This window comes from Scomber scombrus, chromosome 6, assembly GCF_963691925.1.
Source record: "Scomber scombrus chromosome 6, fScoSco1.1, whole genome shotgun sequence".
In the NCBI taxonomy this organism is placed as follows: domain Eukaryota; kingdom Metazoa; phylum Chordata; class Actinopteri; order Scombriformes; family Scombridae; genus Scomber; species Scomber scombrus.
In genome coordinates this window covers 31,786,220-31,858,308 of record NC_084975.1, presented here as the reverse complement: position 1 = coordinate 31,858,308, position 72,089 = coordinate 31,786,220, and the positions used below count along the sequence as shown (strand labels likewise).

The following is a 72,089-nucleotide window of genomic DNA, read 5'->3' as shown; positions in this document are numbered from 1 at the left end:
ATGAAACTGCATGTGTGACTTGGTGTGGAGCTGTCCATGCTTATCTGAAGTTTTGATTCCTCTTTCTGGTTTTGTCTGTTGCCTTCTACTGCTGAGCTGCCATTCATCGTTGACCTTAAAAGTCAGAATGTTGTCTGGAATTACACATAACCAGGAGCCACATGTTGGATACGGGCAAATGTCTGAAAGGGTTAATTGGAAAGTATGAGTACCTGTAGCTGCAGGTGTCTCCAATGATCTCTTCAGTCTCATTTGCTGCTGACTGTCCTCACAGCGCTCAGCTGAAAAGTAAATATTTCAAGTGTGGTTTTTATGCAGTTGACTAAATGATCATTTATGAGTGAAGTAGAGTCAGTTAGTAGTTTGAAATGAGATCCACACAACCAAGGTTAGTTAGGCCATTTGTGAATAAGATTGTGTATGTGAAGCAGAAAGTATGAGTACCTGTAACCTGAGGTGGCTCCAATGTCTTCTTCAGTCTCTTTCGGTGGCGATAGTTGTCAAGGCGCTCAGCTGTAAAGTAAATATTTCAAATGCATGTTTTATGCTGTTAAGTAAATGATAATCCATGAGTGTAGTTGCGTCAGATAGTTGTTTGAAATGAGATCCACATAAACTAGGACATGTTAGGCTAGTATGAATGAGATGGTGTATGTAAATGATAATTGTTAATGTTGTTGCTGTGGGATGAATTAGTTAGATAGGTAGGTATTTTATTAGCATGGTAATGCTAGCAGGTAGGTAAGAAAGTGAAGCAGCAATATGTTTGTTTATTTGTACATTTATTGAAATATATGCATATATATAGGCATGAAAGGGTTAATCAGAAGGTATGAGTACCTGTAGCCTCAGGCGGCTCCGATCACCTCTGCTGTCTCATTCTGTGGCAATGGTCCTCACAGCACACTGCTGAAAAGTCAAGACAGTTGTTTGAAATGAGATAATGCATGATGGCACACCACTGGTTAACAAAGTCAACATATATTGATAATGGGATTTCTGAAAATTTTTTATATAGGCTATGACACACAGACTAAATTGTAATATAGTGGCCCCAATGCATGAAAAGGTTAGGCTTTGCGTGTATAATCACATTGTGAAGTATGATCTAGTTGCTAGTTTGTCATATGTTAAAAACAAAAATCTAAGTAATAATTTCTATATCTTGGATGGGTAATGATAGAGTAAAATGTGAATTCTCATTACCTCAGAAAAATGTAATATATATAAAAATATATTTTCCCTTGTTTTAACCGGTGTTACACCAAATCTGTGACTGTCAGAAATGGTGACCTGTGTTGCTGGCTCTTGTGAGGTTTTGTATCTTTTTGCTAATCAACTTTAATCAGACATAATGTAACACTAATAAGTTTTGCTTAACTCATCAAAAAATGTAGAATCAGACAGAGTGGTTATTGTGGTTTGAAGTGATGCTGTGTGTTGCTGACTGTAAAGTTCACTAGAAGACTAAGACCTTAAATTCAACCCTAAGATACAGAAGTGAGAGTATGTTTTCCCTTTTCTGTAAGTACAGAATGCCATGACAGCCGATACTAAGGAGGAAGAAGTAAACAATGTGAGACAAGTAGCAGGACAGTTTATTCATCTCAGCTGTTCCACTGGAGGATTTAGGGTACCGGTGGGCTAATTAAGAGGAACTGGCACTAAATACATTATCTATTTTGACAGATCTCAGACATGAGTCAACAAAAAACTTAAAGCATATGACATGACCACCTATGATATGGAAAACCCCCAAAGTAGGACAAAAGCATCTAGCGTGAGCCAGTCGGTACGTTTACATGCAGCAAAAAATACGAATTTCTGATGGTATCAGATAAAGACATGCATAAGACCGGATCACGGTCTGAGTATACATGCCGTTCAGAGAATCTGATAAATGGCCGGAGCATGGCTGACTCCGTTACGATATGTGGCGCTGTAGCCCTCTCAACAAAGAGCCACTTCTGGTTGACCTCTACTTAACAGCAACCACAAACTATCTGACGGCATTCAAACAAAGATGGCGTACGAGGAGATGGACGATGTTAGCGTACATTTCGTGCATTATTTTCCTAATAATGCATATAAAAAGAACAACAGATCTTTTGGCTGCAGTGATGGCAGAAGAAAGATGCCAGGGGCTTATGATACGGCATGGGGCCATAGATAGCGCCAATTTGTTGATGAATGCTGGAGCCTCTCTGCTACAAAGAAGGTCTCAACGTTGATGCTGGATGCGGGTCAGGAGCAAAGACTGGTGGGAGCGAGTGGTGTTGAAGGAATTAAGCCACGAGGAGTGGAAAGAGAACTTTCGAATGACCCGCAGGACCTTCGACAAGTTATGTGGCTTGATGTCAGGTATTATGAAGCCTGAGGACGTGACCGTTCGGGCACCGGTACCGCTTCAGATGAGGGTTGCCATTGTGCTTTACAAACTAGCCAGTTGTTCTGAGTACAGGGTTGTGGCAAACCACTTCGGCGTGCACAAGTCAACAGTGAAGAAGTTTGTGTACAGTTTTTGCAAAGGGATGGTTTCGTCGGTCATCCAAAACGTCATTAAAGTTCAACATCCCCCAGATAATCGGTTGAATCGACGGCACCCACGTTCCTGTTTTACCACCAAGTGATGGCTACAAGGACTTCGCCAATCGTAAAAGATGGCCTTCTTATGTCTTCCAAGCTGTGGTGGACGATACGTATCGGTGAGTTGTGGCCCAACACATTTACTCTTAACCCTTTTTGCCACCCCCCACTCGCTGTACAGTCTGTGCATCATGAATGTAACGCTACTATTATTTCTTATAGGTTTTGGAACATAAACTGCAAACTGCCTGGAAGTGCTCAAGACGCAAACGTTCTTAGGCAGTCGGCGTTGTTTAGCCATTGCACATCTGCTACCTAAAGTAAGTCCTCCTATACACTCCAGGTATCTTACTGTACATGCTTATGTTAGTATTCAGTATCACCTCCACATATACTTTTTTCCGAGACCTTAATGTTCAAATCACTGCATAGACTACCATCAGATGCAACATATTGTGAAATTTGTTGTAGTTCATTGTCATCTTGTCTTTTTCACTCAGGGCCCAAGAGAAATCAACGGTGTCGCTGTCAACCATTTTTTCTTCTGGGAGATCCAGTTTATCCTCTCATGGATTGGCTGATCAAAGGGTACACCCATTCCCCACGCATCACCCCTGAGCAGGAGTCATTTAAAGAGTACTTAAGCTCTGCAAGGACCACTGTCGAGATTGCCTTCGGGAGACTGAAGTCACGCTGGAGAGTGTCGCTCAAGCGAAGTGACTTTCATTTTACATTCACCCCTCATGTGATCGCTACATGTTGTGCTTTGCATAACTTATGTGAAGATCAGAAGGAGAGTGTAAATCCCACCTGGACAGATGAGGCTGCTGTATTAGAATCCGTCCTACCACAGCCAGGTGTCCGTGCCTACAACGCTTCTGACAATGCAGGTGGTCAGAGGATCAGAGAGGCAAACTTCCCTCTGCGCAGACCCTTGTTTTAACATTTTCTTTGTATTTGTATGAACATCCTTTATATTTTTTGCTGTACAGCACACACTTGTATCTTTCATGCCACGAATAAAGACATTTCATTTGTAGTTATGTGTTTAACTTTTATCATAAACAAATTAAAAAAGGTTATACTCCTTTTAAATCTTAACAAAAACAAAACATTTTACAAACTATTTACAACAATGAATTTTGAACAAACAAGGCTTAGTTAGAGGGTGATTGTCAAGAGCTAGACATTTGTATTAGTGTTTTACATTTATTATAAACAAATTAAAAAGGTGTATAAAAAACTAAATATTTTAACATAGGATTTGTTTTACAAAAACAATTTTTAACAAACAATGAATTGTCAAGATCTAGATGTCACAGTAGACGGGGCTTGATAGCCCTGGGAGGGCATGATGATACCCCAAGTAGGCATCTGGTTGTGGGGTGGAGTCCGTGGGATGCTGGATGGATTTTGTGTGAAACAGATGGGGTTCAAGGTCCTGGGAGGGCATGATGATACCCTGAGTAGGCATCTGGTTGTGGGGTGGAGTTCATGGGCTGTGGGATGCGGGATGGGGGTGCGAGTGGCTTCAGGCTCCTGATTCCCTCCAAAAGTGATGCAACCATATTGTTACTGCCCTCCATAATGGTGGTCAGCAACCGCTCCTGCCGCTCATCACTTTCCCTCAGCTGCTGTCTCCAAAACTCCTTCATTTCACCCATCTGTTGGCATATTAGAGCGACATCTCCTGTATGCCCCTGCCGCCTCCGACGGGGTTGCTGGGCACTTGTCCCTGAAGACAGAATTGGTGTAAAACGTATTACATGTCCTGGCGTGGGTATATGTTTAAACAGAAAGTAGCATTGGTTGGTGCAGCCAGAATATTGCAGAATTTACCTGGTGACTCAGAGTTCCTCTGCAGTGGGGAACTGCTCCTTGTGCTTTCAGTTGACCAAGGAGTCATCTTCGCGCTGCTGTGTCGTGCTGCCTATTGTGTCGTCAAGGCCCCCCATCTCTGTTGTTGTTTCTTCCCCCATCTCTGTTGTTGTGTCTTCCCCCAACTCTGTTGCTGCTTCTACAGAGGGTTACAAAAATCACAAATGATTTAAACAATGTTTTTAATATCAGAAATATGGATTTATTTTGTCTAGTAGTCTGAATAATCACATTATTGGTTCCATATTACATTCTTTGCAAGTATTATCATGACTACTTTCATTAAACTGGGTGATAATTTCTACTTTGTGTTTTATAAACTTGTACTTTATATGTTATTGGTAGTAAAACATTTCCTGAGACGTTGCATTGAATAACACCCCACCCCCCGCCCGCTGGAGGGATACAAAAAGTTCTTTGACCAATAGGCCACCTAGCATGAGGCATCTAGGTAGGCTCAAGACGAGGTTATAGCAACTAAGTGCTGCTGTCCACTTCTCGAGTTGTTCTGCTTGGCGCCATTGTATGTCTTTCGTATGTTCTTCCATTTGATTCTGATCTTCTCCGGCGTCCTGATGAAGCCTGCTGCTGCCATAGTTTTTGAAATCTTTTTGAAAAGATCTGCGTTCCTCGTTTTGCGCCCATCCATAAATTGTAAGATGTTTAACTCTTGTACTTGGTTGAGCATGAACCGCGTCTCCTCGTCCGTCCAGAAGTGTGTTGTTGAAGCCATGGTGTCGTTTGACCTTTTCCAGCAACAACACCACTATTTAATACGACGTCTCCTTTCACTTACGGGTGAAAGCCCCAGCGGAAATTCTCGAGCGTGCGCAGTATGCAAAATCCGATTTAGATACGATTGCTGAGTATACGTGACGTTAAAATGCCGACTATGAACGAATTATCTAGGTGTTCACGTCCCACCCTGATCTAATACAGTTGAAAAGGAAATGTGTTGATTGTCGATATACTTTATAGATATAGTGATTGTTTACTTGCAGCTTGGCTGTTTAGTGCTAACCAACATGAATGTAGTCTCTTGTAAAAAATGAAAACCAACAATAATTGTACTTCCAGCATTATCCAACCACCAAAAAAATACTACCGCCAGAAGTGTGTGTGTATATGTGTATATGTGTGTCCGCAGCGCGTGTATTCGTGGTAAAAACATAATCCCTGACCCTCATTCATAAACCAAAGTTTTTGTTAGGCGAGTTATTATTTAACTCTGGAACAAAACGGATGTTAACCCTGAGACAAAGAGGGACATGATGCGTGAATTCATGTCGCGGAAGGATAATTACATGGTTGGAAGGCTGTATGGGTGAGTAACAAACTGTAGCATTAGCATTAGCATTAGCTACTGTGTGGATTGTGTTTTGTGGTTTCTTACCTGACTTCTCTGGAGTTTTTTGTGATTGTTGCAGGCAAAAATCCTTGATTATGCGGCACGTTTTCTTAAAAAATGCGATGGAATATGCGGGATATTTATTCAATTTTATTCGATGAAATTGCGGGAACTTGCAAAAATTGCGGGAAATTGCAAAAACTGCGGTTTCTCACTAGGCTACTACCTTAATGTAAAGAGTCATTTCTAATTACTTCCTATGATAAGCAAGCATACTACATCACAGAAAGTGCTGGGAATATTTACGTTCTCATCTTGTTTTATTTCAGATCTTAACACATGACTCAAACTTACAAAACATTGATGAGTCAAACAAGTTCTGTAGCTTTACAAAAGGAATATGCTACAACTTAAAAATGTAAAAATGAATAAATAAAATATAAAAAAATAAAATGTGTGCTTCCTGTTTTACAGAGGTAGCTATACAAAACAGACATCTTCTATTAAAATAAGTGCTTCCAATGCACAAAGTGCAATCTCTTACTGTAACATAAATGTACATTCTACTAATATACTTACAACTGGAAGGTTTTTGAAACTAGTATGATTTAACCCACTGGTAACAAAAAAGCGCAATCTTACAACTGTAAAGTTGCATCAACTCCTGAATGAAACTACAACAGTCCACTGTTAAAATGAAAACCTGTGGTCCAACACAGAGTGCAAAAATAATTTGCCCCCACTGTCATGTAATACACCGGGAAACTGCTTTGCCTGGTCTTTTGCGCTTATTTTTGTTGGCAAATGAGACTGATTCATCACGGGGTTTGCAGCTTTACGATGACAGTCACGTCACATAATACGTCTCTTCATAACGTTCCCAAGGCAACAGGGGAAAATGGCTGCTCTCGTGTGAAGTAAACGCAACATTTTTCAACTTTCTGCTAAGATATATGTGACTTTTTTGCAACGAAAATGCAGGGATTATGAAATCATGCAAGCCCCGCATATTTTCGCATGGAAATCGGCAAAAGTGCAGCGTCTTTGAAAAAATGCGGTCCCCTTTGGCTGATTATGCGTTAAATTATGCGATCGCATAATCACGTTTTTCTGGAGGGACTGGTTAATGTCAGGCGTTTGGCGGCATCACGAGTATTTTCCATCAGTGATTTGCTCCTCTTAGGCATGTTGAAAATGTCCTCGACTGTGGATAAATGTCGCCTCTCTTTGCCTCTCTCCTCCCGTCGTTCACGCCCCTACGTACGGCGTCTCTACGCATTTACGTCACAGGCTGAAAAAATAGTTCCACGTTGCTGTGGCTCTGGAGTACCAAATAAAAAGTATAACTGCAGACTATTTATTTAACATTGAAATAAAAATTGAAGTGGGGGTTGGACAAATATGAACGGACAAACGGACGGAACGACAAACATCCTGCTCTCCAATTATAGTAGTAGGATACACGACTTGTGATTTCTTCACAGTAGCTCTTTAGAGTAGCTTCAGTCTTTTTTGTGCCCATGATAATGAGTGCATGTCATTGCCTATTCCTGTAAATCACATAAATGTATAAGTATCATAGTTTAAGTGTAGTCTTCATTGTACCCTTGGGACATGATAAGATTTTTTAAATATTTCACTTTACTAAATTTACTAAAACAACCCCTGACCATCTCATGACTTCTCACATTGTGCCTCTATTTCTTTCTTTCTTTACAGTTCAGCTACCACAAGATGAATCCCACCATCATCACTGTCGCCAAGTGCTTGCTCATGTGGGAATGTTGGGTCTCTTTGTATTAAACTTAAAGAGTATACAGTTTAGACCTGCTCTATGTGTAAAGTGCCTTGAGTTGACTTTTGTTGTGATTTGGCGCTATATAAATAAAGATTGATTGATTATCCACCATGGATGATGCTGGGATGTCCTGTAGTGTTTTTTATTGGTTTTTCTTTTGTACAGTGTTATATTGTTAATTGTTTATCATAATGCCACTGTCATTATGTCAAAATGTCATCAATGCCATTACATTTAAATCTGTTGATGTAACACCCTGAAAAGGGGGAAATATCAACAAACTACACGGACACAAGGCTACATTTACAGCTTATTTATAAATTAATTCTCTTAACTTTTTCTGGCGACTGATTTTATTACTGTTTTCACTGCCTTGTGAATTAGGTACAAACTAACAACACTTTTTATAAAATCAACCTATCACATTGGGAATAACTTATGAAATTGTTTACACTAAAATAGTTTAAATACAGTAAACCTGTGTTTAAATTTTCAGTAATACTGCACAATATTAATGTTATGCTGTAAAACACAATTACAGTAGTCTGGATATATATTGTATAACAATTACAGTATATTACTGTAAAACGTACTTACAGTAATGCTGCTTTACTGTAACACATAACAGTAAAGGTACTGTACACCAGTAATTTAGTAACTGTAAAAATACAATAAATTGTCTAATAGTGATGAGTAAACTAACAAAAGTAAATTAGAGATGCCAAATTAATTGAACATGATAAAATACATAAACACAATTCACCCATCACTGTGTAATGGGTGGAGGTGGTATAGGACCCAACTGCAGCACAAACACACCACAGGTATACAGTAGTTGATTATGAGCTTTATTGTAGATCAATGGCAGGGGTGGTGAACAGGAGAATAGCATCTAGGCACAGTTCATTAGGCAGAAGATCAGGACCAGAAGCAGCCACCAAGACAGCAGTGACGACAATGCCAGGTAGCCACAGGGACAGGAAGACAGAAATCAGGTACAGAGGCTAGACTCATAGGCGGGGTGAGAAGGATGAAGTGTTTACCAAGGCAGGATGATCAGGGCTCAGCAGAGTCAGAACCAGGAAGTCAAACCAGTGGTGAGTGCTGGAGAGTCTTGCATGAGCACAAAGAACAATCTGGCAATGAGTGAGTGAACAGGAGAAGTATATATAGTGGCTTGATTACTGATGAGATGCAGCTGAGAGTCCAGGTAAACAGAGTTGGTTGATGAGGTGGGTGTGGCTGACTGGCAGAGTTGAGGTAAACGGGATTCAGCAGAGTGGAAAGGTAATATGAAGAGCAGACTGTGACACACTGTTAGTCAACAAGAGATATTAATTATGCTTCATTTCCAGTTACAGTTTTATGACTTTGATGAATGTGTAGTTATAATCATAAACACAAAGCTTTGCAACTAAAATTTAAAAAAGAATGGAGTAAGGAGTTAAAAATGTACCCTGTAATCAATAATGAATATTTAAAGTTTCAACACGTCTAGTTTCCAATGCTGAAATGAGTTTCTTATATTATTTAGATTTCATTCTATGATTTATTTATACGGGTAGCGCCTGTTTCATATAAAACTAATAAAAATATTTTTTCAAGGGACAAGACTGGAATGACCAAAGTGAGCAACAGCCTGTGACTGATTCACTGTGTGGCAATTTGTCTGCTGTGTCAAGACACCCTGAGCGTCTTGACACAATGGGGATTCTAATTCCACACATCTGGAGAGTGAACTGTAGAACAAGTGAGAACTGAGCTCCAATATTTTCTTTTTTAAATGTGGGCCAGTAACCCTGGTATATGTCTGTGGTGTATTTGAGAGCTAACCAGAGTAAACATTTCCTTTATTTTTATCTTTGGAATGAACACAAAAAGAGGAAACTCCACACTGCCATTAATAACGTCATACTGATGTGGGGTTTTTTTTGTCTTGGTTGTTTTTTGGGGGGTTTTACCTCAACTCTGTCATTCAAATTTGAGATTTTTGTTTTTAGAAATGATTCCAATCATGATTCCAATGAATGGCAACTAATCAATGAATTGATTAATTGACTAAGTGTTACAGCTTTATCTAAAAGGTTATCTTTGTCCTTGAGGGTAGGGCTGCAGGAGAGGATCATTAAAATCAAAGTGGTTTATCCCCCTGGCAACAAAAGTTGGCTTATATCATCCTCATGTTTATTTGACAGTGGTGCTACAGTGTCTTCTATTCATCCTTTGGAAGGTACGAATGTTTTCAATAAATGTAATGTCTTAAAGATGGAAAGAATTTATCTTTGGCCACTTGGGGAAGCAGAGTACCCTCAGGAGGTCCTTTGTACCTGTAGTCATCAGATCTATCTATCTATCTATCTATCCATCCATCCATCCATCCATCTATCTATATTTGTGTCCACCTGATGAAAGTATGTCCAGTATTCAATGTCCTTGTAGCTCTGTGTTGGCCTCCATCAACTACTGAGAAAAAGTCTCTTTTGCTTCTGAATATGCCACTATGTTCATCAGTTTCTAACGTTGTCTGCCTGTTAGGTGCTGGGTGAGCATTGTTCACTTAAGCCTTTTTTTTTTTTTTTGCCTAAACCAGTTGGCTGTTCCTGCTGGAAACCAGATTGACTGAAAAAATAGTATTTGTAAGCCGAGAAATCAAAACAATGAGCTGGAAGAGGCTAAAAAAGCTCTGTAGAGCTCAGTGGAACTGCAGTGTAGGTGATAACTCTGTTTGGGTTAATTTTAGGGCTGTCAATCTTCCTCTGTAATCCCATTCAAATTTCATATATTATTATTTAAAATATTAAAATCATATTAAAATGTTTAATGCTCAAATTGAGTCTATTATTAATATTTGTTATGTACTTATACACAGGCTTATGTGTTGCCACCGCCACTGTTAATGTGGTTATTTTACATTCTGTCCACTAGAGGGCATCTCAACATTACCAAGAAACATGCTAAAGCTTCAGCTAGCTGCTAAGTAATAACTAAAACTTAGACACAAATGAACAATGTTGTCAACTTTTAATGAGCATTTTTAATCTCAACACATTCCTCAACTCTGTGTTTCCTCTTTCAATGAACTGAGCAAAAGCCAGGGCTGCATAAACTGAAGATAAATACAAGTGCTCTGTTTAATGCATTAATAATGATAACATGTCATACAACATTAGTGAGATTTGGTTTTATAGTTTCACTCATACATCAGCTTTTCAAATATTCAATATTTATCATTTCTCCGTTTATTGTTAAAAATCTAAAACACTTCCACACAACACTTCATAAGTTATCAGGAGCGGTGATCTCTGTAAATGTGTCTGCTTCATTTTCCGCCATTTCTGTAAAAGGACGAGATTTGCTAATGTTAGCCAACACATTTATGTAAAAATACAGTTTCGATTAGTCCTTTTAGCTTTCGATTATTTTATTTTTTTTATAGTTCGAAATTCGTTCCAACAGGCCTAGGTCATGTACATCATTATGAGCAACACCTTGTGATTCATTGTCCATATAAAAATATTGATTAGGTTGATTAAAAGTGAACACTGTGTTTGGAGGGGATATATAACAGGTACACTTTATTGCTCTAAAGCTGAACTAAATAGTATTTGACATATTCCTGCCCGCAGCTGACCCAAAAAAAGGATGAATGCCACTTTAACATAGGCTCGGTCAATGGTCTGACGATTAAATTTAGCTCTGCTCACAACTCAAATGTAAAGAATAACACAAAACCAAAGACGTGAAGTGCTAACTCTTGACAGAAGAAAGAGAGAAAGTCTTGACTAAATGACACAGATCCACACTTTCTTATTTCTTATCATCACATTGATTTAGCTGCTGCCAAAAGATTTGAATGCTACTTAAATGGAAACAGCCACCCTCCCTACACATGGTTGCATAGTATCCCAATTTTCTGGCTATATTTAGTTGATAGAATTCAGAGGTAAGAACATACAGTCCCAACAGTGTAATATCAGTCTGTTGATGCCAGAAAGCAGATCAAGTCTTTGATGATCTAACTCGTGTTTATTTGAACCACTTGTAGATATTGGAAGGTTGTTTTATTTTAAATGTGCTGAGTATTAACTGGCATCACAAATGAAATCGGCTCATGCCATTATAGTTATATGGGTGCCTTTCTCTTTGTGTAAGGTTGATTATAAATCTCAATCAGCCTTGCAGCAAGTGGTGTCTGTCAGTGTTCAGTGTCAAAGTCCTCATACTCAAACATACTTGTTTGCTATGATGAAAAGCAAGCAATGACAAAGCAAATAGTTTTTAGAGAGCCCTGCAACATAAAGAACACTCAGATGTTTTTTTTGTATTGTTACACTCTTCACCGAATTCTGAATTTTCCCAATAAAAAGGATTTGTAACGCACTGCATTTGTCTAGAAGGCAAACATTTACTGATGGAGTGATTGAAGCTGAGTGGTGTCACATGGTTGCTCAGTCAGCAATTTTTTAGTTTGTTTGAAAAACATTTTAAATTTACCCAGAATTCATGGATATTTAGTGTTTCTTAAAATCAAGTCAAGAACCCTGGAGCTTTGTACAAGTCTAGATTAAATCTGACCCAGTTCAGTTTGACACAGACCATGGTCAACATCTATCTTTATGAAAACCGACCCAGCACCGTACTTACCACACTCTTTCCTGAGCTTGTTGGGCCTGCACAGAGCCTTGTGTGTGTCTTGGGACTGTGCTCTTTAATGTATCAACTTGTCCATTCACACGGTGTCCCAAAAAGACATCTTGATTGCTTGACTGCACATCTGGGCTGCGATGTTCTTCACTGCAGTACATAACAATAGATCTTCCATAACATCTTCCAAGAATACATAATACAACATCCTGAATAAATAGAATGAATTATTTTGTCAGTATTTCTTACTGGACTCAATGGCAGTAAGACAGGGCTTAAGAGAAACCTGATTGGAGGGAATTATTGTCTTAAAAACAACAAAAATGGATACACACTGTTGCTCATACTCCGGTGGAAAAAAGAGATGAAACGTCCCAGATCTCTGCTTTCACACACACCTAAAGCCAAGCCAACCCTGGCATTTCTCCCCCCCCCCTCTCTGGATGCCTTGCTTCTCGTCTCCAACTGGCCTCCACTCTAAAGGGCCTGTAAACTCAAAGCACATGTTCTCCTCTGACTCTCCGTGTACATGTGAGTGAGGCAGGCAGCAATCTCACACCATAGAATATAGACAACAGACCAGGTATGGCTGTTTTTGGTAGAAGCTGTCTTATTTGGAGCAGTTCTAGTAGTGGATGCAGCTGTAGAAGTACTTCCAGTAGCAGCAGTACAGTTAATTGTTGGAAGAAGTATTCAGATTCCTTACTTAAATAAAGCAACAGTGCAAAAATACTCTAAAGTCCTCCATTTAACATTTGAAAGAGGTAAACTTTGATAAGTATAATTATTAGAATATAAAATTAAAAGTAGTCATCTGGAAGCGATACCTCCGTTCAGCATGTTACTTTGAACCAAGAGGAAAGGTTCAAAGTGTTTTAAGTATGTCTTAAAACAATAGTCAGGTGCCCATATGGTGTTGGCATGGTAAGGTGGTCACACCATATGGTATGGTGGTCCCTATGGACAAAACACATATTAAAGTCAAAGCACAAACATGTGTTTTAGTATTTAAGGCCATTTTTGATTTTAATGTTTAGTGTTTTCACTTTTGTATGAGTTTTACGGTTTATATGCTTTGTGGATTTGAATGATTTTACATCATGCCCCCCAATTATTGATAAAGGTGCCCCTCAAGGATCAATATTAGCCCCTCTGCTAATTACTCTACACATAAATGTAGAAATTTTACAAATATTCTATTTTAAAGTAATTTATCTATTATATAAAAGGTATTATAATGAATAACAGCTATGCAATGAACAGTATGAATAAAAGTGAGTGCTAATAAAAGTGGTAGCAACAGCTGATAGCAATGAAATGAAGTGCAGATGTAGGAGTAATGACAATAAAAAGAGAAGTATCAGTAGTAGTAGTAGTTTTATAAAGACTGGTGGTAGAATCAGCTGTTCGGTGTTCATTTAAAAAGTTGAACTGCTGGATAAAAGATGTCTCCTTCTTCACTGTAAAGTCCATTTTCAGTCTAAGTGCACTGGAGGCTTCAAGTTTCCACATCACACTTGTGTAAGTTACATGAAACTGAACCACAACCGGCTTCCAAATGAGTTATGATGTCACAAATCATGCCGGTATGTTCACGTGCTGAACTTTGATTTAAGGTGAGCTCAGAGAAAACTTTCCACTGTCAGCAGATGAATGTGAAAACAACCTCTGCACATACATCATTCTGCACAGAGAAGAGAACAGGAAGTAACAGGAGGCAAAATGTAGCTTCAGAGCCGACAACTATAAATCTTAGCTTAGGGTAAAAGGTAAGAGAGGATAGGGATGAGAGACCGTCCACTGTCTTTAATTCCACTGTATCCAGCTGACTCTTTCTGTGTGGATTTCAGTTCTACAGATTAGTTGAAACGTGTGTTGGTGTGAATTTGGTAACTGGTTGTCTCTACAGTCTCTAAATCCTACTGTGACCATGCACAGGATAAGCAAGTATAGTTAATAGATGGATGGATACATTGATGGTAAGACTGGCTTTTATATCATACATGAGTAGTAATAGGTGATAGCAGGACTGTGAACCTGTAGTAATAACAGTATTGTTAGGTCATGTATAACATTAGTCATTAGTCATTCATATTAAATTCAACTGCTTATAAGTGAAAAATACAGATCATCATTCTGTGAATGTGAGTTTATGAATGTGTGTGAATGGGTGAATGTGGCTCATACTTTAAAGCGCTTTGAGTGATCGGAAGAGTAGAAAGGCTCTATATGAGTGCAGTCCATTTATCATTTACCATTTGTGTCTTAAACCAGCAGTCAGGTGTTCATATGGTCAGTGAAAGAGGTTTTCCTCTCTGTAATCATTCTTCCTGTTCATACTGACTATTAAACGATCTCCTTCAATTGTGCTTCCGGGAACAAAAAAAGGGACCTTGGCACTGTACTGGCACTGCTACTGTATGTATGTACTGTTTAACTAGCAGTCAGCAGTCTACATTTGTACTGCTGCTGATAACAGAAAAAACTCATTTGACTCCCTGAAACTGAACACACTTCCAAGGATATACATCTTATAAAGTCAGACTTTTACTTCCTGCTATAAAACCTGTATTTACAGAGCTGTGATGTTTAAATGTTGCAGACAGAAACTGATATTCACTGAGGACTCCAGAGTAACCCTTCCAAGTCCAACGAGGCCAGTTAGCAACACTTGTGTAGCTGCTTCCTGGTTAAAATTGGAAAGAGTTTTTCCTCTCTGTAATCATTCCTCCTGTTCATACTGACTATTGAAGTTTCCCTTCCAATGTGCTTTCAGGAACAAAAAAAAGGGACCTTGGCACCCAAAGACTGTAACATTGTTGTATGAATGTAAACCTTCTGCTGTAGATCTCTCTCGTTTGATGTTAGACTGAGAGCAATGAACAGATTTATTGTAACCCATGTCATCGCTTGTAAATCACACACACACACACACACACACACACACACACACACACACACACACACACACACACACACACACACACACACACACACACACACACACACACACACACTTATGTACTGTATGTATGTACTGTTTAACCAGCAGTCAGCAGTCTACATTTGTACTGCTGCTGATAACAGAAAAACCTCATTTGACTCCCTGAAACTGAACACACTTCCAAGGATATAGATCTTATAAAGTCAGACTTTTACTTCCTGCTATAAAACCTGTATTTACAGAGCTGTGATGTTTAAATGTTGCAGACAGAAACTGATATTCATTGAGGACTCCAGAGTAACCCTTCCAATTCCAACGAGGCCAGTTAGCAACACTTGTGTAGCTGCTTCATGGTTAAAATTTGAAAGAGTTGTTCCTCTCTGTAATGATTCCTCCTGTTCATACTGACTATTAAAAGATCTCCTTTAAATGTGCTTTCAATGGAAGTGATGGAGGACAAAATCCACAGTGTGTCCACACAGTCATTTAAAAGTAGATGATCAGCTTCTATTCTATTCATCAGTTAGTCATATCAAGTGATATCTGACACATTTACAGTCTTTTTAGCATCAGATTCCCTCTTAGTGTTTCCTGTTGAGCTGTGGTGGAAGTATAGTAACAAAAAGACTTTGATACTAAAAACACTGTAACGTTGAAACATAGAAGATGAACATTTGACTCATTCAGACGGCTGAAGCTTCATATTAGCTTTTAAATACGTTACGTTATGTTTACACAGAAGGAGGACTGTGGATTTAGTCCTCCATCACTTACATTGTAAGTGTATTATGAAGAGATCTTCTAATGGTCAGTATGAACAGGAGGAATGATTAAACAACCTGAATGTTGTTTTAAGACAGATTTAAAGTATTGTGAAGTCATTCTTAAAGCAGTTACATCTACTGATGCGTCTGGATGCACATTCATTGATGCTGGAATCATCCAGTGATGATTCTGCCTTTAGAATATCTAATGTGTTAAAATATACAGATAGATTGGGCTCTGAGGTCATTTGACCTGGGGAATAGATAATAGAGTGATGGAGTAGTTAACAGCTGAAGATACCAATCCTGGCTATCTGATCATCATGTGTCATTTTTGTGAAGGCTATTGTTTCAAGTCTACAGACAGTATATTGCACTTTTTGTATGACATCATCTTATATATTTTTCATAACAGTACCATGATTTTATATTTTCTTCAAACAACTTCTCAAACCGATTCAGTTGTGGAGTTTTTTGCTTAGGATCAATCATATTGGTTTGGGTTAGATTAAGACTTGAATTCATTTACTTCAGTATCAACATCACTCCACACAGCTGACAGTATGTAAGTGTACTTGTAATGATGAAACATTGTTGTTGACTTCCATCATAAATAACAATGAATATCCAGGCACGTTCCTCACGGGCTCTTATATTCTCTTTCATGTGCTGTATACTGTAAACTGCACTGTACTGTGGGTGTGGGGTCAATTTTTCATGTTCTGTATGTTTTTTAGAGCTGTAACGGTTGGTTCATTAATCCATTGTTTTAGTCATTTTTAAACAGATATTCCAATATAATCACTGGTTTTAGCTTCTTAAATGTGATGTTTTGATGCTTTTCTTTGTCGTACATGATATTACACTGAATATGTTTGGATTCTGTACTGTTTGGATGGACAAAACAAAGCATTTTAACTCTGACTCTGGAAATTATAGCAGGAATTTTCACTATTTTTTGACATTTTTTGGATGAAACAAATTAAAGGAGCAAATAACTGACAGATTAATTAATAATGAAAATGATTGTTAGTTGCAGGCCTACATAGTTTTATTTATTTTGACTTTACACTCTGTCAAAAAGCTGAAAACCTTTGTTCAGACTTAAACAGAGGTTTTTAGCCTCTGTGGTTTGTTTTGAATATCTTTAAACATATTGGATTACTGCTCATTTTATGCCATTGTTCCTTTCTGTTCCACAGTATTATGCTGTTTGCTACTCCTTCCCATATGGCATTAAAGTAATGCTTCAGTTTGGTTCTTTTTTTGGGCTCTACCAGGCTGTATCCTCTCTATTCAATCTGTTTCTATGCTCCAAGTCTGTTGCTGGAATGTTGTAATGAAACATATTTTCTTTCCCCAGTCACCTGCAACCCACAGCCGCCGGCCTCGCTTTGATCCGCTCACCGCTCTCCGCAAATATCAAAATGATCTCTGCATTGGTCTGCGTTCGCTCTATAAAGACCGAAGCTTACGAGTAATATAGCTGAGTGAAACAAATACCTTTCTGTTTCTCTGTGGGTAACAAGGAACAGGTGAGGCTCCCAACTGTCTGAGGCCTCGGTGAGGAGAGCTCTTTTCAAAACAGGACTGTGTTACAGTGGGGGTTCGTAATCAGCCTCATACTCACTGCAGAGCTCCATGTCAGCCATATAATCACACACACTGCTTTTAGAAACACCTGCATGACTGCTGCAACACAGTAGAATGTGTAGCTAAGATAGAATAATATACACATAGACCTCCATTTGATTATCAGTACTTGCTTTATTTGATATAAGATCACAGCTTTAGGGTCAAATCCAACTATGTATCTTTGTAGAAAAAACAGTCAGTGCAGATGGTGTTCTGGTCATAATATCTCTCTCTGTATGTGTATATGTATGTGTGGAAGTGGTGATTTCAGTAGCTCCACCAGTACATCCAGTTCAGAGCTTTCAATACAAGCTGGCACGTATCATTTGAATGTAGCCTGGCTGATTTCAAATCTCAGCTTCTTTCCATTTTTTTCAGTTTGAGCAACAAAAAAATGAATCCAGCAAAACAGTTCAAATAAGCTTATAGTATCATATATAGTATAATTCATCATACTTAGGATGTTAAAGCTGCTTGGACTCACTTTTAGCAACAGCAGAACAAGCTGAACACATTGACACAGTATCACCTTTTTATACAGCTGTATATTCTACATTCAGCAGTCACATTCATTTTGAGTTGTGTTTGTGTCCAAATGATGAATGTAGGTCTAATATTCACCATTCAGTATTTCAGCTCAGTATTTCAACTCCTGAGAAAAATATCTGGCTGGTTCTTTAGCTGATAAGTTCTCCACTAAGTTACTATATTTGCTGTTGAGTTGTGGTCAGTGTGTACGGTGGGTTTGTCAAAGATTTTCACTGGAAACTGCTGCATGCTGCTGCTGGAAACCAGGTTGATGAGATCACCGTCTGAAACAGAACCAAAATGGTGTGTTCGGGAACAGTACGGATTGTACACGCTTACTTGTATAATGTGCAGATCAGCTCTGTGGGTCACTTGTAGATCAATAATCAATCAATCTTTATTTATATAGCGCCAAATCACAACAAAAGTGATCTCAAGGCACTTTATACATACAGCAGGTCTAGACTGAACTCTTTAACCCTGGATGACCAGAGATGACCTGCTGAGGCAAATAAAAAGATAGTTGCGATATCATCAAAATGCTGTGATTACTTAAGGATGGATTTTCAAATGATGGGAAGTAAGAGTGACATTGCTGGTAAAGAACAATATTTCTTAAGTCTCCAGATGCTGACAATGCTGTTTATGATGACGCTCTTACTATTTATGGACTTATCTAACTGTACAAGAGAGAAAATAATGCAACCAAGTTTATAAGGATGGCATAGTTCTCAGACAGGGGAAGTGTCACGTTCACCCAATTAACACACATTCATACACTGATGGTATGGGCTACAATGCAGGGTGCCAACCTGCTCATCAGATGGAAGCTAACCATTCACACAGCACTGGTGAAGCCATCTGGAGTAATTTGGGGTGAAGTATCTTGCCCAAGGACACATGGACATGTGGACCGGAGGAGCCGGGGATCGAGTCACCGATCTTCTGAATGGTGGACAGCCGCTCGACTTACTGAGCCACAGCCGCCCCATGTGGCATTTATACTTCATGATAAATGGCGAGTGATAGAATTGATATGGTTAAAAAAAAAAGATTTTGGTAAAAAAATATTAGCTGATTTTGGAGACGATAGCTGAGGAAGAAAAATAATTTCCTTGGCAATGATTCTACTGATAAGTGAGATGGGAATACTTTTCCAAAGTTTAATATGTGTCTGCAAATTTAGTACTAATCAGTTGGAAAAGTTAGATTTAAAAAGAGTGGAGAATTTGTTTCTAATTTCTATACAAAGATATATAAATGACTTGGGAAAAATCTACACTCAGGAGGCCTTTAATTGCCTGCTGTCCTGTGTTCATGTCTGGGCCAGCTTTTTACTGCCAATATTCTGAGGATCTTGACATTAAAATTTCATTAATTCTGTCTAACACTTCTGTCTTGTGGGGTGAGATGAATGACGCAGCCTCCAGGGTGACACTCTTTCATCTTGTGTTCTCTTCCATTTGTGTTTTGTGTCAACAGCTTGCTTGGATTATGGTTATGACAGGACTGGGGATAAAACAAGCATATCTGGTGCAGGGCCATACTCACAGGGTGCTGGCAGGGTTACGTGTTGTTTTCTAGTCTAAATTTAGAAACAATAATCAATCAGCCTGAACCATCTGGGATAGTCAAGTTTGGAGGAAGCCTACTAATGAGAACCTGGATGGAGCGTGTGGTTTTCTAGTTATAGGACACATGAGACATAAGTCTTTCTGAGCAATGAGTCAATGTGTCATCTGTCAGCTGGTCTCAAATCAGCACTGTTCTCTGCACAGAGGTAAGACAGGCTACAGCAGTGAGTGTGTACATGTTGAGTGTTGCTCTGACTGTGCCCCAACTCCATAATAATATTAACTAGACATAGGGTCTGATTTACTAAAGGTTTGCGTGTGTAGAAACGTGTGCAAACTTGACATCAACCGCAAATAATGTGCAAGCTGATCTACTAACGCAGCGCACTGAGGTTTGCGTCTTTCAACTGTGCAAGATAATACGCGCTGTCCATTTAGTACGGTTACCGTAATGAATGTAATATGAGGCGTTTCAACCCCAGTGTGCAAAATACAGGGAGGAGAAAATGCAAATATGTTATTTAGCACACACATTGTGATTTACCAAACCTGAAGGTAATGTTGCTGATGGTAACTGCGTCTATAAATAATACCTTTGAAGGACAGGTATTAACCGGCTGTTACTATGGAGACGAGGAGACAGAGGTACAATGACAGAATACACACAGGACGAGTTTTTACACCTGTGTTAATATCTTGGAGTGGAATATTTGTGGTTTTACTAACAGCATTGACTTCGTCACAAATACTCTCCATATGTGGGTTTTTCTGGTAATATTAGTTTTTGTTATAACTCAATATATTTGTTAACAGGGACTGGCCATCTGGCATACTGGGCATTTTCCCGGTGGGCCGACGTGCTATTTAGGCCAACAGTCCCGACACTTAAAAAAACAAAAAAAACGCAAACGGCACGCGCAATCTATTGCACAGTGCACGCAATTTAGTACCCACTATTTGGGATCTTAGTAAATCAGGCCCATAATGTACTATTGGCTCTTTTTATGTACAAGAATTTAACTTAATTGTACTTTACAGCGTCAGGGAAGTGTGCAATGTGTACACTGATGGCTTGAATTCACTGTCCTGTGAAGGAAGGTATGGAAGCAGCTTTCGGCAGGAAGAAGAAGTCCAGCGAAGCATCTGTGGCATGTGCAGAAACAGGGTTGAGGGCATCCACCTACCTGGTGGAAGTCAGCTGCAGAGGCTTTACTGCAAAATCCACCCAATGATTCCTGAAGGTTCTTGGAATTACTGAGTCCAAGCAGAAGGCAGCATTCAGGTTACTGGCTAAGGAGGCAGAGTAAGGGAGTTTCTGGATTTGGCTCAGAAGGAAAGATGCAAAGTGGGATAAGTAAGGATCTTAGTGTCAGCTGCAGAGAGCTGTAGGGAGATGTTTCTACTGCTGTCCCACCACCTTGAGATGATCTGGGATCAAAAGGCCAAAAAAACTGTGAAGGGTGGCTCCCAGCTGACCACCCTGCAGCTGGGCTGGTGGCACTGGTGGAGGAGCAACAGAGAATACCTGTGTTTCCAACTAGGTAGTCCTCTTCCTCTCTAATACTTTGTAGCACATTGCACAGATTAGCACTATATCAATTTGTTGCATCAATTTGTATACTTTACTGTTACATGAAATAAGGCACAAACTTGTGGGGAAGAATATTTTATTGATATTGTTAAATGCATTAATGACGTGTGTTTTGTAGATATTGCAGCTGCGTCTCAGCAGGACACTCAGCTTGGCTAGTTTGGTTACCTCATGGAATAATGTTTTCATCATTGTATAATCTTCGCTAAAATGATTGAATTAAATTAATGGTTAACTGCTGTTTGTGCAATAATATAGTGCAAAGTGTGTGTTCAGGACACCCACCTGTCTCTTCTTTAGGACGTTTGGGCTAAAATTGTCCCCGATGTATCTGAACACCAGTTTAAAAGTCCCGGGAGATGCCATGTTGTAATTAGTGATTTCATCATTTCATTTTAATGTATTTTGTTGTTGTCATGTAGTTTTGATGTCAAGTGAGAGGCAGATTTCCCTAAACTGTGGTAGGGGGTTGAGATCCTGCCAGTGGCAAGCTAAGACTGCCAGTTTCCATCAAGGGCTGTTGCTATCAGAACCACATGCTCCCCATGCTCCACAGGATTTCGTGTTGAGACCAAGACTGTCTATGTTGTAAATGGTAAATGGTAAAAGCACTGTACTTATATAGCACTTTTCTAGTCTTTTTGACCACTCAAAGTGCTTTTATACCACATGTCACATTCATCCATTCACACTCATTCATATACTGATGACAGGAGCTACCACACAGGGTGCCAACCTGCTCATCAGGAGGAAACTAACCATTCACACACATTTACACACCATTGGCACAGCCATAGGGAGCAATTCAGGGTTAAGTATCTTGCCCAAGGACACATCGATATGTGGACTGGAGGAGCCGGGAATCGAACCACCAATCTTCCAAATGGTGGACGACCGCTCTACGTCCTGACCAGCCCAATAGGTTATTGTGGGTATGTGCAATGCAGACCCAAATTGCAGTGCAAGTTTTGCATAATTTTCTAAAATGGTACATTGTGTCAAACCAATGCCATTCTACAAACTAATATAAATACAGTTATAGGCTACTACTCTTCATAGCATACTGCTTTTTTGCATTTAGTATACAAGAAATGAACATACTACATGTGCTGTGCAAAAGCAATTAAACGGTGACTTCAGAAATCCAACGTCAATTAAATCTAACAAAAAGAGAGTAAAATTATTTTTCAAAAATTCCATAGTCATTAGTTTGTTTTCTGACGTGTTTCTGGAGCTATTTCGCCCCCATCCACTGTTACATTCAATTTGTCCATCTATTTCCTTTGGGAACGGCATGCACAACATGCTGATATTTAACAGGTATAATGTTCACCATGTTCACCATCTTAGTTTAGCATAATAAGCACTGAACACAAAGTACAGCTGATGGTCATAAACAAAAGAATTGGTGAATTAAAATTTTGACTGTTGATGGTACTAAATGAAAAGGGGAGCACCAAATGGTCTGTAATTATATAGCGCATCGTTATGACCACTCAAAGCGTTTTTACATTACATGTATCATTCTCCCATTCACACACTGATGGCAGGGTGCCAACCTGCACATCAGGAGGAAACTAACCATTCACACACATTCATACACCGTTGGCACAGCAACGGGAGCAATTCGGGGTTAAGTATCTTGTCCAAGGACACATGGACATGTGGACTGGAGGAGTCGGGAATCGAACTGCCAATCCTCCAATTGGTGGACGACTGCTAAGCCACAGCCGTCCACCACACTGATTATAATTCTTCCTCAGAGGGACGGGAATCTGTGTATTTCAAAATTCATTTAAATGTACCCAATAGTTAGTTTATGGTGCCACTTTAGTAGAAGTCAGAAGACCAGGAATGTCTGTACAGTTTCTATCAATGTTACAATTTGGGCCAAAGTGGAGGAGCTATGCTAGTAACATGACCAAAAACCACCTAATCTAATGGACAATTTGGTTTAATGTATCAGATGAGTGACACAGAGCAAACGTGTAATGAAGCTGAATGAAGATTAATGAAACTAAAATGTCTACAAAAAGATCAAAACCCTTGAACTCCTCTTTGATGCCAGTGAACCAGACACAGCCACTTTGGTGTGAGAAAAAAAAAAAAAAAAAAAGGTGGACCAGTTCAATCTTGAAACAATAAAAGTACACCCTACCTCAGCCATCTGGAAGCGAGGGAGCCGAAGCACTTTTAGCACCTCTTAGCACCTCTTAGCATGCCGGTACACTGTCAAAAAAATTGGTACAGAGTTGTAATGGTGCAGCTCAGGTGACAACTGGTGTGTTGTGTCTGTGTGCAGAACAGAACAGGAGGAGCGGTGCCTGTTTGAAGAGATATTTCTAGATTGACATAATGTTCTGTGTGTGAAAAGTTGAGACAGGTTCAACTTGGCACCCGATGAGGTGCCAAAATCTTTGATTGGAGACACACACCTGCTGTGACCCAGCCATTGAAAACAAGTGAAAAAAAAAAAGCCCTGCGGTGCTTTTGGAAAAGTATCGGCCTCAAAGTGAAGCGCAGTAATCACATTACTGAATGTCATCTGTTTCACAAGCCGGGCCTGGAGACAAGGCAACCTGAAACAAGCCTTTGATGCCAGAAAGTTGTGTTCTCACAGTTTTCACACTTAATGGCTCCCATGTTTCCCTCTTAAAACTTTTGTTTTCCCTGAACCTGAAAAGCCCTCCTGGAGGGAGCGACAGTGTGGATGTTTGTGTGTGGTTTAGCTGTCGGTATGGGTGTGCTGGTCGTGTGTGCGTGCAACGAGTAAATCGTGTGTAAATATCACTATCGTCCAAATGGCAGCTTTTCAGGAACTAAGACAAGCAAACCTGTTTCTAAACCAATAGAGTCTAACTATTGAATTTTGATATCAGAACAAACAAGGGAAGTGCTGTTTTCAGCCCGCGGAGGTAGCAACGCATGGGTATATTAAACTGGGAATGAGAAAGATGTATCTGTGGTAGGTTGGAAATGCTATATGCTTAGTTTTTATGTGTTATGTGGAGTGAGCTTCTTTTTGGAGCTAACTGTCCCAATGAGCATCGTTATTCTGAGTAGTTCTTTCCATGAACTTCAGTTTCATACAGTAGTTTTGTAAGTGTAATGTACACATTAGCATTCTGTAACATAAGAGAATGTGTTCTAAATAATATTAAAAGTATTATCCAGCCATCAGTAAGTAAATGGTGATGAGAAAGATACTATATTCCAGTCCCTAACATGTAAAGGTCATGCCATATGTTTGGTGCTGCTGTTGAACCTGCAGTGGAGAGCTTTTGTCTCCCCCTTCTGGCAGTGAGAGTCATTACAAAAAACAGTTGATGCGCTTATGTCACGGGCTCTGGCGTAGTGTTCTCCATCGCTACTGTTGCTGCTGTAAAATGATGGATACATTGTTTAGAGCATCACACAACCCCCGCAAAATGACTCATTTCACATTTTCATAAGAATTTCATCCATTCCAAGTTCGAAACTCCAAAAGATCGACATGATTAAATGATTTTATCTTACAGAGTGCCCTCGTAGCTGAGTGGTTACAGCGCATGCCATATACCCACAATGTCCCTGATTCGAGTCCGGCAAGGGACCTTTGTTGCATGTCATATCCATTTCCCTCTTACCTTGTTTCCTGTTGGTCTCTCTGCCACCAACTGTTAAATAAAGGCAAAAAAGCCCAAAGTCAATATGTATATTTTATCCCCATCCAAGTTAACAGAGTGCTAACCAGACATTAGCTGGCAAGGCTGGTGGAAATCTCTAGTGGGAGTCTGCCCACAGAGCATGCGCTGTATGCAGTCATCCAGCCAGCGTGTGAAGGTCAAACCCAACACCAGATTAAAAAATCTCTATACTGTGAAATACAGAGAGATAGGTATAATCAGAATTATGTGATGACAAATCATTCCCAGGCCAGGAGAGATATATAATCCCTCCAGCATGTTCTAGGTCTGCCCCAGGCTCTCCTGCCAGTTGGACGTACCCAAAACACCTCCAGAGGAAGGCATCCAGAAGGCCTCCTACCCAGGTGCCCAAACCACAACCATCAACTTGCCCCTTTTGATGTAAAGGAGCGGTGGCTCTACTCCAAGTTCCACCCTATCTCTCAAGCTGAGTTCAGACACTCTCCAAAGGAAACTAATTTCAGCCGCTTGTATCCACGATCTTATTCTTTTAGTCACTACCCAACGCTCATGATGATAAGTGAGTATTGGAATTTAGACCAACTGGTACATTGAGAGCTGCCTTCTGGCTCAGCTCTTTCTTCACCACAATGGTCCAGTACAACCCCCGCATCACTGCTGATGCTGCACCAATTTGCCTTTCAACGTTATGCCCCATCTAACCCTTCACTCGTGAATAAGACCTCGAAATACTTGAATCCTTCACTTGGGGCAGCAACTCACTCTCAACGTAGAGGGAGCAGTCCACCTCTTTCTGGCAGTCAGCACCTCAGATTTGGAGGTTAATAACAGATTCATCTTTCAGTCATTTTTCAAGCTACAACTGTGAAACTCTCATCAAGACCTCTTCACATTCAGCTTCAAACTCTTCCTGTGACAGTGTGTAGAAGCCAACAGAACCATATCATCTGTAAAGCAGAGAGGCAATCCTGAGGCAACTGGACTCTCCCCTCCCTCCAGCTGCTCCTTGAGATTATGTCCATGAAAATCACAAACATAATTGGTGACAAAGGAGAACACTGGTGGATCCCAACACCTACTAAAAACCAGTCTTACTGCCAAGAATGTGGACACAGCTCTCACTGTGGTTATACAAAGACCAAATGTCTTGCAGCAGAAGCCCCACTACCCCATACACCCACAGCATCCTTGTTAGGGTGAAGAGCTGGTCCACTGTTCCACGACCAGGATTGAATCCGCATTGTTCCTTCTGAATCTGAGGTTTGGCAATCGCCCGGAGCCTCCTCTACAGAACCCTGGCATAAGCTTTCTTTGGGATGCTGAGTAGTATGATCTCCTAAAAGGGGAACCACCAGTCCAGTCTTCCAGTCCACAGGCACTGTCCCCAATCTCTGTGTAACACTGAGGTGTGCCAGCCATGACAGCCCAACGGTGTCCAGAGCTTTCAGCATCTCAAGGCGAATTGGTCTTAAATTTAAAGAGTGCGGTCTAGACCTGCTCTATGTGTAAAATGCCTTGAGATGACTTTTGTTGTGATTTGTTGCTATATAAATAAAGATTGATTGATTGAATCTCGTCCACACTTGCTGCCTTTTTGACTATCTCAGAGACCTCTGCCAGGGCAGGTGGGTACTGAAGGGTGCGGGTGTGAGAGGAGTTTATCCACTCTTTTTTTAGCTGGCCTGTTTTTTGACATTTCTTTGTTCATTTTGACCCCGCCCCCAGCCATTATCAGAGACCCTCTTCTATTTGAAGATATACGGTATATATAATGTACTATAATATGCATTAATGATTTTAAATAAGACACATTGCTGTTCATCACATAAGCAGCTTGCAAAGCGTCATGTCCTGTTCCAAATAACAAGAACATTCAAGACAACATTTATAATAAATAAGATATGCAAAATGTATTTTTAAAACATTAAAGATCATTCAAATGAATATTTGTAAATAATAAAGGTTTTGTACTCTAATACCCCCAACACACACACACACACACACACACACACACACACACACACACACACACACACACCTCCTTTGTATTGTCTCCAGCCAATTAACTCCCTCAGATCTTCAAACCAGCCTGATTCCCAGCAAACAGGACACGCAGAGCGAGCACACTGCTTTCAGGAAGTAATCAGCCCTCTGCAGATGGCTCTTTGTTTGTGTCTCGACCTCCTTGATTATTGCTAGACATGACTCATATAAACTGCCCAATAAAAACACCCCTAAAACTCTGGGAAGCAACACTTTCTAACCAAATGAATATCCATCACAAACACGGTTAATAGCGTCAGTGCGGGGAATGAAATGATTTATATTTTACTCTGATTAATGAAGAGTATTAGAAAATGACAGGCTGGGCTTTATTAGCAGGTGACACTTTGATCTTTAGATTGTGTCTACGGGTTGAATTCAATGATGCATTTTTTTTTTTAAAGCTGGCAGTTTTCATGTTGAGTTAAGACAAAACTGAGAAGAGTGAATTATACTGTGAACATGACAACCCTTCTACTGCAGTTTATTGTTCACACTTCAAAGGAAAAATTACATGGCTACTGTGTTAGCTTCACACTGCTGGTCACAACTGCAGGGCCCAGAACATGTGGTTATTTGCTGCTAATCACAGGCACAAGTGCACAATCTGGTGCATCCTTAAAGGGTTCACAGTAAGGTAGCCAAAAAATAGGCTTTTCTTGCTGTTATCATTGCTCCTGTTCACACTGACCATTAGTAGCTTTATTGTCATTATATTGAGGGTCAGACAACAATATAATGAAATTTAGATAGCACTCCCTGAGCCATAAAATCAATATTGCAATATGCAATATAAAAAGGTACAAACACAGCAAACGGTAGCAATGCTTGTTGTATCAGTAGGCCACAATCTAGTGAGTGTATGTGAGTCAGTGGGATGAGGGGATCAGGCCATCATCTGCCAGAGGGAAGTAGTTGGAAATGGTGGTGGCCAGGATGTGTTGGGTCACAGATGATATTTAAGGCCCTGCCCTGACAGCAGGTTTGATTGATTGATTGATTGATTGATTGATTGATTGATTGATTGATTGATTGATTGATTGATTGATTGATTAAATCCTTTATTTATTCAGGGAAGGTTTATTGAAAGCAAACTCTCTTTTCCAATGACGCCCTGATTACAAAACACATGAATAAACATCCCCTAAGCTTCTTCAGGTAGAATAGACGTTGCTGTGCCTTCTCAATGATGGTGGATGTATGTGCAGCCCAGTAGAGGTCCTCAGTGACGGTTACCCCCAGAAAGTTAAAACTGGAGACAATCTCCACTGCTTCACCATTAATGAACACTGGCTTGTCATTGGTTCTCCTCTTTTTCTTGAAATCCACTACAAGCTCCTTTTGTCTTCTTGTTGTTCAGGATGAGATTATTAGTGGAACACCAGACTGTCAGGTTTTGTACCTCATCCCTTTATGCTGACTCATCGTTGTTGGAGATCAGGCCCATGACTGTCGCGTCGTCTGCAAACTTTATGATGGTGTTTGTTGCATGGACAGGCAAGCAGTCATGGGTGAAGACGACATTGAGGATAGGGCTCAGGAAAATTTAAAAAAAAGCGATCTCCCAGAGAGAAGAAGAAGAAGAAGAATTAAAGCGATGAACGGGCTCTCGCTCCCTTCATAATACACTTACAATGGAAGTGATGGAGGACTAAATCCACAGTCCTCCTTCTGTGTAAACATGTATTTAAAAGTTGATGTGAAGCTAATATAAAGCTTCAGTCGTCCAAATGAGTCAAATCTTCATCTTCTATGTTTCAACGTTACAGTGTTTTTAGTAGCAAAGTCTTTTTGTTACTATACTTCCACCACAGCTCAACAGGGAAACACTAAGAGGGAATTTGATGCTAAAAAGACTGTAAATGTGTCAGATATCACTTGATATGACTAACTCACACTGATGAATAGAATAGAAGCTGATCATCTACTTTTAAATGGACACACTGTGGATTTTGTCCTCCATCACTTCCATTGAAAGCACATTTAGATCTTTTAATAGTCAGTATGAACAGGAGGAATGATTACAGAGAGGAAAACATCTTTACTGTTCATATGGACACCTGACTGCTGGTTTAAGACACACTTGAAATGTATGTAACTGTCTTTTAGGTTTAAAGGGTCATGGGCCAATTCCAGTTGACATTGGATGAGAGGCAGGTTTCACCCTGGACAGGTCACCAGTAGATCATAGGGCTGACACATAGATACAGACAAACATTCATGCTCACATTCTCTACAGGCAATCTAGGGTCACCAGTTAACCTGGCTTATATAACCATTGATATATGGACCAGTTTACTGGAAAGAAAAGATTTTTAGCCAGTGTGGCTCCAGAGAGGGCAATGTCTGTCTGTCACTCAGTCCAACCATTTTGACCACACTGAAATAACTCAAAAACAATTTGACTTGCACAACTTACACAAGTGTGATGTGGAAACTTGAAGCTTCCAGTGCACAAACGCTGAGAATGGAGTTTTCAGTAAAAGAGGAAACATCTTGTGTCCTGTAACATTTAAACATTGAAGGATTTTAACAAGATAATTTGACATTGTTGTGGAAAAACTATCAGATACAATTATTATTCTAAGTATAGTATTTGATGTACCTCTTAAAACATTTCTTAAGGGGTCTCTACTTATTTTGCCTTGAAATTTGGTATATTTATGGTCCCATTAGGATGAACTATAATAACTTTTTCACTGACTTCATCACAATTTTAGTTTGTCCAATATTTGATTTATGATACCATCAGAATTAAAACATGTCACGCACCATACTTCGCTCACCAAACATTTTGAAGGTGAGATAGACAATAACTGGTTGGACTACATGTTTTAATTCTGACGGAAGCTGTCAAAGCAGAAAATCATGACCTCAGGCAGCTGTTCCTTGTTTGATTATGAAAATATTAGCATGTCAACATACTAAGTACAGCCTCACTTCTGCAGCTACAGACACTCACTCTTGTTATTATGACCAGAGAAGTATTATTGAAAGAAATCATGGCACAATCATCAGACATCTGGCCAGCCATTTCTTTACTCTTGACATTGTTTTGGTCTGTTTTGGTTGCACGTTTCCATGTTTCCTTTTGTTATCGACATCTCTCACTGCTTTTTTTTTTAATGGTTCCCACTCTTGTAATACCTTGGCCCCTCTAACATTTCTCTGTACGACTGAGCCAGCTCTGTACTGCATCACCATTGTTCTCTGAAAGCCTTCAAACACCCTATTAAAGTGCAGGCTGGCCGAGCTCCTCAGTTTGTGAGCATGAAACCTTTTGTTCATATGGTTTGCATGCTGTATGTCAGGCACTCGTTACTGTATTGATGTTTTTGATGCGTATCTGTACACTAACATAAGTTATACATCATAAATGATATCAATGAATATTTGTTTGTATACTTTATGTGCATTGATATCGTTAAAAAATAATAATATTCTTAATATTTAAATTTTATATTTGCTCTTGTTATAAAAATCTATAAGATCATATCTGGACTTAGGTCAAGTATAATGGAGATGTTAATATAGAGCATGTGTGGACATCTTTGTAAATCCCACTTTGGATTCATAAAATCAACATGAGGTAACAATGTCTTTGATTTTAATTATTATGTACTTTAACCCCATGATAGTTTTGGCAATTTGCATCAATATGTTCATGTGTTCCAGCGAGAAAGAAAAGGTTATTATTACATCTGCAATCACTATCATTTGGATAACTACTGTATAAATCACACGCAGGGACCATAAAAACATCATTGTGTGAAATTCAGATGTGTCTGGGAGTGTGATGCCACACCCTGTGGATTGATTTCTCTGCTTCACAGACACAAGCTCAGGCTCCCTGTTCCAGCTGGAAACCCTCCTCATCAGTGTCCCCTAGTGGTTAAAACACTGTTGTCTGACCTGAACTGAACTGAGTGTAACATATTTCAGAGGATAAAGGTTACTGGCCAGTGTGATAACATAAAAAAAATGTTGTCTGCTAGGATAAGTGTTTATGTTGTTGTGGTTTCCCATTGCCCACCAGCATGTAATGATGTATCGTATGTCATAACAAATGTGATGTGGGGAAAAAGCTCTGACCCAAACCTGAACCTGAAGTGATGTAGTTGCCTAACATTTCTGCAACTTTGTGCAATAAATTCTAAATACACATCCAAATCCTGCACTGTGAGAGCTGTTTCTTTGATTTTTGACTTTTTCTAACATTAATCATACTTTTTTTGGCTATGCATTGTTGTAGATTTAAAAAAAAAAAAAAATACATTAACAGCATCATTGAAGGTGATCCACAGTTTATATATCAGCTGCTGGGGATGGGACACTGTCATGCTGAAACAGGGAAGGGTCTTCAGCAAACTGTTGCTGCAAAGTTGTGTATTGTAGTCTTATGACTTCCTTACTGTAGTCTGAACTGTGCTGTGATAGAAATAAAACTGAACAGAAACAGAAAAAACAGATGGGCCATATTCTCCACATTTTCTCTAAAGTAATGAGTCTGTGATGGAGGATAAACAGTGTATACTATATACTGTACCAGAGGTGTCTAAACTATTCCATAAAGGTTCATGTGGCTGCAGGATTTCATTCCGACCAAGCAGGAGCACAACAGACTCATTTAATCAGCTGATCTCTGTCCTTCAGACAGCTGATTGGTTAAACCGTGTGCTCTTGATTGGTTGGAACAAAAACCTGCAGGTACACGGCCCTGTATGGAATAGTTTGGACATGCCTGCTATATACTGATCTTCATAGTATATTGTTTTTTGCAGTTCACACAAGAAATCAACATACTGTATGGTTTTACACTAGCGAATGTATTCTATAAATTCTGCGTGCTGTGCAAAGACAATCAAACTGCAACACTATCATTAGTAAAAACTACAAAAAAAAGTCAACAAAATGTTTTATTGTTATATATAAACTTTTTCTTCTTGAGGTGTTCCTGAAGCTGTTCACCACCTACTTATAGTTTTGTCCACATTCAGCTGCTGTGTGAGAGAATTGTGTCCATCAACAACATGCTCAAAATTGAAATCACTTCATAGCAGTATGAATACACTACATACTCAAACCTAGCTGACCTAGCTTAAGTGTGCTAAAACCAATGCAGCATATTGTGGGAACAAAATGTAAGCAGTTAATAAGTAATTAAGCTTAAACTTTTTTTTCTTTTTAAATACAGGTATGGCACGGCTTGGAGCATTTTAAGAGCAATTTTAATCCACAACAGGTAATGGATAAAAAAAAGATCCCAGAACCAAAAGTCTCTCTTGTGCCAAACCTCCTGCAGTAAACACTGTTAAACATTCATGTGAACTTTATTAGCCTGCATTTTGCCATCTGATTAACAAGACCAGCTCAGAAAATCAAACCAATAAAAATATTTCACCTTCTACAAACGCACAGCGCTGAGGCCAAATCAAACGTGTTCTTCTAAGGATCCCTCAGAATCCCTGAGACCGAGGTGGAGCTGTGAGAAATCTGATGCGGATCGATGTGCTGAACAGCTGGCTCTCTGAGGGACGCGATCCACACAAACTGAACCTCTGGCACCGCTCTGCACAGCAGCTTTGATCAATCAGTGCTCTCTTCATGTGGAATGATGGTATTATACTGTAACTGCACTACACCTGGCAGCTATGAATTAAACAGAGTATAAGACTACATTGATTGACTCAAACACCAACAAGATCAATTTGGTTCTTTTTTATTATTTATTCTCTGCGAGTAAAAATATCTTTTCAAAGTGCATTAGTACAATGTTGAGTTGGCACACGACAGGTGTCCTCTCTTTTTTCATTTCCGGACACTCTGCACAAAAAGTCACAAACACAAATCCACCCTGAACACAATCCTGCCACTGTTTCCAGGATCATTACAGCTCAGTTCAGAACGACTGAGAAACTCTGAATTAGTTAGAAAATGTTCAAATCTTGAAAATGCTCCACTGACTCTATAGACGCAGTGACATCATCCAGGACATACATTATTACTCTACGTTGTAGCTGTCAGAGGAGCCATTTCAATGTCAATCTTACAGAACACATTAGAGGCCATGGGTGGAATTAGCATTAGATGTTTCCTCATGATCATAACAATGTAATCTCCTTAAATCACCAGACTGTGAGAGCAGCTACGGAAGATACTTTATGTCTGATTTTTTTTCTTCTTCTAATGATCAGAAGACAGTTTGGGTTATGCTGTAATAGTGAACTAATTATTTTTTGATGCTAAGGAAACCTGCTTGGATTATTAAATCTAGTCAATGATCATAAGAAAAACAAACCTAAACATATTTACACCCATGTATGGAAGCTGAGAGCAACCAAGACTTTTTTCTTCTTCCAATTAAATGATCTCAAGTTTATCTTTTGTTCTGGGCTTCTGTACCTCTTACCTCTACATTCTACTGAACAAATTTGAATATTCACGTCATTTCACATATTATTTTAGAGGAACTTTTACAAATACAAATAAAAAAAGAAGAAAACAAAAACAGTTATGGCATGGAATCAAATTAATACAAAATTGGCACAATACAAAAAAAAAAAAGATCAGGGTCAACCACCATAGAGGTCAAAACCTGATGCATGTCTTAATGTGCAGAAACATACAAATAGTATCATGTTTTCATTTGAACACATCTCTTGCAGTGTGAGCTTTCAGATCAACCCATATATACTTTCTTCTTACATCTACAGTTCATGCCAACCGTTCATTTACTCTCATTGATGATGGCTTTACATTTCCCTTGGCTTTAACATACAATAATGTGCTTCAGTTATTATTTGGCAATTTTTTTTCATCAACCATGAAACCCATGGACAAAGTAAAGTGATACAAGCTGGTAAAGAAAAGAAAAGGCAACAGTATAATTCAGTTTGTAGCATGGATACTGTCTCATATTTGTTCTTCTTAACATATTGCAAAAGCTTTGAGAACTGTTCACCAGAACTGGAAAACAATTTGTTATAGGTTAGAAGGCAATTTATCCATAATCCTTAAAAACATATATTATTCATACATGTAACAGATGCAACACATCATGTGTAGGTATGTGTTCACTGCTTTGTCATGTTATGTAAATCACACCTTTAGACAGTCTTTGAACAACAGACATCTTCATTAATATATTAAGAGCTTTGGGAACACCCCTCATATCCAATGTTACTGCAACATGATATGCACAAGACTTACTCACATCGGTACATTCACATTTATAACTTCCACAGCTCAGAACTGGAATCTAATTCTACTTTGAGTCATGATTCTTAAAAAAAAACTGCTGAATGTAATGAGTAATGTAATGTAATGTAATGCATGTGACCAGGAATGATAAGGTTGTGCCCTAAATGTATTATGAGATATGGTGATGAATGTTTTCATGTTCACACATCTAAACAAGCAAAATACATATAACCTGGAAGTTGGTCACGAACAGGTTTAAACAGTGGATTAATTATATAGAAGACATATGATCCAATGTATCCAAAATAGCTTAGCATTCAAATTCAATTACATTCACCATGAGCAAAAATACAAAAATATGTTCAAATATATTCAAATAAACAATCTAGTATGGCCTTGTTCCCAAGATTCACCACAGAACATAAGTGCATAGAGACATTAAACACTGGAGAACAGCTGAAATGTTATCGACATCAATGAAAGCTAACTGAATGTAATGTAAGTGAAATTATAAGACCTTGAAAGAAATGTTTAAGACACAGTGCAACATTTGGAAATGTGTTTCTCTTTGCTGTGAACCACAAAGATGAGAAAATCTGTTTCATCTGATATTGCATGGATAACTATAGTACAGAGAAAGGCCCAGGATGAGTTTAGCTTAGCACAAAGACTGGAATCTAGGGAAACTGTTAGCCGAGCGATATCAAATATATAAAAAACTAAATAAAAATAAAATAAACCATTAGAGCAAGCGAGGCTACCCGTTTCCCTTAATTCCCGTATTTGTGCTAAGCTAGGCTATTACATGTATGTCTTTTTGTATCTCATTTAACACATGTAAACAATGTTTAATTGTTAAGACATTTTGGCGCTATGGCTTTGTAGCTAGCTTAGGTGTGGTTTTATGTTTGTGTATCCTCAGATGCTGTGGTTTAAATTAGCTGTGTCACTGTATCTGAGGTTTTACTTAAGCTGACAACATTTTAGTTGAAACGGCTTAAAATCACAGCTAAGCTAGTCAGATGCTAAGTGGCAGCCCCCTGTGGTTTTACTAGTTAGCTTTGAAGCTGTCGTATTTGTTGACCAATAGCAGCTGGTACGTTGGTTTTCAAAAGGTCCTGTTCATAACCAGGGCAGCCTGCTTTTAAATAATCATGATTCTGGACAGAACTCAGACGACTTTAAGTTATCTGCACGAAAGCTACGTCAGCAAAACAACAGTAAAAAGCTTTGGAATTTAGTAACCGAGTGTACTACTGTCTCTTTTGGTGAAGGCAAACTGTTTCCCCACTTTGTGCCAATGCTACAAACCCCCTGGACCATGTAAACAATGAACGCGATAGCAATTTTCTCATGTAATTGTGAGTTTTAAGGCAAATAAAACCATTTCCCAAAATGTCGGACTGTGTCTTTAAAGTAAAGAAAGGGAAATGAAAAGAGGGGGAAAAACTCTCACATAAAAGGTTGTTTTCCCACACTGAAAAGGTCTGCACATACCATCACTTTCACTCGTATTTCATGTAGTTTTAGAAACTCTGATAACTCAGAAAATCTGTCGGTACACAAAGGTTAATTAAATGACAGCATGAAGTCTAGAACAACAGCCCTATCCTCGCATATCTCCACATCAGGAGGTTGGAACACAAGGCAAGATTTTCTGTAGAAAGTTCCAGTTAAAAAGTGACGTATATTTATTTCCACCAGTCCCAATCCAAGCTGAAATAAGTTTTGTGTGTGCAACAGCAGAATAAGGGTGGGGATGCACAGCTGCTTTTGTAATGTGCAGGAATCAGAACTTACTGCTATTCTGGCTGTTGCGAAATCTTTGAAATGATCGATCATGTCCCTGAAAGCAGTGTAATCAATGGAACCAGGCTGGATTGATTCATTCTCAGTGTGAATTGAATAAGGCAGATTGTTTTTATATGTCTGTTGGACCTTCTACTTTTAACGTCATCACCAAGCTAAGCAGTGGCCATCCAAACAAACAGACTGAGTGAACAAAGCCTCTACTGCCCGTGACACAAAAACACTTAGAGCCAATATTAACAGACTGACAGAGGATGAAAAAAAATATCATCAACTTGATGACTTGACTAACATGACACAGTGGTCTCTCTCTCTCTCTCTCTCTCTGCCTGCTGACTAAACCAGACACCAGACTGTATATACTTTGGCCCTGACACACCGGCATCAGGCTTCAACACACCAGGCCACATCTGGGGAAGCTTAATGCAGAGAGATGGAAAGACACATCCACTGTATTGAGCTGGTAGGAGTACCTGTGTAAAACTCAAATGTCTTTCTGAGAAAAACTCTTGTACTTCTGTGGAACCCTGTGAAGTTTTTCCATGTGGTTATTTACTTTTGATTAAAGTATGAAAGCGGTTGGTTCGCATCCAGCTCCCCATGCTGTAAAGTCACTCAAGTCAGATACTTTTTAAACCGCACTACTGCTACTGATTGGACTGGCATTTAATCTGACAGCTATGTTTGACGGATAATTCCACTGTAATACATTTATACCAACTTATTTCTTTTATTTTTGGCCATTCTTTCTGTACAGTGAGTGGACCTGAAATGTTGTAATGACCCTTCATTGTACCGGACAATCAGTACAGTAGGTCAAAGTTGACTGACGAAGTGGGTTTGTGAACTGTGATGATGTCTATTATCTTAATGAGTATAGTGTTACCATTTCAGATAAAATGGCGAACAAATCTACTCAAATAAGACTAAAGTTATGATAAACAACAAAAAAAAAAAAGGTGCACATGTGATTGAAAATTTCCTCGACCCCAATGCTGCCCTTTCCAAAAGTGAAATGAGGCAACTTTTCAAAATATCAAGAGTGAGCTAGTTGGACATCAACAACTAGATCAATCATTCATTATAATCGATGACGAGCGCTGGTATTGAAAATATCGGAAATATTTGATTTGGCAGCGTGCTATATTATGTAAATGTGGTAATGTTTTGAAATACACATCTTAACCCTCCCGTTGTCTTCCCGTCGACCATGCAACTTTTGTCCTCCCGGTTCAAATTGACCCTTCTCTGATTTGTTTATGAAGTATAATGTATAAATGATCACCCAATTCTGTGCTAGACCTTTTTAGCCAAACTCATTCCCACAGATTTTACATGTGTTTCGAAATTATGGACAAATAGGCACCTGTTGTTGCGATAACAAGAGGGGTAAGTTCATTTTTTTTAATGTGTATCTGATGTGATAGTTAGAGGTGTTACTTAAAAGACAACTAATCAGTTTTTAGGGTGCTGCTCGACTAAGAAATTGCTGCCCAATTAGTAGTTTTTTTATGTTCTTGAATTTTTTGCGTATCAGTCATTTACTGGTCTGTTTACAGTCACATCTTGGACATAAAATTCACAAAATTTGGTCCTTAATAAGCGCTAGATTTGTGTGACAACATTCATCTGCAAAGAGACTATAACACTTGTCTACTTGACAGATTTTTAAACTTTTCGGCCAAAAATTACAAAAAGGAAAAAAAGGCTCCTCAGGAAGTAAAGCCTCAGTTGACCACGCCTACTTTCTATCACCTTGGAAGAATCCTGATTGGTCCAGCCACCCTGAGACCAATGGCGGCTGGCCTTACCAGCCTTATGGTGGACTCGGCCCATTAGAGGACAACACACGTACTTTGTAGAACTTGAGTTACATCTGGGTAACTTCTATTTAAGCTGCTTAACATTTGGCCAAAAAAAAAAAAGGGACAAGCCAACCTCCTCATATTCAAATCATCAGAGAAAGAGAAGCAGGAAAGAGCAAAGTGTTAAGTAAAGACAGAAACAGATCAGTGACTGTTTTAGGGTCAGTATAGTCCTTTCATTCCTGCTTCTCCCCAAACCGTCTAACAGTAGCAACTTGTGACTTCACAGAGCTGCCGTGTTAACATCCAGTCCATCCTCCATTCTGCAATCTCTGACTCCAAGGGCCTAAACACTCTCTGTGTGTTGTGTTTAGCCCCTTCCGTCAGACCCCCGAGTCCGTGTACATGCCGTTGATCAGGTAGTCCACCTGAGTGTAGTCCTTCCTCCTGTAGCTCTCGTAGGCTTGTGTGGCAAACACGGCGACTGTGACCAGGAAGAAGAGCAGGCCGAAGAGCAGGACGGCCAGTAAAGATGCCGTATCCACCAGCTGCTTAGTCAGAGCAGCCCCGGCTTCGTCTAACCCCGTTCTTGGGGGATCCTTGTGGTTTGTGCCAGGTGTACTAGTGCTGGTGGCAGTAACAGTTACATTGGCAGACCTTGTGGGTGAAAAGGAAGTATTGGGTTGAACCGGTGGCTTCCCATTGCTTGGGACATGTGGCTGTAGCGTGGGAGCTGCTGATGATGGAGATGATGAGGTCATTGTTACTGCAGTTGTAGTAACAGTAACAGTTGTGTTATCTCTTGTAAGTGTGGTCATTGGTTTTACTGTTGTTGGAAGGCGCGGTGCTTTTGTTGGTTTTGTTGTCGTTGTTGTAGAAGTTTTTGCTGTTGTAGAAGTTGTTGTAGGTGTAGTATTTGCTGTTGGTTTTGGGCCTTTTGTTGTTGGTTTTGGGTCTGTTTCTGCTGATGGTGTGGTTGCTGTTGCTGATGGTGTGGTTGCTGTTGCTGATGGTGGGGTTGCTGTTGCTACTAATGGTGTGGTTTTTGCTGCTGCTGATGGTGGCGTGATTGTTGCTGCTAATGGTGTGGTTGTTGCTGCTGCTGGTGTGGTTTTGGCTGGAGTAGTTACATGTACATTGGTTTTGGTGGTGGTCACTGTAGTTGTGGATGTAGTGGTACCAGTGCTAGTGTTGGTTCCAGCACTAGAAGCCTTTGTGGTGTTGGCAGGGGGCAGAGAGGTTGCAGGCTTAGTAACTGTGTCTTGAGAATAGGGGTGTGAGAATGTGAGGGACTGTGTTCCTCCTATAGGTTGGGTGGGTGGGATGGACGATATTACAGATTTGTTCAGTGTATTATTTTGATCATGTATCCCTTGAGAGGTAGAGTTGGTCGAAGGGAGAGAAATAGAGGAAGGCTGTTTGGAGGCTGCACCAACCCTGTCACCTGGTGAACAACACATTCAATGAATGACTAAGCACAACCGGCCATTAATTAACCAATTAAATGCACTTAATTATAAAACATGTTCGATCAGAATGAAATTCTATAGGTAGACCTGTCACAATAATTAAGTTATTGACAACTTCATCATGTCTTTATATGGGTTTATCATATGATACATGAACACAACCTTGATAACTTTTTTTCACATCAATATTGCCACACTTCACATTAGCAGCTAAGAGACTATTCATGTCACATTGACTAAACAAGTAGTGTCCACCATTCCTCACTGTGTACGTCCTGAGTGGAGACTGTAGAAGAATTAAAGGTAAATAACTCTGTCCCCAACCATAATGACAGTCTGTGTTTCTAGACAAGTGTAGCACCAACTCTCCAATCCCACCCCCTTACATTATTATGCTATTATATTATATATTATAATGGTCTTCAAATGACAATAATAATGTTTCTTGCGATTATTTCTGAGACATTATATTGTCCAACAAAAATAGTTATCATGACAGGTCTATCTATAGGTACACAAAAAACTCATGGAAGTGCTCAGACCTGCTACTGGTTCTGTAAAAAGGTCTGGCTTTTCAATTGAGCCTGATGGTCTGTTATCTGTCATGACTCTCCATATTCTTCATTTGATCTGAAGAGGTGGGTACCATCAGAGCTAAAAGACAGGCCTGTTAAAGTTGCCTTTCAACCATAACAAAACTCACACACTGTATACATCTTTTCATAATGATGCACAACATTGTCTCTGAGCTGTGTGGATGAGTGACACAGCAGTAGGAAAGCAGTAGAGTGGGGCTATGTTTACTCTTTTAATAAACAATGTGAGGTGACTGACAGACTGACAGCACTTCTGTGGCTTGGATGGACTTGAAACTCTGCCGGTTGGGACGTGGTTAGCCTACCTTAGCATAAAGACTAGAAGCTGAGAGAAAATGCTAACCTGGCTCGGTTGTGTCTATGAATTAAGGACTAATTCAAAACTGTATGCATTCAAATATTTGTAAAGGCTCTAATTTGAAGAATAATAACTGTACTGTGAATGAACCGTGGCTCACAATCACACACAGTGGTGCAGTTACCTTGTATTTTGGTGGGTGGGGTTGAGGGTTCGGGCAGGGTTGCATTCTTTCCTATTTGTTCGCAGGAAAGGTCAGTGAGGAGCAGCAGCACACAGAGGACGTGGAGGCACACAGACGGACTCAGTTGGAGAGTCGAGGGATACGGGGACATGGTGGGTTGGGAGAGGATGACACACACTCACATACACTGTGTTACAGCGACACACTCACATAGGCCTGGAGTGAGCTTCCACACACAAACACACACACACAGAGTTGAAGTCAATGGCAGGATGGAGATGAGGATAAAGAGGAGGCAGCATCCACTTCCTGGACCTACACAAGACAAACAACAGAAACATGTCAACAGCAGTCATTAGAGATGTGTTTTACATTCCCTATCTTCCACACAGCTATTAGCTTTCATTTGCTTCTGAATGCTATTTGAATAAACTTACAGATTACATCACAAATGTATAGTTTATTTATTTAAAGGCTCATTCATATCCTAAAAGCTGGTCAGTATTGTGTTTAACTAATAAACAGGAGGAAATAAGTGTATCTGTTGGGGACTATTTTCAGCAGCGGATGAATCCACATTTGCTCTAGTGAGTATTTCAGGCAGCAAGATGGTGTTTAGAACAGAGTCAAAATAAACAACAGTGTGTATTTATGGTGATGAAGGAGCATGTCACTCAGTGCAACAGTGTGTGATATTGGTGTGTTTTAAACGTTTTTGGACAACAATGGAGCTCTATGGTAAAGATGAATAAGAACACACACACACTACATGCTGACAAACTGTTGTTGTGATTATGTCTTCATTCTCAGTTGTCTTTGTCATTTTGACATTAAAGAGTTAATAGGTTAAAAACAATCCCAACTGTGAATATAATGACACAGTGAAACAATAAGTGGCTTTGTATTTCTGATATTTCTCGATTCCTTTTGACAGTTTGAGTTGATTTTATCAAGGCAGGCAGATTTTTTTTAAATCCATTTCAATAAGAAACAATGTCAATGTTCATTCAAGTATGAACAAATGCCTCAGAAAAACAACAACAGCTCCATCATCATGATAACACACTGCATTCAACCTGTAACTATCAGACTGTACACAGCTGTAAATAGAGAGGAATGTTGCTCTGAGGACAGACTGCCATCTAGTGTTAGAATAATGTAACTGTCAGTCTGTGCAGTATGATTAATAGCAGAGTCAGCAGTATATTATACATGTTCTTTTTATGAGATAACACCAGTGTATGATCTCACTGTACAGCAGACACATGTTACAGCAGCCTGGAGCTGCTACTGTTGAAATGTGAAGGTGATTTAAATGAAAATGTTATAGAATGTATTAAATAATAACAATACTACTACTACTACTAATAATATTAATACTAATAATAATAATAATACTGATGATAATGATAATACTAATAAACACTTAATTTGCATTAGTCAACAAGCTTTCTGTTATAATGGGGTTTTCCTCTACATTTTAATCACAATTCAACAGAAAAAAAGAGGGTTTTAAAGGGTCGGCTTTAAAATGTTTCTGAGAATTTGCATAGAAGCCAAATAAACTATAAGAAACTAACTGAGCTTGTGGTTGTGGACGGAGAGAAAATCCATTTGACAGCAGACATTTTTGACATGTCAAAGCAGGAAAACCACAGATGTGATTAATATTATTAATGATGGCTGAATCTCATTCCATTTTCCACAATTTCTCAGACATGAAACTTCAGCAGTTTGACTTTCTTGGATACTTGAATGGAACAGAGTCATTGTTAATGTTATATGTTCCACCTGTGCTTTTCCTGTCTGCTGTGAATAAGGTCTATAGATTATTCATGTGTAACACAAGTGCTTCCATATGATATTGGTATTTGTAATTGTAGTCTGCTGTAAAAAAAAAAATAAAAAGAATAAATAAAAAAAAAGTGTATATGAATCTGTTTAAATCAATCAATCTTTATTTATATAGCGCCAAATCACAACAATAGTCAACTCAAGGCACTTTACACATAGAGCAGGTCTAGACCGTACGCCTTTAATTTAAAGACCTAACATTCCCACATGAGCAGCACTTGGTGACAGTGGCAAAGAAAAACTCCCTTTTAACAGGAAGAAAGCTCAGACAGAATGTTTAATGTAGAAACAATAAGAGACAAAGATGAGTAACATTTATGAGATTATACAGAGAGCAGAGCATCCCTCTTAAAGGACAAGCCTCTTAGAAGATCAGTCAGGTGTCCAAATAAACACTGAAACAGGTTTTTCTTTATCGTTTTTCCTTCTATTCACACTGTGCCAAAGTCCCTCTTTTTGTTACTATACTTCCACCACAGGTCAACAGGGAAACACTAAGAGGGAATTTGATGCTAAAAAGACTGTAAATGTGTCAGATATCACTTGATATGACTAACTTAGACTGCTGAAGCTGAATAGAAGCTGATCATTTACTTTTAAATGACTGTGTGGACACACTGTGGATTTTGTCCTCTATCACTTCCATTAAAAGCACATTTAAAGGAGATCTTTTAATAGTCAGTATGAACTGGAGGAATCATTACAGAGAGGAACACCTCTTAACTGTTCATACGGACACCTGATTGCTGGTTTAAGACACACTTGTGAGCATGTCCTTTAAGTACAGGATCAATTCTTAACAGGGAAGGAAAGAAAAATGTGATTCTTATCAAGCAAACATCAAAATTATGAAGACACAAAAAGTTCTGGGACCACTGCAGTCAGTCAAAGTCAGCTTTTGATTGTATGAAGTAGTTACTTGGTTTATTATGAAAGCCAATCAGAAGAAAGGAAGGGATGCAGTGATGTCATACAAAAATAAGTGAGAGAGAATTGAATTGCATCATGTTAATGTTGGTGCTCTTCCTCATGACGGTGCCAAGATTGAAACCTGTTGCAATCCAGAATAGCTGCTAATCTAAGCCTGTCATAGTGCTTGTATTTGCGCACATATTCCGCTTTTTGCATCTGACAGTGACAGTGTGACGGTGTTTTCACTGAGCTGCTTCAGAAGCAGTTCTCCATTTTTTTCACATGGATTTATGAGAGCTTCTGTCACTGAGGAGCACCAAATCACAATCACCTTTACTGGCCAAGTGTGTTTACACATACAAGGAATTTGACTGTGGTTCAGTGGCTCTCAATGTACTGATACAAAATAAGATGACAATGTTCAGGAAGCACAGGTGGAAGTGTTTATGTAAAGTGTAAACAGAATACTAAACAGTGCAAAGAAGAGTACTGAGATGATTGAAAGGTATTGTATATAGGACTGGCACATGTAGGATTTGGTTCAACGCTTTTCATAGCGACCAGCCCTGAATGTAAACATAGCATCCAAAGGTCATTCCACTGCCTACGTGGAGACACTAACTGTTAGTGGGAGTGTACTGAAGCCCTGCAGGGCCAAACTCAATTCACAAAGCCGCCTGTTTAACAACGAGATTCAATATAACACCACACTGTTACACTTACACACACTTCCTTCACTGCAGAAACCAACACTTCATCCAAATATAGTGAGCACTGTGCGTGTGTGTGTGTGTGTGTGTGTATTATTTCACTGCTGTGTTGTTGTGTGAATGAGTGCTAACGTTACACTGAGCACACTAACCAGCTCAGTTACGCTCAGGTAAATGTAACACTATGAACACACTACTAACTAGTTCATATACATTGTAGCTGTTAAAGAGTTTATGTTGAATAATAAAAAAGATATTTCCTCCTCAACACAGAACACAGTTAACATCTCAGTTGTAGCTTAGCTAATGCTAAGTAGCCGCTCTCTTTAGGGTTATATGGATATAACAACGTGTTATCCTACTGCTAGCATGCTAACTACACCGATGAGACTCCAGAGACTTACCAGAGATATGCTGCGATTCATTTATTGAAGACAACTACAGACACAGGTCCTAGAACACACATCCACACTGAAGTCATCACTTCCTGGAAGTAAGAGGTGGGAGTCTTCTTTTTCCTCAGCTTTATTTCTGTCAGTATGGACTCATGTAGGCGCTCTACTGCCCCCTGCAGGTCAAACTGACATCTACAGGTCAGATCTGACTCCTGTTGGGGCAATTAGTTTAGATTGAGGATACATTCCTTGACTCGTTTTTAACGAGGTCCCAAACACTCACTCAAATAGAAAAATAAAACACAAGACACAATAAGAGATATTTATTTATTAGTCCCAATGTACAGTGTTGCAGCATCAAGTTGATAGCTACAATCGAAAGACCATCAATAAAAAATAATAAAGAACAGTAAATAATAAGTAAGTACACATAATAAACAAGCAATAAAAACCAGTAGTAAAAATATAGTTTAAAAAAAAAGTAACATTATGAACAAGCGTAATATTGGTGTTGTCAGAATGAATTATATTGTAATTTTTTTTTTAAACATTACCTTTTACAAAATCCTTTTTTCCAGTTTTTTCAAGGAGACACAAATCTAAGATAATAATCTAGATAATATCGCTCGTTTCAATTTGATTCTTTGCAGTCGGTTTGTTTATTCAAAGTCTAAATAGTCTTATAGTCTCTCTAACTCTGGTCCTTATAGTCTCTAACTCTGGTCCTTATAGTCTCTCTAACTCTGATCCTTATAGTCTCTAACTCTGGTCCTTATAGTCTCTCTAACTCTGGTCCTTATAGTCTCTCTAACTCTGGTCCTTATAGTCTCTAACTCTGGTCCTTATAGTCTCTCTAACTCTGGTCCTTATAGTCTCTAACTCTGGTCCTTATAGTCTCTCTAACTCTCGTCCTTATAGTCTCTTTAAGTCTGGTCCTTATAGTCTCTCTAACTTTAGTCCTTATAGTCTCTAACTTTGGTCCTTATAGTCTCTAACTCTGGTCCTTATAGTCTCTCTAACTCTGGTCCTTATAGTCTCTCTAACTTTGGTCCTTATAGTCTCTAACTCTGGTCCTTATAGTCTCTCTAACTCTGGTCCTTATAGTCTCTAACTCTGGTCCTTATAGTCTCTAACTCTGGTCCTTATAGTCTCTCTAACTCTGGTCCTTATAGTCTCTTTAAGTCTGGTCCTTATAGTCTCTCTAACTTTGGTCCTTATAGTCTCTCTAACTCTGGTCCTTATAGCCTCTAACTCTGGTCCTTATAGTCTCTAACTCTGGTCCTTATAGTCTCTCTAACTCTGGTCCTTATAGCCTCTAACTCTGGTCCTTATAGTCTCTTTAAGTCTGGTCCTTATAGTCTCTCTAACTTTGGTCCTTATAGTCTCTCTAACTCTGGTCCTTATAGCCTCTAACTCTGGTCCTTATAGTCTCTCTAACTCTGGTCCTTATAGTCTCTCTAACTCTGGTCCTTATAGTCTCTGTAACTCTGGTCCTTATAGTCTCTAACTCTGGTCCTTATAGTCTCTCTAACTCTGGTCCTTATAGTCTCTGTAACTCTGGTCCTTATAACCTCTCTAACTCTGGTCCTTATAGTCTCTCTAACTCTGGTCCTTATAGTCTCTAACTCTGGTCCTTATAGTCTCTCTAACTCTGGTCCTTATAGTCTCTTTAAGTCTGGTCCTTATAGTCTCTAACTTTGGTCCTTATAGTCTCTCTAACTCTGGTCCTTATAGCCTCTCTAACTCTGGTCCTTATAGTCTCTCTAACTCTGGTCCTTATAGTCTCTCTAACTCTGGTCCTCATAGTCTCTAACTCTGGTCCTTATAGTCTCTCTAACTCTGGTCCTTATAGTCTCTCTAACTCTGGTCCTTATAGTCTCTCTAACTCTGGTCCTTATAGTCTCTAACTCTGGTCCTTATAGTCTCTAACTCTGGTCCTTATAGTCTCTCTAACTCTGGTCCTTATAGTCTCTGTAACTCTGGTCCTTATAACCTCTCTAACTCTGGTTCTTATAGTCTCTCTAACTCTGGTCCTTATAGTCTCTAACTCTGGTCCTTATAGTCTCTCTAACTCTGGTCCTTATAGTCTCTAACTCTGGTCCTCATAGTCTCTAACTCTGGTCCTTATAGTGTCTCTAACTTTGGTCCTTATAGTCTCTCTAACTCTGGTCCTTATAGTCTCTCTAACTCTGGTCCTTATAGTCTCTTTAACTCTGGTCCTTATAGCCTCTCTAACTCTGGTCCTTATAGTCTCTCTAACTCTGGTCCTTATACTCTAACTCTGGTCCTTATAGTCTCTAACTCTGGTCCTTATAGTCTCTCTAACTCTGGTCCTTATAGTCTCTAACTCTGGTCCTTATAGTCTATAACTCTGGTCCTTATAGTCTCTATCTCTGGTCCTGTGCTGTGCTCAGTGTGCTGTGTGAGAGGGGGAGTGGCCAGCAGCTACAGCGGCAGCAGCAAATGTGTGCTTCTTTTACCCATATATTTATCTATATCTTTTACATTCCTTATCCAAACAACATCATCAGAAACTATACTGAACAAACAGCCTGAGTGTCGCTTGAACACATTTTGTTTTACTTCAGTATTGTGTTACTGTAATCAAGCTTACAGATTGTCATAGAGATAAACCCTCAAGTAAGGTGCCAGGTCTTGTGTATGTCTTTAGAGTGTCACATAACAAACCTGCTAAATACTGTTATTATCAGTGTTAATTGTTAAATTGTTATCTTTATCTAATGTTTTTTGACTATATATCCCTGCATATTAGAGCCACAGTCAGTTACCACTTTTTCTGTGGTCCTGTTTGAGTTGTTTGTCTTAATCAGTTTAACACATTACTAATAGCAGTACTGTTATTACTGTAAGCACCAACTGTTCTTTTACAGGAATTCTTTGTCTGTAGATATGTTACTATTTTTTTTAGTATTTTTCTGTTTGAAGTGATGGCAGCCTGAATAATTTAGCAGATCAGGGGAACGTCTTTTATATAGATTTTTTCTTACTCCAGACCTATATTTTATGAAAACATGCTTACTTTCAACTTCAACAACAGATACTGACATACTCAGTGATAAGGTGTGTGAGTGAGTGTGAACTGTTGCTAGATATTACCATCATATTGATTTAGCTGTTGGCTGCTGCTTTGAAACCAGATTTTCAAAGAGGCTCTTCCTTTAACTGCCTCCCTCAGCTCTCTGTCTGCCACAGTTGCTTCTCTTGATGACGCTGCACTGGGAACACTGTGCAACATCCCATATAAGCCAACTTGCTCCCTCTATTTCTCATAACTGGACACACACTAGATAAAAATGGAAGCTCCTTAAAAGGCATAAAGCTGTACAATGTGTTTTATTAAATGTGTTAATAAAATACAGTTAGCATCATGTATTATGTCATTACACTAGCTTGATAAAGATAATTTGGAGCAGCAGTTAGTTCTTCTTAAGTCAAATGACTTGATATATTAATTTCTGACATTTCATTGAACATTTTGTTCAGTGAGGTCAGTGAAAGAGTAACTTAACAGCAGGCCGTAAAGCAGCAACTTTCAAATTTGTTCAATCCCTGTGGTGTGGGGGATGGTATGTTGTGGTCCCAAAAGCCATGTCACTGTGCTCTGGATACACCTGTACAGTACGGTATTATTAAAATTGTGTGTGTCATATAACAGCAGTCAGTTCATATGGACAGAGGTTTTCCTCTCTGTAATCATTCCTCCTGTTCATACTGACTACTGACTGATCTCCTTCAAATGTGCTTTCAATGGAAGTGATGGAGGACAATAAGGTTGCTGGTATGGCAACCTTACTGAAAAACTGAAAACTAAACTCGCTCGTCTGGTGCACAGGGCAATGAAGGTGATAGGAAGAAGTGACTATCAGACCTTGCAGTCTATTTATGAAAAACTGTTCTTAGGCAAGCCCAGAGGATATTGACTGAGCCATCCCATATTCTTCATTTAGAATATGAGCTCCTACCCTCGGGCAGACGATATAGAGTCCCTAACTGCAAACTCAACCGTTTTAAGAATTCATTTGTTCCAACCTCCATCAAATTCCTAAACAATGCTGCTTGAGGACAAAGATTGTGCAATAATTTTATAGTGCTTTTATTATGGTGATCTTTTAGCATGTGTTTTCCCCATTGGTGTATGTATGTGTTGTGTGCAATGTTATGGGATATATGTGCAATACTTTTATGAAATTGTTGTTGGGATGATAAGGCTGGTGATGTACTGTTTGTTGTCATTGTGGCTGTCAAGGCATTTATGGCGCAGTTGCTGAGTCCAAGATAAATTTACCAAAGCGGGACAATAAAGTATATTGTATATATATATAAAATCCACAGTGTATCCATACAGTCATTTCAAAGTAGATGTGAAGCTTCTATTGAGCTTCAGCAGTCTGAGTTAGTCATATCAAGTGATATCTGACACATTTACAGTCTTTTTAGTATCACATTCCCTCTTAGTGTTTCCCTGTTGAGCTGTGGTGGAAGTATAGTAACAAAAAGAGGGACTTTGGCACAGTGTGAATAGGTGGAAAAATTATATAAAACTGTGTCGTCAGCATAAAGGTGGAATTTGCAGGATTCTGAAGAGGGGACGATATCATTAATGTAAATGGAGAACATTATCAGCCCTAACACCGAACCTTGTGGAACACCTTTTGAAATATTTAGGAAATCAGAGTGAACATCATTCATTTTTACACACTGTAATCTATTAGAGAGGTAGTTTTTAAACCATAGACAACTGATAGGATTGAAAACAATACAGGCAAGTTTTTGTAATAGTATTGAATGATCCACGGTATCAAATGCCTTAGACAGGTCTATGAAGAGAGCAGCACAAGACAATTTGATATCTAGAGCAAGCGCAATGTTATTTAAAACTAGAAATGTTGCAGATATAGTACTATGCATTGGCCTAAATCCAGACTGAAGGGGGTGAGTACAGAGCATAAGAGAGATAAGATCTGAGCTGATTATTAACCAATTATTCCAGTATTTTAGCAAGGCAACATAGTTTGGAAATAGGACGGTAATTATTTACATTAGATTTGTCACCACCTTTATGTAGCGGAAGGACAGATGCTGTTTTCCAAACTATGGGGATTGATCCAGTGGAGATAGTCAGATTGAAAATATGAGTTATGCATTCTGCAATTAGTGGCACTGACAGTTTAGGAAAAAAAGGCATCCAATTCATCTGCTCCAGTTGATTTCCTTGTATCCATAGCAAGAAGAGCACCAGTAACTTCCTCACAACTAAAGGAAGACATGATGAAGTTTGGTGGAGGAGTGTTATCTTGCAGTTCAGCTTGTGGTTTGGGGTTACAATCCAAATCATTCACACCATGATCAAAAAGATGTCCAGCATTAGCAAAGTGATCATTAAAAGCACTTTACGGTCAGTTAAAATACTGTGTCCATTGTCCATGGTCCAGCTGTTATTTCTCAATACTGATTTGACAACTTTCCAAAATGTACTTGGATTATGACAGGACCTGGTGAAGGAGTGTAAGTAGTAGTCAGACATAGCTTTTCTTAGTGCAGCAGTACAGTAATTCCTAAGTCCTTGTCTGAACAGAAGCCAGTGAGATGGGGTTTTGCTGGAGTTAAAGAGCTCAGATAAGTCAGCTGTGAACCATGGGCTAGATCTAGCTTTTACTCTTAATTTTTTAAAGGGAGCATGTTTATCAACCACTGAATTAAAAACAGTATGAATCAGATCTTAACAACATCCGATAAGGTACTATGATATAATTCATGTTAAAAAAAAGATCATTAAGGTCTTTAAAGTTCCTTTTAGTTATTATATGAGGGTTAGGGTTAGGGTTAGGGTTCACATCTCTGATGCAAGCTATAAGACAGTGATCACTTATCCCTGGATCAAATACTCAACTGAGGATGAACTTTTTAGGTTTATTACGGAGAATAATGTCAATTAGACTGGATTTTGAAATATCTTTTGTATTTTTCCCGGTGGGCTCAGAAATTAGCTGTGTCAAATTCATACCATTGTAGATATCTTTGAAATTATTTGATACAGGTGATAACCAGTCAAGATTTAGATCACCCAAGATGACTACCTCTGAATTTAAAAACAGGGCCTCGGCTGGGGCTGATGGCTGCCTATAGACACCTACAACTATAAGGGTTTTATTGTGACCAAGTTCAACTTTTAAAGCAATAAAATCAAAAATTTAGATAATGAAATCCTTTTTAAAACTGTAGCTGGAAATCTGCATTTCGCATAGACAGCCACAACATTAATTGATTAAGGATCTACTCCTAAATTGATTAAGGATCTACTCCTAAGATGATTAAGGATCTACTCCTTTCTTCACAGCAACCTGTGTCTTGATGCTGGACCTTCTGACTGCCAGAACCCAGTCCATCAGGGTCATCTTACTGCATGTCAGCCAAATCAAGTGGTTGTGGATTTTTGGGTTGCGACAGCAGAGGAACTACATACCTCTGAGGATCAACAGAACACTTTAATTCACTTCAATTTACTATAATGACAACACAGCTAAACTGCTGTGGAATGTGTTTCCAGTACAGCATGTAACAGCACAGACCAATGAACAATGGTGCAGGGACAACATAGCTACCATCAGAAACCACAAACACACACAGTCCAACAGTTCCATGTGACTGGGTGGCAATAAATGGCTATGGCACTAAGGGGTTTGAGGTCCATATTGCAGTGGAGAAAAACAAACATTTGAAACAGTTTGTCCTTGACTGCAGTGATTTATAGCACCTCCTGGAGAGTAACAGCTGGAACAGAAGGTCAGCTGGATGAATGGGGTCTGAGATAATTTACTGTTGGTTTTTGGTAGGGACTGTATTGATGGATGTGGGGTGCTGATGCTTTTAGATGACTTGTTGACATCTTCTGGAGTCTTTTACGAGTTTGGAATTTTTTTTACCAGACAGTGATAGATGATGTTAATATATTCTCAGTTACTGCTGTGTTAGAGGCGGAGGAGGAGGTGTTGCCTCACTCTGAATTTCTTGAGTTGACATAGAAAGACAAGTCTTTTTTGATTATGTGGTTTGAGATAAGGTCCCATATGAGAGAACTGCAAAAGTGGGTGAGGCAGTGATGGATGTGAGGTGGCCGCTAAAGTAAATCATAAGTTCATGAGTTTTGGATGGATTGAGCTGCAGCTAACTGCTTGATTAACCTGTTTACAGTGGTATGTTTCATAGTTTGAGATGAGACCTACAATGGTTGTGTCATCTGTATAATTAGAGATGTTGACAAAGCTGTGGGGGATGTGAGCTTGTTAGTGTGTAGTGAGAGTCAAGCCAATGTTCATGTCCACTAGTGTTCAAAGCAGAGCTGAAGTCCATGTAGGTGTTAGAAGACTCCAGATTTTGCAGTATGTGGTGAAGGAATACTATCAATAGATTGCAGATTGGTAATGGTCCATTAGTGGAGTGTGGCAAGTGTTCAGGTATGCAAGGAAGATGTGCTCAAACAAAGGACTCCATGATCATGGATGTTAGGGCAACTGGTCCAAAGTCATAGAGACAGAAGGTCTTGGAAGACTTGGACATAGGGTGATGATGGATTATTTGAGGTGTTGAGGAGTAGTGGTGTGTCAAAATTTGAATATGTCACTTGTTGAGAGGGTGAGCACCTTTGGTTCCCAGGGAGTGCCCATCGAGTTCCCATCGCAGTGAATTTGACATGTTCCACACACACAGACATCCTGGTGAGAAAGGCCAGACACAGCATTCACCACCTTAGGAAATGCATAGTCACTCTTCTCCTCTGGTGCTGTGGAAAACATCTTAACACCTCTGCTTAACACCAGTGGTGTGCTGAGTGAAGAGTACCACTGAACCTTCACTGTTATGGAGGATCCTCGTCCAACACAGAGACACATTTAGAAAAAGCTCCTTGTAGTTTGTCTTATAATTATGCCATATGTATACACTTTACATATACACATATTGAATGTATAATCTTGTTCTGTTATGGGCTTAAAAAATATTTATACATTTTATTTATTCTGTACATTGTATATCTTTGGTCACTATTCATTGGTCATTGGCATTTTAGCACAGTATGTCACACTGTGTTTAACTCCATTCATTATTTATGTGTGACAATTAAAACGTTTATTTTAACTTAACTTTGTAATAAATATTATTTTAGATGCTTTATCATGTGTGTTTCCCGTTTTTGTTGCGGACTCTGAGCCGGTTCGTAACAAAAGTTATAAGAGATATTTGAAGGAATATTCAACTGCTGTTTTGTAATTGTTTGTTCCATTAATTTTTCATGTATCGATGCACAGATGCTGAGGCCAATGTCCCCCTCACACATGGACACTCACACACACACTTACTCTCATTTTTTCTGTTTTAATTTTTTATTGTTGTTATTATATATATGTTGAAATTATTTGGTGTGTTCTATGTAGTCATATTATTTTATGTGATATTGTGTAATTTTAACATATTATAGGTAAAGGCTTTGAAAAAGCCCATTTGGGTTTTCTGCCTCTCCCTGCACTCTATATTCACTGTCATTATCTGTCATTTTTTGTGTGTAATTTTAACTTGTGCAAACTAAACTAAACTTAACTGTAGGTACCAGAATACAAATGTCAATGCAGCAGTGTTTTTGTAATCAATCAATCAATCAATCAATCAATCAATCAATCTTTATTTATATAGCGCCAAATCACAATAAAGTCATCTCAAGGCACTTTACACATAGAGCAGGTTCTAAACCGTACTCTTCAGGTTTAATTTTAAAGAGACCCAACATTCCCACATGAGCAGCACTTGGCGACAGTGGCAAGAAAAAACTCCCTTTTAACAGGAAGAAACCTCAGACAGAACCGAACGGAGAGGACTTCACTGATGAGCCACTAGATGGTGTCATTCCCTCACAGGTACAACTGACCTGTTAATAAAACAGCTCCAACTGACACTGCAACCACTAACCAGTTCTACCACTACTACTACTACCACTACTACTACTACTAATAATAATAATAATAATAATAATAATAATAATAATAATAATAATAATAATAATAATAATAATAATGATAATAATAACAATTATAATACTGCTACAACTACTACTGCTATTACCACTATTACTACTACTTCAACTACTAGTACTATTACTTCTACTACCACTACTACAACTAACTACTACCACTACTGCTACAATCACTACTACCAGGCTACTACTACTACTACTACTACTACTACTGCTACTACTGCTGCTGCTGCTGCTGCTGCTGCTGCTAGTATAACTACTACTACCTGGCAACTACTGCCAAATAGCCACTGCTAAATAAAAACTTATGACTATTAAGTAAAAAGCAAAATAATACGCTGCTAAAAGCTTTTCATAACATTTAAATAGTTTTAGATCTTCACTCTAAATGTTGTCTTAAAGATTATTGTGCTTTTGTTTTTATTTAGTGTTCCATTTTATTTTCATTTCATTGAACCTGTTATGCCGTGCACTTTGAATTAATCAATTCATGAAATTTGCTGTACAAAAAAAGCTTCTTCTAATACTATTAAACAACTACAACTACTACCACTGGATTGTTCCACAAAAGGGAAAGACCCAGTAAAATATGCCAGATATGCACAACTATATGTAACACACACACACACACACACACACACACACACACACACACACACACACACACACACACACACACACACACACTGAAACAGGTAGGGATAGGACATATTGTTTGTGGATCATTATCATAAAGATTGAGAAAATTGGAAATACATAGATGGGCATGGGAATGTTGCATGGGGAAAAATAAGGAATAGATTGGCCTAAGTGATTCAATGTGTGCTGAGACCACACTGAAGGAGCTGAAAAATCAAATGGGCTAGTGAAAGATGAAAAGAAGAGTAAAATACAAATATTGATTTTAATCACCTAGTTAAGAATAAAGAGTTTTTATCAGGTAATTGGAGGTTAAAGAAAACCTTTCTATTTGTTTTTACACTTCATTTAAACTCATTGCATTGTTTAATGGTTTATTTATTTTATTTGGTTTGGTAACTTTACCACATTTGGTCAATGCCTGGTCTCTCCAGACCTCGAATATGTAGGACACTATTGTCTGGCACGTGGGATTTCCTCTGCCTAACAATGCTGGCTGACAATCTTTCTTTAAGAACGGATGTGTCCTGAGCTGACCTCAATCATTGTTCCTGTATCACAGAAGTTGGACAGAAGTGCAGTCTCCTCTGTCTGCAGCCTAACAAGGCTTTAAAGTGTCTCCGCAGCAGCTGCAGCGTTCATGAGGCTTCTCTCAGCCAAAATGTCTCCATGTTGCGCACCAGCAGCAGCAGGGTGATATGAGGACACGTCCCCGCGCCCATCGGTCACGGTATCATACACCCCGAGGTGAGAGAGCCAATTACATTTCGACGCTGCCAGGGGCAGAAAACGTAACGCACACACGCCCGCGCGCACCCAAATACGCGCGCGCACTGCGTCTGGCGTACAGAAGAAGTGAAAGTAAGGTCAGCAGAATAAGTAGGTGTATTCTTGCTTGCAGTCTTAGCTCTATAACTCCTGTCCGCCCGGTCATCAGCACCAACCCGTCACCATGTCTCTGCCCGCCGCCTCCCGGTTGTTCAGGAGCGCTCTGAGGACTCAGCTGGTCCCGGTGGCTAATTGGTCATACAAACCTGCTAAAAACCATTTGTCTACTGCGGTGAGTTCAAAATCACTTTCATGACCTAATATGACCGTAACAGATCCTCCACTTCGCCGTGAGCAACACGTATTCCCCGCAACAGCCTCTGAGTAGATACCAGTTAGTCAGCTTTATTGATCAATTGTCCTGCGTCGCGTCAAATGCTGCGTGATATGACACAGCAGATCCACACTCCACGAACTGCGTCAAACTTCACATTTCTGCATCCTTTCAAAACACAAATATTTATGTCTATTACTAGACGTTGGATATCTTATTTTTTCGGTGCGCAAACCTTAAACGATAAGTTTCCTGCGTCATTATTTTTCATTCTTATGAGAAGTGCGTCAGTGTCTATAGCCATTATTCCGCCTGAATTCATCACGTACACATCTCTTCGATATGAGACACAAATAACAAGCGTCACAATGTTCTTAAATATCCACTAAGAAATGGATCTTTGTTTGAGAGCATTTATTTCCTCTCAGTATTTGCTGCAGCAGGTGAATGTTGCGCAACTGTAGCAGTTAATAAAGTAACATAAGTTTGATAGTGTGATACCATGCTGACTATTGAGCAGGTGCCAAGGGAGTGACCTTCATAATGACCACGATCAGACAGAGAGGGCCTGAAGCCACCATTAATGACTATACATGACTTATTGTTTAAAAAGAATCATATTAGGAACCAACAGCATGTTTTTGCGCACTGTGTACTGTGTGACACATTATCAGCACCAGGAACTTGTGTGGGAACAATATTCTTTACACACTTCCGTCCTTGAGTCGGTTACATTCAGCTCCCATGAAGTCCACATGTTAGTTAGGAAATAGTTTAATAATAAACAGACTTTTAAGACGAATTACAGCTTCGATTAAAACGACTAAATCAGCTGATATGCTGTGGGCTCAGTTATGAGAACAATGAGAGCTTAGATTGAAGTAGAATTATAAATAGCAAACAAAAGTCAGCAGAAAGTTCACGTCTTTGTTAATAACTGCTGCAGGACTGGTTAAAAAGCAAAACGTTAGAATAATACTGTGAGTATAAATGTGGTGCATTGTAAGTGTTGACCCAGTCTGTGTAGTCAGCTACGTACATGCATGTAAAGTATTGAATATATTTATATTCTGTGCATTTTCTCCTGTTTTTTTCACACTCCCTTGCTTGATATTTTACTGTAAATTGTGTCTGCTTATTGGCTGAAGCACCTCTGACCTAAATCTAGAAACTTTGCTATTTTTAGACTGTAGTTAGAGGACGTTATTGAATGCTTGTGAGCTGCTCCTGTTGATAACTCTGACGCATTGAGATGTAGGCCCATTAAAAAGAGAAATACATGTTCATAATCCTCAAACTGGGGTATTAAAAACATATGTTTTTGTTATTGGACATCTACACTGATTAATGAGTTTTAAGGCAAAACACTAGTAAAGCAAAAAGCTAAATAACAATATAAATAATCCCATATCTGTTTTCACATTTTACTGTATAAAAGTAAAGTCTATTATAAGAGATGACAGTAACAGTAAGATATTTTTAGCATTATCCACCAACATACAGTACATGCCAATACTGATATAGCTACAGTATTACACCGTATTAAAGGTCCCCTGTGATGTTTTTTTTAAACAAATAAAGTTATGTTTATATTCAAAGTTTCTCACTGAAATGGTCAAATAAACTTGTTGAATGCATTTCCCTCCTTGTGAAACATTTGAGAAGCTGAAATTCGATGTGCATCGTCATGTACGAGATGCAAACAAAATATAGACCCACTCATAAAAATACGACTCCACGGTGCCTCTGGTGGCCACATCACCCCACACTTACTTTGGTTCTAATAAAAAATCTGCCATTTTTTCTGTTGTATTAGAGGATTTAATTTACAGAGTTTATTTGACATGTATAAGTATATGAAGTGTAACTATCAGGACAGAGAGCAGACCTGCAAGAACAGCCAGTCAAATCAGGACATCTGGACCTTCCCCCTGAAATATAATACTTTACTGGAGATGAGTTTCATGAGAAAACCAGAATGTTGCAACTCCTACTCCAACTCAAGAGTTACATTAGGGAGTGAGTCATAAAAATAGATGGACAGGGTTGAAAACAACAGAATGTTGTTTTTGGATTGAATCTGTACAGAATCTAAAAAGAGGTCTTTTTCTCTGCCAAAGTCAACAAACATTAAGTTAGTTTATATGACCATAAATTAACTTGAGTCTAGCAAACAACAACTATCAGAAAATAGACATACATCTGCTATATTAGTCACGCTGTAAGTATCACATAGAAGGAGTATTGCATTACAGAAATCAAAGTAGTCTCATATGCTGCCAACTCATGTGTGATATCAATTCAACAGCGTCTTGTCTGTGTATGTTTGTCCCTCAGGAGCAGGTATTTGCCATGACAGCATTGTTCGTCGCCATTCTGGGTCCATCCAGCTGGGTACTGGCTCACATGGAAGACTACAAGCATCATAAGTAGTAGAAGAAGAAGACGGAGAGCAGAGTAGCATTCCGGCCCAGATGAAGATGCAGACCTGTCAGCCACTAGATCTCCGCCTCTCCATCTGTCTTCCGCTGACGAGACGAGTGACCAGTTTCCAGCTTCCTGTGATGATGTACAACTGTGTACCTTCTGTATCAACCTCTTACCAATAAAACCATGTTCCTTATAATGAAACCTGGGCTCAATGTGTTTGCTGTTTAAATGCAGGTTGTACAGATGAGTTGAAATAGCATTGATACACTCATCAAGCACCTGTGCAATCTAATGCAGTCCAATACAACAACAGCTCTGTTACACATTCTACTTTCATGAAGCTTATACATTTTGAGTTTCTGTTAACATTGCAAGAAAGGTGATCATTCTACTATATGCTTATTACTGAGGTCATAATGGGTGATGGTGGTATTGGCGTGCATTATATTGAAAAGTGTTACTATTATTTTGTCCACACTATTAATGCTGAAAAATGTCCATCGCAGTTTCCAACATGACATCTTCAGACGGTTTGTGTCCAACCATAAATCCAACATCCACATTTTTACTTCATAAAATGGACTATTGGATTAGTTAACTAATTGTTTACACACTATAAGTGTTTAAAACATTAAGTGGAAGTGTAGCATGCATGTTAGTCTCTGCTTTAAAATGACACTTAATGCATCAGTACGTTGATGGACATGACATTAGATGGAATGTGTTTAATATAAAGTGTTTCAATGCTTCTCGTAGAGTTTTAATTGGCATTACAGCACATGTATTATTAATAACCCATTTAAGTAAGATGAAAAGGGGTAGTGCTGTAATAACAGGCTGGTCAATAAAAAAGAAAAAGAAGAAGGGAGGAGGCAATAAAAAGGATAATTATCATGGGAAGTTTACCAGAAAAAACAGATTTGGGAAACTGGGAATTAATTGGAATTATTCATTGGACGTTTTTTTCTATTTTTTCTACTATTAAAACTAAAAGCTGTAAAATAAAACCCACATGGATTATTTAAAACAATGATGATCATAGTATGTATATAAGCATATAAGGTGTATTTACATAACTTCATACGAGTATATGCTCAATGTATGTTATTTATATTCTGTATGTACAATATAAATGATGATGTTACTTTTAATAATGTACTGCTTGTAGATATATAATATGTTTATTGCACTTATCACCAAACAGCTCACCATACAGTATATATGAATATATTTATGTCACTTATCATCTACATCATGATCCCTGCAGGAACAGGTATGTTAACATATATGGCGATCATCATTTGTGTCACTTATGCATTGAGATAAAACTTCCATCAAATCTATGATGGATTAATCATTAAAGACCAGACCACTCTCTGGTTCCAGTGTGACATGTTGCTGCTTTTCTCTGTTTGATATCATTGTAAATGACATATATTTGAGTTTTTAACTGTTGGATGGACAGAACAATACACCGTTTCTGATGTTTTATAGACTGAATGATTCATCTGTTAATTGAAAATGCCAAAAAATAAAAACAAAAAACAAAACAAAAAACAGTGCATGTGTGTGGACAGAAGCAGTAGCATTCAGTGGGTGGAAGTGATAAGTAGCTTATAACAGTCAGGAGCATGTAAACAACATCATCCTCACACTGTGCTGTGATTCACACAAACACACACACTGTGGGACAGTAGGACAGACCAGGCAGGAGTACAGAGAGCCAGGCTTTTTTTATATGAAATTATACTGAAGTGATGATAGATTTAATGGGCTACACTGGACTCCATCAGCAATAGCTTCATAGAATTTTCTGCAACATTTTAAGCTGAATTACAAAACCTGTTGAGCCCCTGCTGCAGACTGTCTGTAGTTTGAGGAAATAAAGTAACACTGTCCCACATGGCTGTAACTTCATTTTTGTGCCAAACTATATGTGGGCTTGTTACATAATTGAAATGTGCAGTTAGATGTCAGTAGTTCACCCACAGGTCATGCTCCTAATGTTGGAGGCTTACACTACCAGACACAACACAGACTAGTTTTAATCCGCTGGTCTGATCTGTGTTTACCTGGATATCCTCTCACACTTTTTTCTATCCTTTCTACTGTACTTGTAACTTAGCAGATGAAGATTTAAGTCTACAATAAGCACATAAAACACCAGCATAGCACCACTTAACCACCTGCATAAAAACATGAAAATCTGTTAGATGAGAGCCAGAAAATCCAGTAGCCATGATACAGAGGAGATAAATACAGGCTGCAGTAGGTGGGCGTGTGTGGGCTTGATTTCTGAGGACAAAAAAGTGCTGTGAAAATATCTCTGTAAGGTGTCCACACATAGCAGGAAACATACCAGAGTTCTGTAAATACTGTCTTAGTTATGTGTTGATCAGGATGAAAGGCCCTGTAGAGTGGCTCTATATGGAATGCCTCGTGGATGCTTAGTGGAAGAAAATGTAATGATGCTCTGGTGCTCTGTAAATGGAGCCTGAATCTCATAGAAAAGGCCCAACAAAGACTCTTTTTTTTCTGAGGACCCTACAGTGCAGTGAGCTGCCCAAACAGCTGCTGATGAACTTTTATCACTGCACCATATTAGAGACCACTAAGTGGCACTGCTACACACTGGAAGAACCTGCAGCAAGTAATTAAAACAACAAAGTTTCTCTTCTTCCCAAGTTAAAGGACATCCACTCAACCCGCCTACAGAGACACGCAAAAAGCATCTTCAGAGACCCAACCCTAACCCTAACCCTAACCCTAACCCTAACCCTAACCCTAACCCAATCAATGCAATGACAATAAAGAATCTATTCTATTTCTGTTCTATTATAAAGTACTCTGCTGATGGGGCCCAGTGAATGTGAATGTATCAGGGTTACTTTAGTGTACATTACTGGTACTCATTTCTCTAATAACTGGATTCAGTTCTATCTCCAAATATTTCTTACCTTTTCAAAACCATTCAAATTGAATTCAGATGGGAGGTTAGTAGAACAAGTTTGAGACACTGGTTTGGCTTCTGATTTGTATATGTATGAATGTAAACCTGACACACACACACACACACACACACGCACATGCACGCACACACACACACACACACGCACATGCACACACACACACACACACACACACACACACACACACACACACACACACACACACACACACACACACACACACACACAGGTGCCCTTCTGTTGCTGTTTAACCAGCAGTCAGCAGTCTACCTTTGTACTGCTGCTGATAACAGAAAAATCTTATTTGATTCCCTGAAACTGAACACACTTCCAGCCATTGTAGACATTACATATACAGTCCATCCAGACCTTTACACCATGCTATAAAACCTGTATTTACAGAGCTGTGATGTTTAAATGTTGCAGACAGAAACTGATATTCACTGAGGACTCCAGAGTAACCCTTCCAAGTCCAACGAGGCCAGTTAGCAACACTTGTGTAGCTGCTTCCTGGTTAACATTTGAAAGAGTTGTTCCTCTCTGTAATCATTCCTCCTGTTCATACTGACTATTAAAAGATCTCCTTTAAATGTGCTTTCAATGGAAGTGATAGAGGACAAAATCCACTTTCTGTCCACACAGTCATATATATAAAGTAGTAGCTTGAAGGAATAACCAGTAGCTACATCCTGCCTGCAAAATCAGCTTTCACAGATTCTGAAGTGAAATTTGTTACAAATATTGAATATTTATATTTTTAACAGTTGGAAAGAGAACAAACTGACTGTACATATTTCCTGAATTCGGGAGTCAGAAATGATTTAGTTCAGATTACAATTCATTTTTCAGCCCCACAATAGTCTCTGTGTCATGTCAATTATATTTTGCCACCAGTTGGAAGAAGTAATCAAATCCTTCAGGAACGGTCAGAATACTGTCACAAGTAAAAGTCCTGGCTTCAAGCTCTTACTTTGACAATAAGCATGGTCAAATAAACAGTAAAAACATTGTAAAAAACTTTCTTTTAAAAAGTGATTTCATTTCTATGAGTTTAAAATGACTACAGTATACTGTAACAATTCAAATCTGTACTGTACATATTGTTATTGATTTACTTGAACTAATTGCTATGTTAATTATGTTGTATCACTAGGTGACACCTCTAATCACATTACTTATGTTGACAAAAATGTCATCACTATGTTGCTTATATTACATGTGCAAGATGCATACAATGAAATGACAATAAAGTTTTTTCTTAATACAAATTGGTATGTAAAATCATATTTGTTAAATGTAGGAATGTAGTAAAGTACAAGTATACTAAATAGTAAATAAAATAGTATCATTAAATAGTGAAGCACAATACTGTACTGTTACATCCCATCACTTTGTACTATAATATATAGTTCTACCTCTGACTTTTATATTTCATTATCAGTAGTCATTTATTGTGTTAACATGTTATCAGTGTTGTTGAAGTTCCCACTAATCACCACTAGAGGTTACCAAAGGTCAGGAACACACAATCACATTATAGTTGAAACAATTTTATTTCATGAAAATATCAACCATTGGCACTTAATTTACTATAGTAAAATCAACCTTTAAAACCTTTGAAATCTTGTAAAAATGGAACAAACTCCAGCTGAAACCACATGATAACTGGTTCCATTACAGCAGAAACTCCAGCATCATTTTACTCTGTTGTATTTGAACAGCTTAGCCTGTAATGTATTATAGTGTGTTTGGAGTCTATTTGGTAGAATATATCCCAGCAGGCAGCAGGTTTATTGAAGGTTAAGTAAAGTCATTGTATTTGGACAACTGGCTGTATGGAGGCTCATTTCTGCCAGGAAAAAAAAGACACAAATACTCATAACAAATCAAAATTATGACTTAAGTAAAAATGAGTCAAACTTTCGAACTAATAATTTCAAATATTGGAATAGTATCTTCATTTTATTGTTAACTTTTCATACTTTTTCCCTCCCTTTTCCTGGAAGAACTGAGCCTCTCCTGCAGTTATTTTTCATTAGTATTACTAAATCTTCTTTTTGTGCTCTGACTTCACATTCCCCTTTAAGCAGCTGACAGACATGGACTTTCAACTGATCCGAAAGCAGAATGTAAAGAATAACATATTTACCATCATCTCACACTCATGCAGTCTGACCTTTTGCCTTTAATGAAAGAGTAGTTCAGTGTGATTACTGAGATATTTAGTGGTAATAAAGTGCTAGTTAGCTTAGTCAAATCAGCACATTAGATAACTGATGATGCTTTCAATGACAGAGTAAAAAGTGAGTGAGTTACCATTAGTGATAAATACCAGTGGAAGAAAATATCCAGACTAAAATGATCAATGTGAAGGTTTCAGTGTCAACCTCACGATATCTGCTGCTGTAACAGAACCAGAGAGCACACACACACACACACGCGCACACACACACACATACACACACACAGCTAATTTACACAACCATAAAAAAATAAACATTCTTCAAAATGTACAGCGTAAAAGCAAAGGCCCAGGGCTCAACCAGACTTCATTTCACACAAGGCTCCTTCATCTCTGCATCAGCCTGACATTTCAATAAGTATGCTGATTTTCCAGTGTTGTACTTTCATTTCTCTCTCCTCAAATGACTGTGTGCATCCCCGGCATACTGTATGTACAATGAGCCGCTCACAGCTGAATATAAAATCATTGACATTTTTCAACATAAATCAATACTCTTTAAGCAGTTAATGGTGTTTGTGTGTGGCAGAGATTATTCTCATTTTATGGCTCTAAAAAGTTAAAGATTCATCATTTCATGTGTTTCCAAGCAGAGAAAAAGCAAAGGTTGCTCAATTTCTCTAGTCTTGTCATTTATAATGTCCTCGTTTCACCAATCTTTGCTTCCCAAAAATAATCTGCAGCCAAAATTACATTCTAGCTTTAATTTGATTTGCTGCCTGCTCACCGCTGAGGCACCGCTTATTATGTAACTGACAGATGGAGGAAAAGACTGAAGTGTAGCTGGTGACGTACAGACTGCAAGTGTAGAATTCCAGCTCAGTCTTTGGTTCGGGGGGGGGGGGGGGGGGGGGGAAGAACATTTTTCAGGGGGAATTATGAGGAAAATATGCAAATACGGCTGCAGTTTAAGATGTAGAGAATTCAGTGCAGTCGAGTGTGGCTGCATTATGTTTAGAGGATTATTATTATGACATGAGCAGAGACTTATGGGGGAAAAACATTTTCTAATTGGAATGTCAAGTGCAAAACAATCTGCACTAGAATTTAAAAGAAAAAAACTTCTCCAGGTTCACTTCAATATGCATGTTTCTATATGGACTTTGTTTCAACCTTAAAGGTGCAGCGTGTATAATTTTGTGGCATCTAGCAGAATGGGATGACGTTTGATGGGAGACATTTCAATACTATCGATTTATTTCAGTTGATACCCAGCCCTAGTTCTTCTATAAGCTTGGAAGAGGACGGTGAGAGGAGATGTATTCAGTCGTTTGCAATCTGAACCCTCACCACTAGATGCCACTAACTCCTGCACACTGCTCCTTTAAATATTTTTAGCTGATATGCTCAGCTAGTTCTAACCAAACTAGCTGAGGATAGTTTATAAGCGGTGGGAGAATTTGATAGAAGTGAATGGAAGCAAAAGATGAGTGTGTGTTTTTGGAAATGACTCATTCAGCTGTTGACAGGAGCAGCTTACATAAAGTTAAATATCAAATGAAAAGCAGATGCTAATAGAGAAACAGCATCACTTGCAAATGCAGAGGATTACATGTACATTTAGTGTGTGTAAGCGTGTTGGGGAAACATACACACCACCAGTTTAAACCATGTCAAAACAGTCACTGGAGGCTGTGGAAATTTGATGAGCCCAGTAAAAACTAAACAGGAGCACACTCCTATTGAACCAGCTGATGCACATTTTAGTGCAGAAAAAAAACAAACAGCTTTTTTTTTATATTTGGTCATAAAGATTGAAAGCTACAAAGACCTGGAAACAATTTGAGAATATGTATATACAAATCAGTTCACTGTCACAAAAATGACACACCTGTAAAAGATGATTTGAAGACAATTGGGGGCTTGTTTAGTAATGGGAGCATCTTTGCACCCTGTGTTCACAAAACTCTGCTGCGTTCACTCTGAGAAAACAAAGCAAGAAGATGAGCAGAAAAAGTGGGAGGACATTCTCTACGCTGTGTGTGCAGGGCTTCAAGACTGGAAGCTAGAAGGGAACAATGTAGGCGCTTCTAACTCATAAATTCAAATAAAAAATAAAATAAAATAACAATGGAAGAGCATAAAAGGAGCAGCAAGAGACAGAGTGTTAAAGAAAGACAGCCCTGAAGAGAAACACCACTTTGGAAGTTAGAAAAATAGAAATTAAGGCCTCAAGAAGGGGGGAAAAAAAGCCAGAATCTTGCATATAAGCGTCATCTTCCTGTCAGTCCACATTTTGCTGTTCAGTGTCTGACAGTCAAACACACACATACACACACACACACACAGCTCCTGAGAGAAGTTAGTGTCAGAGGGAGAATCCATCTTGCTGCTGACAGAGGAGAAGAGCATCCTGCTGCTGTCACATCATACAGGAATCACTGTTTAAATCAGGGCTTCTCTGGACTTTGGAATAAATAAGGAATGCAGTGCCAGAGCCTGAAGAGTCCTGATAATGTGAGATCTCAGGTTTAGTGTTCACTTTAAACAAGCAGCTCTTCTGTAGGGTGTGGTTGCTGTATGATGTGAATGCAGCATCACTTCTGCCCTGCTCTGAATAACATCCATTCTGCTCCTGGTCCGTCAGCAGGTAATGACATCATGTCTCGGGGGGCCTGATTGGTCGCCGTGTGTCCCGGGGGTTCACAAAAAGGTCAAGTGTTAAATTCAGGTCCCGTCAATAGAGGCTGGGACCGGCGTGGGGTCTCCAGCCAGGCGGGCCTCAGCACTGCTAGAGGGTGGCTAGTACCCTGAGGAAGGAGATGATGAGGACGCAGAAGGACTGTCCCACACCGAAGACGAGAGCCTCCAGAGAGATCATCCTCTTCCCCGCTGCTTTGTACACGCCGGCTATGGCTGCACCTTAAAAAAAACACACACACACACACACACGCATAAGTATTCACCAGCTGAACTACAGTCTGAGCAGCCAGCAATACTTCTAAACCACCAGCATTTTATGTATATTTGATCCTTTTTCTTCAATAAAGTTTAATATACAAGTACATATGATTTCTGTTTTTAATTAGTTATTTATACTTTTTAGAACGATTATATTCCCAGTAAGTTTACTGTTTCAGTGCACTGATTTCATTTTATACAATAAGGTTGGTTAATTTGCAAAATATCATGCCTTCAATAAATATCTTAGTCTCAAGTCTTTAATAACCACATTTGAAGGACCACTGAAAACGGGTCAATAACGTGATGTGATGAAGTGTCAATTTGTGTAACAAGTATTCTTTCATAAAAATCTGATTATATACAGGAAAATAAATGTAAATTAAAATGTGGATAATCAGAAAATGAGCAGCGTGTCCTAATTAAAGTTGATCAACTCAAAGGTTGTCAATCAGGATCTTCAGTGTTTAGGAGTTAATGAAAAATAAGGTATTCCAGATGTTGTACACTACAGTTAGACATATTTATATATGCCAAGTAACTTTAAAAACTGTGTGCAGGCTCTGTTGTTTTAAAGGCAAAGCTGCTCGTTATTTTTTGAAAGCATCCTCACTTTACACAGTACTGTATAAATCTAATTAATAACACACACACATAGGCAGAGGACTTACTGGTGAGGACTCCTCCACACACCGGCCCCACAATGCCCATGAGGAGGATGGCTATGGGCATGAATCTGGCCATCTTGTGCTGTCTCAGCGTGGCGAGGGACAGCAGGGCAGCAGGCAGGTGGAAGACCAGAGAGGAGACGGCTGCCCACAGAAACACTCCATACCACATCTCTGCAGGAACACACCATCATACAGCCACCAATCAGTTGAGGCCACAGTGCAAATTATTCACAGCTCCACACGGTGCATTGGGGCCATTAAATGGAATAAATCATTCATTATTCATTTATCTAAATGTGATTCGAGCTGTCTGGCTCCAATCCCTTTATCTCATTTATACTCCAGTGGCTGCTTCATCTACAGATGGCCGTAGAATGATAGGACAAAGCTGACACAAAGAATGCAGAAGAATTGTTGAGTATAAGAATGATGTGATCTCCACCATGTTTTGGAGGAATGCTGTTCATCCCTCCAGTAGAGTCTCACACACTTGAAGAATGGGGCAGTGGTGGCCTAAATTAGAGTTAGCGAAGTGAGCTTGTGATCAGAGGGTTTCCGGTTCAATCCCCCGAACCAGCAAGATGAATCTGGATCAACAGCACTTGCTCATTACCACCACTGAGGTGCCCATAAACAAGACCCTTAACCCCACATGCACCAGTAGAGCTGCTCAATGGCAGGCAGATCATACTGTGGTTGTACTGGACAGCTTTCAGGTGTGAATGTGTGGAACTGTGTGAATGTGATTGGGGCGTTCCGAGAAAAGAGATTTTCTCATTCAAGCAACGCACAGGACAAACATACATGCAGACAGACATTCAGACATACACACATAGATACATACATACATACAGACATGTAGACAGTTTCCCTCATTTATTAGAGAAGATATTATGTGGCTACTACTACAGAGTGGGCCTAATGAAAATACCACTTTTTAAACCACCAGTCATATAAAATACAACAATAATAACAATAATAATAGTAATGATAATGATGATGAGGACAATAATAATTATGATCATAAAAATTACAGTAAAAATATAAAAATAGCTTTGCTGCAGCACACTTCTTTTTCCCAGTTTGTTGTAGCTTAGCTTGCTACATTTCTTCAGGAGATAGCTGCTATGTAGTTCAGCATCATTTAATGTAACTAGTATCTTAGCTCACTACACTTTAAGTAGCTAATGCCCAATACTGTATAGACCAAATACACACACACACACACACACACACACACACACACACACACACACACACACACACACACACACACACACACACTTATCTCTAAAGTTATGTTAATCTCTTTCACTCACAGCTATATGAAAGCAAAGCATTAACATATAATAGGTTGTCAGTGTATCACACACAAAGCACTACATAGAAACATACACACTTAGGCTAACGTTAGCTTAGCAGAATGCTATCAACTCTTATTCACGATACAAAATGTTACCACGTTAGTGCTTGTTTATGTATTTGACATATTTTCTACGTGTAAATAAAATCCTAGGTGTGTGAACCATCACAGTCTGACGGTTAAAACAACCGGTGATGAAGCAGGAAGTTAGCTAGCTTACCAAATGTCCCTTAACAATGCTAACAGCTACTAACTAGCATTCAGCAGCTACAGGATCACATATCAGAGGAAGTGAGCTCATTAACGTTCATTAAACACAAACATGATAACACAGCTGTCATGTTGCTCCCTGTGTACAGTAGTAATGGTTAGCTACAACACACTTTGTACCTGAGAAGTCGCTGAGCGAGGTGTCGTTGCCTCGGTGTGTGCCGTTCTTTCTCGGCACTAAATTCAAGCCGAGTATCTGCTGGACGAACCCGACCTCACTGTACCTGTCCTGCATGTCTCACATCCACAGTAGACACTACAGGAGAGAAAGACGAGCACACTGACACCATGAGAGGAGCTCAACCATTCACACACACGTTAGCTGCTCGCAACACTGACTAGCGCCAGACTAGCTGAGCTAGCTGTCAACAGGAGTGATTGTGTAGTGTTTAATCCCTGAACTAGGTCTGTCAGGCAGCAGCGCTACAGCCGCTGTACAGGAGTGATTGTGTTGTGTTAGTCACTACCCTGAACTAGGTATGTCAGGCAGCAGCGCTACAGCCTGTCAACAGGAGTGGTTGTATTGTGTTGTGTTTAATCCCTGAATCAGGTCTGTCAGGCAGCAGCGCTACAGTCTGTCAACAGGAGTGGTAGTGGTGTATACAATCCCTGAATCAGGTCTGTCAGGAAAATACAATAAAAAGGTTTACAATCCTACAAATGTTATTTTAAAACACAAAACCGGAGATGTTTTTTTCTTCAATACAAATCTTATGTGAACTTTTGTTTTTTTAAAAACAAACTCCAAATCCTGTCAAAATAAAACACAAAATGAGCAATTACAAAATAAATGAATGACATCTTTTTCAGTTTTATAGAAAGAGTGTTTGTCATGTGTTGCATTGGTTGGATAGATATTGTGTAATATTTTAGATGTAGTTTTCTAATTTTGTTTGATATTAAAAAAAGTTAAAGGAAAAAGCCACTCAATGCCAATATATGTCTTTAAAGTAAGATTTCCAGAGAAATGTTCCATGTGGTGTTACTTTCCTTGTGTTGTAAAAACATTTTCTGATATGATTGTTGGTAGATTTGTTGCCGATACACGAGTATGGATGTCTCCATGAGGCACTGGAGTCAACGCTCAAGTTAGCGTCTGATTCCGGCTTAAGGGGAAACATAAATAATGATATTCCCCCCTCCTCCCCACACACACATTAGATGAAAAAATGAACCCACTTTCAGGTTTGTGAAAACTGTATTTTTATGTCACCATCGAGACCTCATTAGACCAGTTAAGACCCGTCAAATGCTGTTAATATGTAGTTTCATAGCCACAGCTATTTTGCTCCATGTAGGTGTAAAGTTAAAGGATGCTCGGAAGAACTGCATGTATGCAGTAGACTGCCTGAAAGACTAAACCCAGGGATTAATCTATACAGTGCACTATATACAGGTGCATTGAGTTGTGTTTCTCTGTGTGGGACAGAGGTATGTTCTGAAGGTCATTATTAACCCTGTGTGTACATCTCTATGTATTCTGTACTCACTATCTGGCTTCTATACTTTATGCAGAAGATAAGAACATTTTCCTGGGGGGCGAAACCAACATTTAAATCCACTATTTTTCATTTCTTGTGTTCATGCTCCAGAATAAATTATCAGACACAACCCTAACCCTTAACCCTCTGAACCTTGAAGCTGACAAACCCTTCCACATCCTCCCCATTGATATGTAGTCCCTTATGGTGCAATTTATTTTTCCTGAAATCAGGAATCATTGGTCTTTTTAGTGTTCAGGATAAGGTCATTCCCTCTTCACCTTACATAGAGAGTATAAACTTCCTCCCTGTAGGCTGCTTCATAATTGTTAGTTAAGATACCCACTATAGGTGTGTCATCAACTCGAACAGAGCATTAGAGCTGTGAGTGGGAGTGCAGTCGTGGGTGAACAGGGTGTGAAGGATGGGACTGAAGACACAGTCTTAAAGAGTATCTGTGTTGAGAATGATGGGAAGGTGAAGTTGGCCAACTTGATGTGCTGAGGTTTCTTGGTGAGAAATCTTTAACACAGGAAAACATGGCATTCTCAGCCCCTGTGTCCGCTGTTTTGTAACCTGTTTGTTTGGGTGTATGGAGTTAAAAGCCGAGCTGAAGTCAATGAAGAGCATCCTTGTGTAGGTGTTTGGCTTTTCAAGGTGTGTGAGTATGGAGAGACAGAGAGACTGCATCCTCTGCAGATCTATTAGTCCTATAGGCAAACTGATGTTGGTCCAGGTCAGAGGGGATACAGGCCTTAATGTAGTCCATTATCAGTTTCTCTAAGCACTTCATAATTACTGGAGTTAGGGCAACTGGCTGTTAATCATTAAGGCTTTTTAATGCTGAGGTCTTGGGCACAGGGATAATGGTAGTGGTTTTCTGACAAGAAGGGATGATTGTTTATTGGAGGGACAGGTTGAAAATGTTTGTGAACACTCTAGTGGGTTGGTCAGCACATGCTTTCAAGGCAAGGCCCGGGACACCATCCAGCCCAGATCCCTTTCTGCCTGCTTCACCTGGTATGGTTGCAGAGTTAGTGGTTGGTCACTTCCACATGATGATGTAATCAAAGCTGGGCCCTTGCTGGTCCTGTCCTTTAAGTGAGCGAAGAATGTGTTAAGCTGGTCTGGCAGGGGGGAACAGCGATGAGGGTGGCGTGGCTTTGTTTCAATCATTTATGGCGCTTTTCCACTACACCGTTCCAGCACGACTCGCCTCGACTCGCCTCGCCTCGGTTCTTTTTGCGTTTCCACTAGGGAAAGTACCTGGTACCTGGTCCTTTTTTAGTACCTGCTCTGGTGATGTTCCAAGCGAGCCAAGCCTGTGTGTGACAGAAAGCCTCATACAGCAGCAAGTACACCACTGCCTCAATGTCCTCCATTGTTTATGTGTTTTGTGTCGCGTATAAAACGAAGTCACGGCAGTTTCGCGGAGCCGTGCTATGACGACCCCGCCCACGTTGAGTAGGTACTTTTTTGTAATGGAAAAGGAACCGTGCCGAGGCGAGTCGTGCTGGAACGGTGTAGTGGAAAAGCGCCATTAGAGTCCTGATGCCAAAATACATATTCAGTGTGTTTTTTTCTCTGAAGTTGTCTTCAACCCACTGTCTGTTATGTACCAATAGTGTAAAGGTGTTATAAAAAAAAAGAAATATTGGTAAATTCAAAATTTGTTTTTAATACATATTTGGCCGGTTTCACAGACAAGGCTTAACCCTAAAGCCAGACTAAAATGCTCATTTAAACCTGCTTAACTCAAAGGGACTTGCACAGACATATCTTAAAATAAGCCTAGGTTTAACCTGTTCTACATTAAACAAAGCCAATTGCAAGGAGGAGGATAATAGCTAGTCTAGGACTACATTGAAGTCTATATTAATCCTCCAAAGAGGCAGGTTAACTTCTGCTTAACAAAGCTTGTGAGAGAGCATGGACTACTTGGATTATCTGAATGAAGACCAACATGCAATACAGAGGCCAGCCAGACAAGTCCGTGTTGATAGGACCAATCCACTGAATTACTTTGATGAAACAACTTTTCGGGACCGCTTTCGTATGTACAAAGAAAATGCACTGGAGATCATTTCTATGCTTGAGCCTAGACTTTCCACTCATTCTCAAAGAGGAAGGCAAACACCTATTTCTCTCCAAGTTCTGCTAACATTGAGGTTTTTGGCATCTGGTGATTTGTGTGGTGCCAGTGAAGCAACTGTTTGCAGAATAGTTCACAAAGTCTGTAGTTTTTTGAACGAAATCTTTTTGCCTCTGCCATTGTGTGGTCTCAAAATCACACCAGTAATTGTGTTTTCTATTCCATTCCAGGCTTTTACGACCACCAGCATGTGATCGTACTTAAGATAACTAGGCTTAACCAAGGTGTTTCTAATTTAGTCTGACTTACCTTACTCCAGGAGTCCATAGTCACAGACTAACTATGCCAAATTCAAGCCATGTTCATGAAAGCTGAAAGTGGATATCAAATTCATAGGATCAACACTGCAACACCCAGTTCAGAGAATACATAAAATGAGTTAAAATGTGATTGTTTTATTAGATTCAGAGAGGGACAGTGGAGAGGTTACATGCATGCCAGAAGAACTTGATGTGGCATATGAGATTGAGATAGAGGAGACAGACAATGTAGTGACAGAGGAGGACAGGAGGAGGACAGAGCAGGACAGAGGAGGACAGGAGGAGATGACAGTAACCAGGAAGGAAGAAATCAAGTGGCGTCACAGGACGTTCACTACAATCATGGACACTTCC

General features: G+C 39.2%; 2 protein-coding genes across 2 annotated transcripts; both read right to left on the bottom strand.

Moving 5' to 3' along the window:
- Positions 1-32,564: 32,564 nt before the first annotated feature.
- On the bottom strand, positions 32,565-44,299 carry wu:fa25f02 (uncharacterized protein C11orf24 homolog). The gene is made up of 3 exons (XM_062420243.1): positions 44,222-44,299; positions 40,342-40,656; positions 32,565-39,238 (listed from the first exon to the last, which is right to left on the bottom strand). Exons 2-3 carry the CDS (start codon positions 40,490-40,492, stop codon positions 38,178-38,180), a joined length of 1,212 nt encoding a protein of 403 aa, XP_062276227.1. The 5' UTR covers positions 40,493-40,656; positions 44,222-44,299; the 3' UTR covers positions 32,565-38,177.
- A 17,675-nt stretch (positions 44,300-61,974) lies between these two features.
- On the bottom strand, positions 61,975-68,199 carry tmem170a (transmembrane protein 170A). Its single transcript, XM_062420729.1, has 3 exons — positions 67,963-68,199; positions 66,210-66,380; positions 61,975-65,499 (listed from the first exon to the last, which is right to left on the bottom strand). Exons 1-3 carry the CDS (start codon positions 68,075-68,077, stop codon positions 65,369-65,371), a joined length of 417 nt encoding a protein of 138 aa, XP_062276713.1. The 5' UTR covers positions 68,078-68,199; the 3' UTR covers positions 61,975-65,368.
- Between the last annotated feature and the right edge of the window lie 3,890 nt (positions 68,200-72,089).

Coding starts and splice junctions, on each gene's coding strand:
- wu:fa25f02 (XM_062420243.1), bottom strand. CDS start 40,492: ATGTCCCCGTATCCCTCGACTCTCCAACTGAGTCCGTCTGTGTGCCTC. Junction 39,239..40,341: donor CCCACCCACCAAAATACAAG/GTAACTGCACCA, acceptor GTTGTTCACCAG/GTGACAGGGTTGGTGCAGCC.
- tmem170a (XM_062420729.1), bottom strand. CDS start 68,077: ATGCAGGACAGGTACAGTGAGGTCGGGTTCGTCCAGCAGATACTCGGC. Junction 66,381..67,962: donor CTCGCTCAGCGACTTCTCAG/GTACAAAGTGTG, acceptor GTGTTCCTGCAG/AGATGTGGTATGGAGTGTTT. Junction 65,500..66,209: donor GTGTGGAGGAGTCCTCACCA/GTAAGTCCTCTG, acceptor GTTTTTTTTAAG/GTGCAGCCATAGCCGGCGTG.